The sequence below is a fragment of the Choloepus didactylus genome, chromosome 21 (assembly GCF_015220235.1).
Source record: "Choloepus didactylus isolate mChoDid1 chromosome 21, mChoDid1.pri, whole genome shotgun sequence".
NCBI lineage: Eukaryota > Metazoa > Chordata > Mammalia > Pilosa > Megalonychidae > Choloepus > Choloepus didactylus.
Window position 1 is genome coordinate 51026292 of NC_051327.1, and position 72089 is coordinate 51098380.

The following is a 72089-nucleotide window of genomic DNA, read 5'->3' on the forward strand; positions in this document are numbered from 1 at the left end:
AGCGACCATTCTGATGGCCATACCCCATCCTGGCCGCCTCGGGCGGGGCACTCGGGAGCGAGGTTTGTAGCTAAGCGCGCAGCTATGTCCCGGGTATAACGGGCGACGCCAGCAGTCATAATTTTTGTCTCAGGTAGATCCCTAAGGCAGAGTCATAGTTGTGGCCAGACTTGACTCTAGCCAATGCATAGGGACGCCTAGTGACACCTCCGACTCTGGTTAATGCTATCCCTGCCCCCGCCTTTGTCCCCCAGTTGCAAGGCAAAGCACTGCAGGGAGAGTCATGTTGTTTCCAGCTCACGGACTCTCCTGTCTCCATATGAGGTGAGCATTCTGGTCGGTGCCAGAGGCCCCGCCGCAGTATGGCCGGGACCTAGTCCAGACTCCCCAAAGCACCGGAACAAATTGTGAGCCATCTGGGTTCACGGGAGCACACTCATCACTGGGGACACTGGGTCGATATAAATAATAAAGGGGGAGATGTGGAGAGCCGTCTCCCGGGACGGGCATAGCGCATGCGCTGTAAACCTGCTCCAAAGTCCCCCCGCCCATCGAGTGGTGCCAAGATGGCGCCCACATCCTGCTTCCGGCTTCTGATGTATGTAACCACCCGCTGTATTCACCAATCATGCTTGTGTGCGTGGCGTTAGCCCATTGGATACACGCAAGGTTTATAAGAAAGTTCCCGGGCAAAGCTCGGGGAGACAGCCCACAAGGAGCCGTACCTGACGGCCGCATCGAGGTTGTTCTCCCCCGAGGTGTCTCGCCCCGGGTGGAACCTGTAAAGATGATGATTGCCTAGTCCCATTAAAAGTTTATCTGCTTTACCACCGCGAGTCCTGAGTGATCACAAGTGCTCCGGGTAAGACGTTGTCCGCACCCTCTCTCCCCTTATTTCTCTGGTCCCCATCGCCGGCCGACCGGGGACTCGAGGCGGGGCGGGGCGGCGCCGGACATGCTAAGACATAGAAACAGCCCAAATGTCCATCAACAAATGCGTGGATAAACAAACTGTGGTATATACATATGGTGGAATATTACACAGCTCTAAGACAGAATAAAGTCATGAAGCATATAACAATGAGGATGAACCTTGAGGACATAATGTTGAGCAAAATTAGCCACAAACAAAAGGACAAATACTGTATGGTCTCATGAATATGAACTAATACTAACAAGCTAACTATGAGAGTTAAAATTGAGAACACAGGTTATCAGGAGATAGGAGAGTAGAGACTGTGCATCTGATATTGAAGGAATAAAGAATGTTCAACAAGATTGATTGTAAAGATACAGAAATGTATAGCACAATAATACCTGTTGACAGCAGTATATTGTAAGTACATGGAACAAAGCTGAGGGTGAATATGGTGGAAAGGGGAAGGCTAGGGGCATAAATGGAACCAGAAGGAAAGGTAGAAGATAAGGACAAGGACTGTATAATTTAGTGAAACCTAGAGTATACAATGATGGTGATTAAATGCACAAATACAAGAATGTTTTTACTTGAAGGAGAACAAATGAATATCAACATTGCAAGGTATTGAAAATCGGACAGTATATGGAAAAATACAATTAATGTAAATTAGAGTCTATAGTTAACAGTAACATTGTAATATACTTTCATGACACATAACAAAGACAATACACAAAAGCTAAATGTCAATAAAACGGGGATATAGGGAGGGGTATAGGATTCTTGGTGTCCTTGTTTCTCTTTTTTTATTTATTTTTATTTTTTTATTTTTTATCCTTCCTTTTTTTCCTCTTATTCTTTCTTAGCATAAGAAATGGAAACGTCCTCATATACATTGTGGTGGTCAGTGCATAACTATGTGATTATACCAGGAACTGTTGATTGTTTACTCAGGGTGGATTATATGGTGTGTGAATAAAACTGCAAAAAAATAGAGGGATACAAGTGCCAGAGAAAATGTGGAGAGGGAAGTACAATGGTGCAGCCCATTTGGAGGTAGTGTGGTGGTTCCATAGGAGGATAAGTATAGTGTTGCCATATGATCCCGCAACTCCGTTATTACTTACTTGGAGAAACTGAAAACAAGGACATGAATGGACACTTGCACACTAATGCTTATAGTGGCAGTATTTGTGATTTGCAATGGATAGAGGTGGCCCAAGGGTACATCAACTATTGAATGGAAGGGCAAACTGTGGTGTACACATACAATGGAATATTGAGCGCTGCCAAGAAGGAATGAGGTCGTAAGGCATACAACTAAGTGAATGGACCTTGAGGACAGTATGTTGAGTAAAATAAGCCAGAAATGAAAAGACTAATATTATAAAGCCTCACTAACATGGACTAAATAAATTTGTAAACTCTGAGAACTGAATTCGAGAGCATAGGTTATCAGGAGGCGGCTTACTGTACATTCCTAGATTGTAAGCTCTTAACAGCAGTCACATTTATTCCTGAGTTGTTACAGTTATTTCTAAATTCTGAGATGCTGAGCTCTTTGTATAACCTGGTTGTTCCCTGGAACTTCGGGTATCTGTGTGATACCTGAGACTGACAGCTAGAATTCTGCAGTTATGAAAGTCAGCATTACCCCATACAGCAACCATTCAAAAAGCTGAAAACAAGATCAGAATTCAATAAGAGATATGAACGAAGCTGATCTGGTTATGACTAAGGCAAATCAGACTAAAGGGTAAAGGATGATATTGACTGTTTTTTTAAAACTTCAACTTCCATGTGAGACCAAAAAAAGAGATATTTAATTGGTGCAAAATTTATATTTTCGGTAGCACACTATCCGATTTAATTTGGTCAATTTATTTGAACACCATAATTACACAGAATCTTGAATAGGGAGTGAGATCTTGTTGGTTTGTCAGGTTAGTGTGATGCCCCAATACATTCCAGAGGCAATTTGGGCAGGGAATAAAAAAGTATTTGCAAAGCCCCTTTGAGGGACTGGGGAAAAATGGGGAAATATTAAACTTCCCCACCTGGGGAATTCCTGATATTGTCGCAAGTATTGGAGTGTACCAATTTAATAGGCCAAGCCCTCAATCTTAGGGCTTGCCTTATAAAACCTATTCCTGCAAAGGAGACACGAAGCCTACTTATAATTTTGCCTCAGAGACACCCCCAAAGAACCTCTTTTGTTGCTCAGATGTGGCCTCTCTCTCTAAGCAACTCGGCAGATGAACTCACTACCCTGCCCCCCTACATGGACCATGACTCCCAGGGTTGTAAATCTCCATGGCAACATGGGACATGACTCCCAGGGATGAGCCTGACCCTGAAATCCTGGGATTGAGAAAGCCTTCTTTGACCAAAAAGGGGAAGAAATATAAAACAAAATAAAGTATCAGTGGCTGAGAGATTTCAAATAGAGCCAAGAGGTCATTCTTGAGGATATTTTTATGCATTATATAGATATGATTTTTAGTTTTTAGTGTATTAGGATAGCTAGAAAGAAATACCTGAAACTGTTGAACCATAATAAAATAGCCTTGATTCTTGAAGATGATTATATAACTATATATGGTGTGACTGTATAATTCTGAAAATCTTGTGACTGACACTCCCTTTATCCAGTGCATGGACAATTGAGTAAGAAAATAAAGAAAAAATAAATAAATAAATAATAGAGGGGTTTCAGGGGTATGGGATGTTTTGGGTGTTCTTTTTTATTTTTATTCTTATTAAAAATTTTTTTGGGAATAATGAAAATGTTCAAAAATTATTTGTGGTGATGAATGCACAACTATATGATGATACTGTGAACCACTGAGTTTATGCTTTGGAAGATTATCTTGGGTGTGAATATACCTCAATAAAATTGCATTAAAAAAAGAAAAATTTAAGGGGTTCTTTGGATTGGCAGGTTATTGCCAACTCTTGGTTCTAAATTTTTCTTTATTGACCTTACCTCTTTATGAATTAACTAAAGCCAATACTCCTGAACCTTTACTTTGGATGACTCTCACAAACAGGTCTTTAAATAACTTAAGATGTCCTTACTCACACCTCCAACATTTGGGTCACCAAATTATTCTAAGCAATTTACTCTATTCATGAAGGAAATAGACAGGCTCTTGGCTTACTGACCCAAGAACATTGGGGAAAACTAAGACCTGTTGCCTATTATAGCTTAAAATTAGATGTTGTGGCTTAAGCATACCCTGCCTGTTTAAAAGCAGTAGCTGCAGTTGCAAAAATACTTGTACCATCTGCAGAAATAACACTAGACTATGATGTACATTTACAAACCCTTCATGCTGTCCAAAGTCTCTTAAACTCTAAACTTACTCAGCATCTATTCTCCAGCCAATTAACTTCCTATGATACTCTCACTTTCTAATTTAATTCTAAAATGATACAGTATCCTTAACCTTGCCATCCTATTGCCTTTGACAAAGGAGATATCCTCATAACTGTGAGCTGATTACCTCCCAGTTAGTGACTCCCTGTTCTGAAATACACTGCACAATCATTACCTTATTCTTTTTGTTGACAGATCCTCCATCTGAGGAATTATTGGAAAATTTCAAGCTAGATATGCAGTTACAATCCAGTTCAACCTAATTAAACAAGGTAACTTACCCCTATTTACCTTGGGCCAAGAAGCAAAACTCTTTGTTCTTCCTAAGGCTCATATACTGTCATCTCAACAAAACAGCCAAGTTGTTTTTGGAGTCATCTTTGATTTTGGAAAGCTATAGAAACAGAAGGGTTTCCTTACCTCAACTGGATCCCCTATAAAGAATGGACAACTAGTCAGTGACTTACTAACTGCCATCCTTCTTCCTCAAAATACTGCTTTTATTAAAATTGAGGCTCATACCAAAAAAACAGAAAACAAAAAACAGACAAAAAAAACAGAACCTGAATACCAAGGAAATACTCTAGCAGACTTCCAAGCAAAGACAAAAGACATCTGCAACCAAACCACTTTCAGATGTACTCACTCAGTTTTCTCTCTTAGACACATCAATCCAAAATTTTAATCAAATATGCTCAGAACACCTGAGGGTTAAATGAGAAAAGCCCCCTATGGCCAAAAAACAAACTTGGCTAGATGAAGGATGCATTTTTAATTCCAGTAGACTTTTCTGGGAGAGTAAGGATGTTTGCTTGGTACTTCCTGAATCTTTAAAGGAACCAGTCTTTCCAGTCTTTTAAGACCTTACACTCTTTCTCGCACCAACGTGTCAACAAATGGTTCAAATACTAAATAAATATGGGGAACTTTTCATAAGGCTGCTACCCACATGTGCAACAAATGCCTAATTTGCCAACAGCAAAATCCAAAAGAAAAAAGAAAAAAAATCCCAGTTGTTAGAAGTTATCCTCCACCCCCTCTGGCCCCTTTGAGCATTTACAATTAGAATTCATTCAACTGCCACCCAGCATGAACTATGTCCTACTCATTGTTTATTCTAGGAATGGAGAGACGCTTTCCCTTGTCATAAGGCAGATGCTATAACTTGCTAAAAAGTCTTTTAGATAATGCATTCCCCATCTGGGTGATGTCTTCAATTACTTCTAGTGCTCAAGACACTCATTTCACTGGGCAGTCATTATGGCTCTAAGATTCTACAAACAAGTTGGCATTATCATTGTCCCTACCATCCTCAATCCTCTGGAAAAGTAGAGAGAACAAATGGCCTATTAAAACTTGAACTGTTTAAATTAATTCGGGAAATCGTATTACCTTGGCCTAAAAGTTCTTCCAATGTTCCTTATGAGCTTTTTGAAGAAAACCTTTTGGGAACATAAACTTTCTCCCCATGAAATTATCACTGGAAGACTTATGTCAATTGACCTCCATCCTAACATTGACTCCCTGCTTCCGCATCAGGAGATAACTCAATATTGTAAATCCTTAATGACTTTTGCAAAGGGTTATCTCCAACATGAAGGACATATTTCCAGATCTGTATCTCCCTCACTCTTCACACCGTAACTTCCAAAAAATTGGAAATACTGGAAGTGACATCAACACATAATAGCCCTTGAAAATACTGGAAGGGACCTTACCAGATACTCTTAAATAAAATCTGACACTGCTGTCAAACCAGAAGGGGTTGAACCTTAGATTCACATCTCACAACTTAAAAAGGTTCTCCTTTTCAGTAATTGGACCTGTGACCAAACCAGGGACCTACAACTAAAATTTACTAGGATGAGAAGTGAACGGCTCATGAGGTAGATAGCTTCCACTCAACATTATGGAACAAGACCATATAAACTCCTACATTCTGGTCGTATTCCTTACCATATTACTTTCATTGTATTACTTTACAATTATTGTTGTATTCTTGTTTCCACAACCCTTTTGCACACTTTTCCATCTTGCTTAGAAAATTCTACCACGAAAATGTCCCAATGCTCTTGCCTGTCTCTTTCTTCTTGCCATGGCCCGGAAAGACAATGCTATCATTCATTTTCCCCGGCCACTGCAAAAGGGGGAATCTGATTATTTTGGATTTGTCATCACCAACCATGATCTGTACGTGATGCCAGAGACCCAACTGTTTTACCGAAACATCAGAAAGGCCTTCATTTATACCCTGTGACAAAGATAACAGCACAGCCATTAGCTGTACACCCTTCTTCCCACACTCCTTGGCAATCTGGTAAGATGCAACAACTTTCAATATAACGAAAATGGCAAATGGTTCAATCATATATCCAGAGTTGTCCCTGAGATGACCTCAACACCTCTATGGGTAGGTTACATTCCTCCAGGGATTACTTTTCTTTGTGGAGGTTGTGAAACCTCTATCAGTTGAGCCATTCCCTGCATAGGTCATTGGAGTGATGGGACAATGCAACCTCAGAGGGTTGCCTTCCTGTTCCCTCAGAAATTCTTAACAAATCCAAAGCTTCACACTGGACTACCCCACTTAATTTACATTCCCATGCCAAACACAAATTGCCTGGGGGAATCGATGCCAAATGGGCCTCTTCTACTGGACTCTTATTACCTTTGTTAAGAGGTAACACCAATGAAAATATGATTAGAAATTTGTAACACGAGAAATTGCTGGTTCCACTGCAAAGGCTATTGCTGTGAAACAAAAATCTTTAGATTCTTTAGCTAGAGTTGTTTTACAAAAGCCTTCCTAGGGGTTGTTTGTTTTTTTGATCTCTGATTTCAGATGGTTTGGATTCTGGCCTCTTTCACTGAAAAGCATACTCCAAATGTTGGGCATTTTACTACTTATTGTAATCATAATAGTCTCCCTGGCAAGCTGCATCCTCTCAGAAGTTTAAAATGGTTGTACTCAGTCATGTCACCAAATGGTGTCTGTCTAGCTAGAATGACAGAAACATGAAAAGAACAAAAACAACCAACCCCTTGATATCTGTAGCCCAGAGCTAATCACCTGCAATTTTGATCTCAACTGACTTCGATGAGGGTTGGATCAAAAGTGGCAACTGATAAATAAAATCTATTAGGCCCAACCAGAGCACCCATGAAAAGCCCCATGTCAACAAAACCAAAATATTAAGTTTCTATTCCCTGTAAATGTCCATCTCACCCAGTAAAAGGAATTCAAATCAGCCAATCAGCTTTTGCCATCTATTGCCAACTAATTTCCTCATTGCTAGGCAGCCACATACACTAACCATATTAGGAAATGTAGTCTGTTATTAACCAAATTTCCTCCTAATGTATTCCCTCCATGCAATTGGAATCTCACCAATTCATGAACTGAGTCAATAAAACTGAGATATAACCAAAGTTTGTTATTTTAACAACTCTTATGCTTCCTTTGGGTCTCATCCCAAGCATTACTTCTTCAAAGATAATTTCCCAAACCTCTTGACTAGAAAATTCTGACTAGACCAAATCCCTCTAATACATATAGGCTCTCAGCAGTGTGTTCCTTTTCTTGGTAGCACCTGCCACAATTAAAATTGTTTATTAGTCTGTGAATTACCTGATTAATGTCGACCTCTCCCACCAGACTGAAAGCTCAACAATGGCAGGGAAACCTGTTTTTGCTCATCTCTGTCTCTGTCTTTACCATTTCTGGGAAAAGGCAGGTAGTCAATAATTATTATTTTTAAAAGAGAAAGAAAAGAAAGCTGTGCAATTACTTTGATACAACCCCCGGCATATACTAGGTGCCCAGTCAATTTTCTGACCCACCCCACCGAAGTCTGTTTATATATATACGTGTGTGTGTGTGTGTGTGTGTGTGTGTGTGTGTGTGTGTGTGTACACATATATATATAACCCCTACTGCTAAAATTTGCTCAAGCTTTAGCTAAGCTGCGTTTTCTAATAGGCTATCTGCCCCCAAAACAGGAATTTTTTTTTTTTTTTTTTTTTTGATCACTGCCTAAAGCAGTGCCTAGTACATGGCTTTTTGCTTTGGTCACTGCCTAAAGCATTGGCTTGCACATAGCACGTATTGAATAAACAGAGGATGGATGGATAGATGAGTACAGTTCTGGGCAAGCCTGCTCTTGGTTTTACAGTTGTTGGAGAACAGGGACAGCACCACTTGGCAGCCTGGACCTGCTTTGGACTCTGGGCCTCAGAATTTCTCTGATTATGTTTAGCCACGCCGGCCTCCCCAAAGCCCAGAGGAAATAAGAATCCCCAAAGATGAAAAAGTGTGCCCTCGCGCTCCTCTTCAAAAAAGTCACAAACGCCGTTCACAGAGGGATCCCTGCGGCCCATTCCGTGTCCCTCTCCACCTGCAAAACACACCCTACCAAGATCCTTCGCCAAGGAAACCGAATCCCTTCGCCTTGTCTTCCCGCAACCACACCAAAGGAGTCCCCGACTCCTAAGTCCTTCCTCCGCTAGAAAAAAAAAGGAACAGGGATTCATGCCGCCGCCACGGTAGTGAGCCTCCGCCTCAAGGAAGCCTCCCACGTGACTGTGGACCGCCTCAGCCCCTTTTCCGGTACTGTCTTAGGTAAAGTGCTTTCTCCGCTCGCGCTACGTCCGTCCTTTCCAGGAAAGTTAGTGCCGCGGTACCCCTCATTCCTAAAGTCCTTAAGCGGCGAATCGCTGCGCCGCGCGCTCTCGCGAGAATCCACCACATTTCCCCCTCCTCCTCCCTGAACCCCTCTCCCGGAAGAAAGCCACCCTCTAGTCCCAGCGCGCGCGGAGTCGGGCGGCGCATGCGTGGCCTCAGCTCCCAGCGTGCCCCGCGCACTCCGCGAACACAGTGGATGAAGATCTGGCAGCCGCTTGCTGTGAAGCCTTGTTTGGTCCTGCGGCTCCGCAACCTTTGCCGGCGTGCGGAGATTTCTTGAGGACTGCTGCGGCCGCCGAAGCTCGGGAAGAGCCCGGCGCTGGTCTCGGACACCGCCAGCTACCGCCGTGCCCCCGAATCCTGAACCGGGGGCCGGGCGGGGCCTACACATCCGGCCCCACCCACTCGGGCCTCGCCACCCCGGAGCCCTAACTCGGGGTGGCGGACACACGCCCCCCACCCGGCCCTGTTCTTTGCCCTCGCCCACCTTTGATTTCTTGTCTGTCTTCCAGCCTCGCTGTTTCCGACATTGTACTAAAAAAGGAATGCATTCTGGAAAACCACGTTGCGGGGACACATTTTGTTTGGAGAAGAGGCCAGTTTTTGGCACTTAGGATGCACATTCCATTTTCAGGAGCCTACATTAAATTTAGCTGATCAGTCTGGAGTACCCTGTTTCTGCTGTCACTGTCGTTTTTAGCGCCCTACGCCCCCAAACTTCCAAGAACATTAAGCAGGGAGCTCTTGAAGGGATTTTGGGAGCCTCCACTTTGAGCTAGACGAGGTTGACACGTAGATTGGAGCATGGCTGCAGTCCAGGACCCTCAGACCGACGCGTCCCTGGAGGTAGAAGGGTGCCTAATAATGAAGGTGGAAAAGGAACCCGAGTGGGCATCGGAGTCCATTTTGGAAGGATCGGATAACTCTGAATCTGAGACCTTTCGCAAATGCTTCAGACAATTCTGTTATGAGGATGTGACTGGACCCCATGAAGCTTTCAGTAAACTCTGGGAACTTTGCTGCCGATGGCTGAAGCCAGAAATGCGTTCCAAAGAGCAGATCCTTGAGCTCCTGGTGATTGAGCAGTTTCTCACCATTTTACCAGAGAAGATTCAGGCTTGGGCACAGAAGCAGTACCCGGAAAGTGGAGAGGAGGCGGTGGCCCTTGTAGTACATTTGGAGAAAGAGACTGGAAGACTAAGACAGCAGGTGAGAGGATTTTCCAAAATTTTGTATTTAGAAAGAAGGCGCTGGGGAAGGAAGATGGGTAGGGATGCATTGCAGCAAGTGCCCATTATGGTTGAATAAATGGTACTAATAAAAGACCCTTTAAAGTAAATGCACTTAAAATGAGAACCAGAATCTCCTGAAAATAGAGAAAAGGTTTGGTTGAAACGTCATCTTGCAAATGAAGCTAAATATTATACATCTAAGTATTTATTTTACATCTTTGATATATTTCCAACAGAATTATATGAGAGAACAATAGAGTTATGCTTCACAGAGTTTGGCTTGCAGCTTGAGCCTAAGGAGAACTATTTTTGCTTTAAAAAAAAAAAAGCAAGATTTCTTTAGTTATTCCAGGGCTCTCTGTTATTCTTTAATATTCCAGTTGGCATCTACTTCAGTTCTTGTCAGTGTCATCATCCTTGTCACTCTTCTCTGATTTAACCGTTAATGGCTTTGCATGCTTTTCTAGTTTTCAACATCCTTTTCATTGACTTCATAATGTCCTGCATCATTTGCAAGATTTGCAGTTTCACTTTACACAGGATTTTTATTGTGTAAAGATTTGACTATCAGGAGGTTACTGTGTTGGTCAGGGGATTAAGTGGGGATTAATTTTATTAAAAGTTTTCAGTGAATAGTTCATTATATTCCTATTTTGATGACTTTACTTCTCTGTGAACCTGGTAGATGTGGGGACTCAATATTTCACTCCTGATATATTTCCCTCCTCTCTATATCTTTATATTAATAAAGAGGACTCTCCTGTTTCCTTACACCCAGACTTCTGGACAGTGCCCTCAGAGACTACGCTGGGAATGGAGTGAAATTTTCATTCCTTCTCATGTATTCTCTCCTTCCTTGATATCTTTCTTAGGGAAGTTTGGCCCTGATTCGGACCTCTTTTCCTCCCTCTTTCTGTTATGATCTTGCCTTATTTCTCAGGTCAGCAGTCCTGTGCACTCAGAGAAGCAGGCCCCACTTGGAACAGTGTGGGAGGTGGCAGACTATCAGCCAGAACAGGTGGAGACTGAGCCCAGGGTCATATCTCGGGAGGAACCTGGAAGCCTCCACTTAGGATGCCAGGAGCAGCTGAACCATAAGAGAGAGCATCGGTTCTTACCCAAGAATGGTAAGAAGAACTAGGAGCACACCCAGTGCGGAGACTACAGCAGATTTATTTTACCCTCTAACATTGGCTTGCACAGAGTAGGGTCCCCTCAATACAGATTTTAAAATAAATTGAATACTTGGGAAGAAAGATTTCTTTAGCTTCAAGAGTTGAGATCATGTATGATATAAGGAAAAGGAATCTTCAAGATGGAAACTAGAAAAACCTGGATTGCCCAGGCCAGCCTTGAAGTCTTAAAGAGTAATGTTGTTTACAAATCTCCATTCTATAATCAGCTCATGTTTTTCAGTCCTGCCATTGTGTATATGTGTTCTTTGCTGACTGTGAACAACTTGAAAAACTGTTTGAAAGGGGAAACAAGAAATGTATTTTCAGAAATTCACACACAAGCTGAGGCACTACAAAAGTGGCTTATGAGCAGGATAAATAAGACTTCATAGAGAAAGGATCACTGATGATCATAGCTATGCTAGGTAGTAGTGAATCAAGTCAAATCCAAGGAAATAAACATTCTGTCCATCCCATCCTATAGTGATCTCTCCATCCCCTGAAGTGCATTGTCAGGGTTAGAGAGGAATGGAAAGATCATTAGACCTGCAGTCAAAAGGCTTGGGTTTATATCCTGTATCTCCCATCTGTGTGATCTTGGGCATGTAATATGAAAAGGGCATTAATACCGAGAGAGTAAGAGATTAGGCTTTGGAGACAGACAAACCTGGATTCAGAATCTGGCCTTGGTGAGGTTTCTTGTCAAACTTTCCTTTTCTCATCTGTGAAAGGGGAATATTAATGTTGTTAGTATAGATTAAATGAGGCAGTGTAATAGTGCCATTGCATAGTAGTGCCCAATAAATGTTTCTTCCCTTTCTTCCTTGATGGCACAAGTACTTTTAAACTTCAAATCTGTCTTAATTTACACAACCCCTCAGTAAGGGACAAGATTAACCACTGTTGTACCCCACCTCCTCACCCCTCTTCCAAATCGTATTATGATAGAATGCATTGCAAATATTAATGGTTTCTGAATTACCCAGTGTGTTCATCAGTGTCAAAGCTCCCTTTCTCATATGAATTAGATGCCCTAAGTTACTTTAGCTGATAAATTTAGTTTGATAAATACCTGTTGACGGTGCTTCTGGGTTTTGCCATCCCAGAGTGATAAGGAATTCCTAAAGTGGAAAAGTTTGTTCTGTTCAGGTACTTTATTTTCTTTCCTAAGAAAATTTGAGGGGTAGATGTCTCAGAAAGATGAATTTATTTTAAAGGAAGACCTATGTTTTCAGGTGTATGTGCCTCAGGGAATAGTAGGTCTCCAAGGAAGTGATTTGATGTGCTTCCATGGAAATTAGTGGAACAAGCTTTTGCATTCTTGGGCTCAAGTGAAATGTATTCTTGATGCTTTCCCTAGATGGTGAGTTCCAGAGTAGTAGTTAGATTTAAGATTTCTCTCTCTCTATATATATATATTGGTATATATTTATCTTCCTTCCACTCTTAGAAGGTTGTTTTTGCCTCTAGTGTCTAGTACTACATAGACTTAAGTTCTTTAGGGTTATGTTCATTCATAAGGGATGTACTTACATTAGCTATCACAAACTTATAACCTACATACCAAGTCAGATTTGTTTTGTTTCACCTGCAAAGAGTTGTTGTGTCAGAAGCTTTTCTGTGGGGGAGAGAGGGTTCCCAAGGTTTCACTTGGAAGTCCAGATTTCTGGCTTCTCTTGAAAAGTAGAAGCTCTGGCTATACCACAGCCATAGTCTCAATGGAACATCAGTTGGAGCTGAGTATTGGCTGTACTTTTTCAAAGGGACAGGAGCATCCTGGTTCCCTACAGTGCCTACCTGACCCCTTTCATTATATAGTTTATTACCTGCTTACTCCCTGAAAGCACTTGAGTTTGTGAACCTGCTTTAGGTTACTGTGGTTTCAGGCATTGTTCGAATTCATTGAGAAAATGACTGATTTATATCTTTTGGTTGTGTACACATGTTCATTTCTTGAAAGAGAAACAGCATGAATTAAAGGGTCAGAGCCCAGAGCACTAATTGTTGGTTTCTCTTGTTACAGCTCAGCCTTCTCCCTGGGTTCCTGCCCATGCTGAAGAATGGAACATCAGAGATCAGGAAGTGATGACCACACATGTTCCTGGGGGGTTGCAGGTAAATTGTAATTGTTCCTTCTGGCCTTCCTTTCTAAGGTGTTCTCACAGTGATTTCCTGTGCCTTCACTGTCCTCAAATTTTGTATTATCTCCTAGAAACAACCCCCTGTAACATTCCTGATTCTTTTTCCTTAGAAGATTGGACGTAGCCTTCTGAGAATGGAGCTTCTTACTGGATCATCTCTCTTATGATTCTTTATAGTATCCTCCTCTTCATTTGGTGCATAAAATACACTTGATTCCTTGATTTCAGTTATTCCTTAGAGTCCTTAGAAAGACCCATGTAGTTATTTGGGTAGTTATTGGTGTTAGTATTGTTACAGGAACCATTGAAAGATGTCCACATGGTGAGGGGTTTCTCCTACAAAAAGAATATGCATCAGATTCCTGACCTCTACTGGGATAACAGGAAGGAGAGAGTTGGGAACATGGTATCTCTGGGTAAGGTTTCTTTTCCTTTTCAAACCAAAGCTTTGGAGATTTCTAATATGTTTATTTCTACCAATAATAAAATAGTCTCTTATAAATGTTAGAACTTAAAGGACCTTGTCTAGTGTAATCACTTATCCATTTCCTTTTACCTCACCCATTCCCATTTTACAGTAAAAAAATTATAATTTGATTAAAAAAATAGAAGTTATATGGAACCATCATATTTATAGTATTTGGGAATGTAGATTTACATACATTCACTAGGTTAAATGCTCTAAGTTGCAGGGGTTTTTTAGGGTTTTTTTGTTTTCTCTTTGCCTAAACTTTTTAATTTTAAAATGACATCAAACTTACAGAACAGTTGCAAAAATAATACAAAATCCATACAGAGAACTCTAATGTACCCTCCACCCCCACCCCCGCCCAGATAATCAGTTCCACCAGTTTTAGCATTTGGCATATCATCCTATCTATCCGTCTGTCTTTCTGGGTATCTGTTTATCAGTCTGTTTTCTCAGCATTTGAGAGTAGATTGTATACATCATGACCCTTGAACACATAATACTTCCTTATAATTTCCTAAAAACAAGGATATTCACTTAACGTAACCACCTTAAGTACATTTATCAAGGTCAAGAAATTTAATATTGATATAAAGCTTACAGTCTGTATTCCAATTTTTTCATATATCCCAGTAATGTCTTCAAGGTTTGTTTTTGATTAACTGTGGTAACTCCTAGCATAGTGCCTGACACATATTGGGTGTCCAGTAAATATTTGTCGAATGGATGGAAATCTTTTAAACAGAAGGAAAAAAAACCCAGTAATTTAAATATAATAACCTTGATAGTATATTGTGAATCATTTAAATAGCCCAAAATTTATAGGCAACACATAACCACTGAGAGCATCACTCTACAAGCAATTTTTTAGAGGATTATGTCTCTGTCTGCTTTAGCAGTAAGGATAAGCATGATTCATATGTGAGCTACAACTCAGACTACTTATGAATAAAATTATGGGCCAAAAATGTGCACAACCATACACTATAGATATTATAGATCCATACTGTCTAATAGAGTAGCCACTAGCCACACATGCTATTTAAATTTAAATTTAGTAAACTCATTAAAATTAAATACAATTTATAATTCAGTTCCTTGGTGATACTAGCTACATTTATAGTATTTGATAACTGCCCAACACAGCTATTGTTTTATGTTATAGAACATTTCCATCATCCCAGAAAGTTATATTGGACAACATCATATATAGACACAAATAGAGATTATAAAATGGACTACATCAAGCTGAATGGATAAAAATAAATCAACAATTGTTTATAATTAAAAAGAAATTGAAAAAAATGTCCATCTTAAGATGACACCAATAACCTACCAATAGCAAAGCACTCTTCCATGTTGGGCATTGGACACTTTATAGATGATAATTTATTTAATCTTCCCAGAACTTCCTTGAGTAGATGGTATTATTCCCCAGAAAACTGAGGCTCAATGATGTTAAGAAACTTTCCCTGATCAGAAAGCAAAGTAAGTAGTGGAGCTAGTATTCAAATTTAAGACATGTTGATCCCTATAGTATTGTAAATGGACAAGCTCTCAGTTTTCTTCCCTAATTTTATCTCTATTTCTAATAAACTTTACCAGAATGTCTCCAAAAATTATTGACTTCTCATCTTTTATATCCTCAATGTGTGTGGGTGTGTGCATATGTGTTTAGGAGGGAGGGGTATGTGGGGAGCAGATACAACCACATTTTATTTTTCAAATAATATTGATTAGGCTCAGACTGTGAACCTAAGCAGTATTAGATACTGAGAGGCAATCAAAGGAAATGAAATATATGCTTCTTACCCTTAAAATTTTTCCAGACTAGTTGGGGAAAAGAGTGAAAAGTAAAACAATTGTATAAGTTATTTATTTCTACCAATAATAAAATAGTCTCTTATAAATGTTAGCACTTAAAGGACCTTGTCATATAAGAATAACTACAGTGTGCACTGTCATGGTTGAGGAAGGCTTTAGGAGAGAGGTGAATTGGATAAGATCTTTAAAGGAAAGGTGTAAACAAGTGGTCCCAGAGAGTGTGCTATATCAGAAAATTGAGGCAAACAGTAATGACCTCTGTATGTTAGTATGAAATATGTTTCTCTTACTGCAGGTAATACAGGGTCTGTATCTAGTAAGATAGCCCAGTTGGAGCAAAGAAAGGAGCCATGGACCATACATCTACATTCCTCTAATAAGAGGAAGATCCTACAAAGCAATTACATCAAGGAAAAGTCAGTCCATGCTGTTCAAATCTCTACAAGAAATGCGGGAAAAATGTGGAGAGAACAACAACAGTGGGGTTTAGAAGATGAAAAAATTGCAGGCGTACATTGGAGCTATGAAGAAACTAAGACTTTTCTTGCAATTCTCAGAGAATCTCGCTTTTATGAAACACTTCAAGCCTGTCCCCGAAACAGCCAGGTATATGGTGCTGTGGCTGAATGGTTGCGAGAATGTGGCTTCCTCCGAACACCAGAACAGTGTCGGACCAAGTTCAAAAGTCTCCAGAAGAGCTATCGAAAAGTGAGAAATGGCCACGTACTAGAGCCCTGTGCCTTCTTTGAGGATATGGATGCTTTGTTAAACCCTGCAGCCCAGGCTTCATCCAACAATAAGCCAAAAGAGATAATATCGCTCCCTAGACTAAAGAGAATTGGCATCAGTGCTAAAGAACAGATCAGTTTGGTGGAGGAAGAAGAAGCCTTAGAAGAATCTGATGGTGATGAAATGGGCATTGAATTAATCCGGAAATCTGAAATTCGTGGTGCTCCTGTCTTGTTTCAAAACCTGAGTGGTAAGAATTGTGCTTCTTTTTTAGTATGAAAATGGATGTTGTTGTGATCTTGTGGGAAAAGAGGCAGACAAGAAGTGACTAAACCTGGGTAGTACAGTCACGCATACATACCTTGCCACTTATCACTCTAGAGTATTTGTTGCTGCTACTAATGCAGTATGAGTAGCAGCACTAAATTGCTGTGGAAGGTTCGTTTTCAATTCAGATCCTGGGCTAGATTTTGAGTATGTGGGGCCTTATGGAAGGGAGATAAATGGAGTCAGAGTTTTCTAAGAGTCTGGCATTAAAGAATATGTAACTAACAAGTGAAAAAACTTAAATAATATTTTTTTTATTAATCCAAAAGAAGGCAAGAAAGGAGAGGAAACAGAACACAAAATAGATGAGTCAAATAGAAAAAGTTGTAAGATGGTAGATACAAATCCAAATATATCATTAATTACAAACTTAAAAGACTAGGGTTGTCAGACATTAAAAAAAAATAACTATGTTGCTTACAAAAGATGCATCGTAAATATAAGAACACTTTGAAATTAAAAGACTTTGAAATTAAAATTTAGAAAAAATATACCATGCAAATCAAAGGTGGTATAGACTATTTGGGGACTGGGACATGTAGAACTAAAATGTCAGTTAATAACTGTGTGAAAGTGGACACATCATTTAACTAGTTTCCTCATCTGTAACATAGAAGAATACCTCACAGAGTTGTTGTTAGTGTTAAATGGGGTAATATATACATAGGCACTCTGCAAATTCTAAAACATTGCCTGTTATTTTTATTAGTAATGTTTCTCTGCTCCTGCTTATGCAAAGATTTTAGGTTCTTAGAATGGAAAACTAAATTGAGCTAGGGCAGCTGGGAGTGTACTCATGACTATAACTGTTCAAAAGAAACAGATATGAAAAAGATGGGAAGAAGCATTATGCATATGCAGGTATTCACCAATCTGGAAGTCTGTAGACATGAAGTTGAGAGTTTTCAGGTGGTCTCAAATATAAGAATCCAAGTGATAGGACTGAAAAAGACAACTCAGTGAGATAGAAGATAGAAATTACTTTTTCCTACTGCAGGTTACAAAATGCACAAAAAGCATGTTTAACAAACTATATTCACACGTGTCCTGAAAAGTTTTCTTCTGCTGTAAGAGCAGAATATCTGCTGGCCTGGCAGATCATTCAATCTCTCGTAATAGAGGACTCAATGATAGGAAAATCTACTCTGTACATAGTTCTGCTCCTTAAGGAAAACTGGTTAAAGAAATTATAAGAACATTGGCTGGGAGTAGTTCCTGTTGACTATCCTAGTCCAGTATTCTTAACCATTTTGAAAAGACTCTTTTAAAGACTGCTAAATCCTTTTGTTAATCACCATAGGAATGGCAAATTTGGGGAACTGTTCCTGCACTTTTACTTTTCAAGTTACCTTTTGAGTTCAGCTTATAAATTTTGATTAAAAAATCCTGTTGGAATTTTGACTTTATAGATTCATTTGAGAATTGATTTCTTTGCAACTTAAGTCTTCTTACCCAGAAACATAATGTGCTCCATTTGTTTTAATCCTTTTACATCTTTCAGTCAAATATTACAGATTTTTAATAGACCTTCTCATTTCTAGCTAATCTTATTCCTAAACATGTCATAGTTCCTGCTGTCAGTGGTATTTTTTCCCCTTACATTTTGTAATATAGGTAGTGTAGAAGCTACAGACTCCTTTGCTGATGTCTTTGAACTTCATCCTTGAACTGCAGGTGTGCACTGGGGCTACGAGGAAACCAAAACTTTTCTTGATATCCTCCGTGAGACTCGGTTTTATGAAGCGCTTCAAGCCTGTCATCGGAAGAGCAAATTGTATGGGGTGGTGGCTGAACAACTGCGGGAGTGTGGCTTCCTCCGGACACCAGAACAATGCCGGACCAAATTCAAAAGCCTTCAGAAGAGTTACCGCAAAGTGAAAAATGGTCATGTCCTGGAGTCCTGTGCATTCTATAAGGAGATGGATGCCCTGATTAACTCTCGGGCATCTGCTCCTTCCACCAGTGTCCCAGAAGAAGTCTCATCACCCTTAACGCAAGAACAAGGGGGTTTTGAGATTGAGTCTGAGGAGCCTACAGACTGGGAGCCTGAGGAAACCTCACAGGAGGCAATAGTAGAAGATTCTGGCAGTGAGAGAATGAGTGAGGAGGAGGAAATTGAACAAGAGTCAGAATTCCAGGGACCTCTGGGTCTACTGCAAAGCCCAAGTGGTAAGTAAGGATCATCAAAGGATTTTAGTCTAAAACAGAAGGAAGTGTGATTTACTGAAAAATCAGTAGATCTGGCACATCACTCACAACTATTTGTTCATTCAACAAATACTTGAGTGGCAGGCACTTTCTGAGGCACAGGGGATACAACAATGAAAAAAACAAATAAAAGAAACTCTCTTTTCTCATTCAAGACAGGAGCTTACATTCTAGTAACCTGATCTTTGGGATCTGTGAAAGACAAATTGGAGTCATGTTTGCAGGCTGCAGCATTTGATTTGAAACACCAACATTTTGCTGCTAGCAAAGAAAGCCAGAACAGAAGTAGCTTCAGGATTCTAAGGATGGCAAACAGTTTTTTTCTTGCAAATTTTATTGTGATATATTCACATGCCATATAATCCATCCAAAGTATACAATCAGTGTCTCACAGTGTCATCACCTAGATCTGCAGTCATCATTCACATTCAATTTTAAACCATTTCATTGCTACAAAAAGAAAAATAAGAGATAGGCATATAAAAGTAAAATCCAAAACATCTTATACCCCTTATCCCCCCCATTACTGATCCCTAACATTGGTGTGGTACACTTATTACTGTTGATGAAAGGATATTAAGATATTACTGTTCACTATAGTCCATAGTTTGCATTAGGTACTTTTTTCCCTTTTACCAGTCTATTAACTGTTTGTACAAGTTTCATACATTTTTACTAGTGAAAGAAATTATTTATATTTGTAGTGTTAATCTTAACGTCCACCTCAAGGGTCAATATGTTATACAATCCCATGTTTAAACCTCTAGCTTTCCTTCTGGTGACATGCATGACTAAACAACCCCTTTAAACCAAATTCACCTACAACTCAGCAATATTACTTATAAATCCAATAACGAGCTACTCTTACCTCTGTCCGTTTCCAAACATTTAAGTTCAACGTTGTTAAAAATTCTGTGCATAATAGACAACTGCTCCCCATTCTCTAGCTTCAATCTATCTGTTGGTAACCTATTCTATACTTTTTATGAACATGAGTTTGCATATTATGGTTAGTTCATATTAGTGAAATCGTGTAATATCTGTCCTTTTGTGTCTGACTTATTTCACTAGTATTATATCCTTAAGTTTCATCCATGTTGTTGCGTGCTTCAGGACTTCATTCTTTCTTACTGCTGAGTAATATTCCATCATATGTATATACCACATTTTGTTTATCCATTCATAGGTTTATGAACACTTGGATTGTTTCCATCTTTTGGCAGTTTTGAATAATGACACTATGAACATTGGTGTGCAAATGTCTGTTCATGTCCCTGTTTTCAGATCTGGGTATATATTGAGCAGTTGAATTGCCAGGTCATAGGGCAACTCAATATTTAGTTTTCTGAAGAACCACCAAACTGTCTTCCACAGTGGCTGAACCATTTTAAATTCCCACCAGCAGTGAATAAGTGTTCCTGTTTCTCCACATCCTCTTTAACACTTGTAGTTTCCTGTTTGTTTAATAGTGGCCATTCTTAAAGGTGTGAGATGATGTCTCACTGTAGTTTTGATTTGCATTTCACTAACAGCTAGTGAAGATGAGCATCTTTTTATGTGCTTTTTAGCCATTCATATTTCCTTTTTAGAGACATGTCTATACACATCTTTTACCCATTTTATAATTATTTTTTAATTATAAGTTGAGTTGTAGCATTTCTTTATATTTTCTGAATATTAAACCCTTATGTGGTTTCCAAATACTTTCTCCCGTTGTGTAGATTGTCTTTTCACCCTTTTGTCAAAGTCCTTTGAAGCACAGAAGTATTCAGTCTTGAGGAGTTCTCATTTATCTATTGTTTCTTTCATTGCTTGTGCTTTGGGTATAAGGTCTAAGAAGCTATCTCCTATCACCAGGTCCTGAAGATGTTTCCCTATATTTTCCTCTAGGGGTTTTATGGTACTGGTTCTTATATTTAGGTCTTTGATCCACTTTGAGTTAATTTTTGTATAGGGTGTTAATTTTTGTAGGGTCCTCTTTCATTCTTTGTATATGGATATCCAGTTCTCCCAGTATCTTTTGTTGAAGAGACTGTTTTGTCCCAGTTCATTGGATTTGGGGGCCTTGTCAAAAATAATTGACCATAGGTCTGTCGATCTACTTCTGAACTCACAACTCGATTCCATTGATCAAAATGTCTATCTTTAAGCCAGTACCATGCTGTTTTGACCACTTTGGCTGTATAGTAAACCTTGAAATCAGGAATTGTGAGTCCTCCCATTTCATTCTTCTTTTTCAGGCTGTTCTTGGCTATTCGAGGCCCCTTTCCCTTCCAAATGAATTGGATAACTAACTTTTCGAACTCTGCAAAGTAGGTTGTTGGAATTTTGATTGGTATTGCATGGAATCTGTAGATCAATTTGGGTAGAGTTGACATCTTAACATCTTTAGCCTTCCAGTTCATAAACACAGGATGTCCTTCTGTGTATTCAGGTCTTCTCTGATTTCTTTTAGCAATGTTTTGTAGTTTTCAATGTATAGGTCCTTTATGTCCTTGGTTAAGTTTATTCCTAGAGACTTGATTCTTTTAGTTGCTATTGTGAGTGGAATTTTTTTCTTAATTACTTCCTCAGCTCATTACTAGTGTGTAGAAACACTACTGATTTTTGTGTGTTGGTCTTGTATCCTGCCACTTTGCTGAATTTGCTAATTAGCTCTAGTAGCTTTATCATAATTTTCTTGGGCTTTTCGAAATATATGATCATGTCTTCTGCAAACAATGAGAGTTTTACTTCTTCCATTCCAATTTGCATGCCTTTTATTTCTTTTTATGCCTAATTGCTCTAACTAGAACTTCTAGCACAGTGTTGTGTATGAGTGGTGACAGTGGGCATCCTTGCCTTGTTCCTGATCATCGAGGGAAGGCTTTCAGTCACTCACTGTTGAATGTGATGTTAACTGGGGGATTTTCATGCATGTTCTTTGTCATATTGAGGAAGTTTCCCTTAATTTCTACCTTTTGAAGTGTTTTTATCAAGAAATGATGCTGAATTTTGTCGAATGCCTTTTCAGCTTCAATTGAGATGATTTTTGAAAAATCATTTGTGATTTTTTTGCCTTTTGATTTGCTAAATATGTTGTGTTACATTAATAGATTTTCTTATGTTGAATCACCTTTGCATACCTGGAATATAACCCACTTGGTTGTGGTATATAATTCTTTAATGTGCAGTTGGATTTGATTTGCAAGTATTTTGTTGAGAATTTTTGTATCTATATTCCTTAGGGATATTGTTGTGTAGTTTTTCTTTCTTGTATCTTTATCAGATTTTGGTATTAGAGTGATATTAACTTCATAGAATGAATTAGGGAGTGTTCCCTTTTCTTCAAATTTTTGGAATTTTTCTTGGTATGTTTAGTAAAATTCCCCCATGAAACTGTCTGGTCCTGTGCTTTTCTTTGTAGAGAAGTTTATGATGACTGATTTAACTGTGATTGGTTTGTTGAGGTCTTCTATTTCTTCTCAAGGCAGTATAGGTTGTTTGTGTTTTTCTAAGAAATTGTCCATTTCATCTAAGTTGTCTAGTTTGTTGACATACATTTGTTCATAGTATCCTCTTATGATCTTTTCTATTTCTTCGAGTACTGTGGTAATGACCTACCTCTCATATCTGAGTTTAACTTATTTGCATCTTCTCTCTCTCTCTTTTTTTTTTTTTTTTTTACCTTGTCAGTCTAGCTAAGGGTTTGTTGATGTTATCGATCTTCTCAAAGATCATTTGGTTTTATTGATTCTCTCTATCGCTTGCTTGTTCTCCATTTCATCATTTCATTAGTTTCTGCTTTAATCTTTGTTATTTCTTTTCTTCTGCTTGCCTTGGGATTAGTTTACTGCTCTTTCTCTAGTTTCTTTAGTTGTTCATTAGGTCTTTGATTTTCGCTCTTTGTTCGTTTTTGAATCTAGATGTTTAGGGCTATAAATTTCCCTCTCAGCACTGCCGTCACTGTATCCCATAAGTTTTTAAATGTTATGTTCTCACATCTCAAAATATTTCCTGATATCCCTTGCAATTTATTCTTTGACCCACTGATTATTGAAGAGTGTGTTGTTTAACCTCCATGTATTTGTGAAAGATCCAGTTTTCTAGTGTTATTGATTTCCAGCTTCCTTTCATCAGAGAAACGGCTTTGAATAATTTCGTTTTTTGAAAATTTTTAATACCTGTTTTGTGCCCCAGTTTCGGGTCTATCCTGGAGAATGTTCCATGAGCACTTGAGAAGAATGTATGTCTTGCTCTTTAGGGGTGCAGTGAGCTATGAATGTCTGTTAGGTCTAACTCTTTTATCACATTATTTAGGTTCTCTATTTCCTTATTGATCCTCTATCTAGATGTTCTGTCTATTGAAGAGAGTGGTGTGTTCAAGTTTCCCTCTATTGTAGAAACATCCATTGCTCCCACAAAGTTTTGCCAGTGTTTGCTTTGTGTATTTTGGAGCAACTTGCTTAAATATTTATGATTGTTATTTCTTCTTGGTTAGTTGCCCTTTTATTGAAATATAGTGCCCTTCTTTTTCTCTTATAACAATCATTGGTTCCTTGTATAATCACATAGTTATACATTCACTAACACTATCTATATAAGGACATGTCCATTTCTTCCACAAACAGAGGAAGAGGCAAAAAAAGTAAAAGGAGTGAACGAAAAGAAAGAAAAACATAACTAAAAAGCAACAAAAGAAAATATAAAATTAAATTAAAATACAATAAAATACAATAAAGTCAGACAGTAGCACCAATGCCAAGAATCCTATACCCCTCCCTTATGTCCCCCTCTTACAGACGTTTTGCTTTGGTGGCAAAATGAGAGTAACTTCTCAATGTTATGGAACACATTCTAATAGTGACAGGTAGACCCAGTGGTCATTTCCCTGTAGTTATATTGACATAGTGGTGGTCAATAAAACTTAGTAAGGTCCTTTCCATCTGGGTTTTAAAGTAGTCTGTTGTTGATATCTCTTCTGATATATCACGTCTCTGGGTTGAAGATCATGTAGAGTCCACTGTAGAGGAATCTTTAGAATGTAGCCTAGATCTGTGAATGGTAGAACTGAGTGTATACAATTAGTCCCTTATGGTAATTAGCAATTCTGGTGGTTGGAACCTTTATGTACCCGAGAAAAACATGTTCTTAAATCTAATCAATTATTGTGGCGTATATCCATTTTAAGTCAGACTTTTTGATGCAGTTACTTCAGTTAAGGTGTGTCCCACATCAATGAGGACGGGTCTTAATCCTATGACTAGAATGTTCTATAAATAATATTCAGGCATAGGTAGAGAAAGCCACAAGAGGCAAGAAGTTGAACCTGTAAAAGAAGGGAGAGACCAGGAGACACCACTATGTGCCTAGCTAAGGACCCTAGGATCCCCTGCTGCCGGTCCCAGAACGGCAGGGTTGAAAGTGTTGCCTTGATGATGCCTTGACTTGGACTTTCTTTTTGCCTCAAAACTGTGAGCTAATAAATCCCTATTGTTTAAGTTGACTTATTTCATGGTATTTGCTTGAGCAACCTAGGAAGCTAAAGTAGATTTCAGTACTGGGAATGGGGATGCCTTTTATTGCAAATACCAAAAATGTGGAAACAGCTTTGAAAATAGGTAATGGGTAGAGGCTAGAAGAATTGTGAGGTGCTTGACAGAAAAAGCCTAGATTGCTTTGAAGAGACTGTTGGTGGAAATATGGATGCTAAATATTCTTCCAATGAGACATTAGAAGGAAATGATGAATATATTATCAGAAACTGGAGGAAAAGCGATCCTTGTTTTAAAGTGGCAGAGAACTTGGAAAAACTGAGTTCTAATGTTAGATGGAAGGCAGAACTTGAGAGTGATGAACTTGGATACTGAGCTAAAGAGTTTCAAAACTAAATACAGAAAGTACAACCTAGTTTCTCTTTACAGGTTATAGTAAAATGTGAGAAGGGGATAAGCTGAGAATTTAACTCCTGGGCTCAAAGAAACCAGAAATTGATGGTTTCGAACTTTCTGAGTTCCCAGAAAGCAAGTCCCCAGAGAATAGTGTTCCATGTGAAGGTTCAACTGAACATGGATCCAGTCAGCCATTTCAGTGCAAGTTAGTGCGCAGTGGATACAGTTATCCAGGAAGGATCCATGGAAAGTTATTTTGTCTGATGGATTCGACCCCTGTGAATGACATGAAAGACCAACAGATTTTTTTAATTAATTTGTATGAATGGAACCATGGCTAGACTGGACTGAAATGGACAAGAGAAAGGGCAAATGAAGAAAAAATCACTTCAAGAGCAGGACCATGGAAGCTGAGGTCTGGACCAAAGATATCTTCTCAGGCCAAGAGAGTGAGCCCACTCATGTCTGTGGAGAGAGGGAGTCTGCCCTAGTGCTGGGAGAGGGCAGACCTTCTACCCCATTGTTCAGGAATAGTGCTGCTACCCAAGTACTCAGAGAGGGTGAGCCTGTGCCCCGGATATTTTGCAGAGAATCTGGCCACCACCCCAGTGCACTGAGAGAGTGGAGCCTATGCCCCGGCATTTGCAGAGAGCCCAGGTGCCACCCTGATGCTTGGAGATGGCAGAGCCTTCACCCCAGTGTTCAGGGAGAGCCTGGCCACTGGGCAATTGCTTGATAGGGGGTGGGAGGCCTGCTGCTCTGTCGGGTCCAGAGGACAGAATATCATCCCATAGAGGACTCTCAGACCTTGAAATATAATAGATTTGCCCTGCTGAGTTTTGGAAATGTTTGGAATTCCTTCCAGTTTCTCTGTATGGAAATGGGAATGTTTATCCTATGCTTATCCCTCCCTTCCATATTGGAATCAGACAGCTTCTCTAGGTTTCGCAGATCCATAGACAGAGGGGAATTGTGTCCTGTACAGACCACAGATTTTGATGAGACTTTGTACTAAGCATTGTTTCTGAAATGACTTAAGGCTTTTGGGATATTGTGATGAAAAGAATGTATTTTGCTTATAGAAAGAACATGTCTTTTTTGGGGTCCATAGGGTGAAGTGCGGTGGTTTGAAGCTCTATACCCCAGAAAAACATGTTCTTAAATCTAATCCATTCCTGTGGCCATAAACCCATTTTAAGTAGGACCTTTTCATGAGGTTACTTCAGATAAGGTATGTCCCACCTCAGTCAGGATGTGTCTTAAATCCTATTACTGTAGTCCTCTGTTAGAGAACGACATTCAGACAGACAGAGAAAGCCACAGGAGGCAAGAAGCTGAACCTGGAAAAGAAGGGAGAGACCAGGAGACTCTACCATGTGCCTTGCCATGTGACAAGCTAAGGACCCTAGGATCACCCGCTGCCAGCCTCGGAAAGACACAGTGTTAAGTCAAAACCATTGCCTTGATAACACCTTGACTTGGACTTTCTTCTAGCCTCAAAACTGTAAGCTAATAAATTCCCATTGTTTAAGTCGACCCATTTCATGGTATTTGCTTGAGCAACCTAAGAAACTAAAACAGCAATTTTATATTGTAGTAAGTTGGACTCTGGTGAAGTAGGAAAAATAATAAGCCTCATGGATCTTCCCATTATGATTTCATAGGGGTGTAGCTGGTGTTTTCTTGATGGGATTGATCTTATGGCCATCAAGGCTAAGGAAGGAACTCTAGGCCAAGGTAGAAAGAAAGGGATTCAAATAATTTAGCTAATTTAAGTTTTTAAATTCAGTTTTATTGAGATATATTCACATACCATATAATCATCTGTGGTGTACAATTAACTGTTCGTAGACCATCATATAGTTGTGCATTCATCACCTCAATCTATTTTTAAACAACTAGAAAGAATAAAAATAAAAAGTAGAAAAGAACACCCAAATCGTCCCCCCATCCCACCCTATTTTTCATTTACTTTTTGTCCCCATTTTTCTACTCATCCATCCATACAGGAGATAAAGGGAATGTGTTCCACAAAGTTTTCACAATCACACTGTCACCCCATGTAAGCTACTTAGTTATACAAATGTCTTCAAGAATCAAGGCTGCAGTTTGATAGTTCTAGCTATTCCAATACACTGAAACCTAAAAAAGGGATAATGATATAGTGCATAAGAATGCCCACCAGAGTGACCTCTCAACTCCATTTGAAATCTCTTAGCCACTGAAACTTTATTCTGTTTCATGTCACTTCCCCCTTTTGGTCGAGAAGATGTTCTCAATTGTACGATGCCAGGTCCAGGCTCATCCCTGGGAGTCATATTCTGCATTGCCAGGGGATTTACACCTCTGGGAGTCAGGTCCCACATCGGGGGAGAACAGTGAGTTTACCTGCCAAGTTGGCTTAGCTCGAGAGAGGGCCACATCTGAGCAACAAGGAGGTACTCTGGGGGAGACTCTTAGGCACAATTATAAGTAGGCTTAGCCTCTCCTTTTCAGTAACAAGCCTCATAAGGGCAAGCCCCGAGATAGAGGGCTCGGCATATCAAATTGTCAGTCCTCAATGTTTGTGAAAACATCAGCAACAACCCAGATGGGGAAGTCCAACATTTCTGCCTTTTCCCCAGCTCCTCAGGGGGGGCTCTGCATATGTATTTTTATTCTCTGCCCAATTTACTTTGGGATGTAACCCTATTTCACACTAAACTGCAAACCAACCAGATCTTGCTTCCTATTCAAAGTTCCATGTAATTATGGTGTTTGAATAAACTGACCGTACGAGTTAAGTTATTTAGTGTACTACAGAAAATACAGATCCTGTACCAAATAAACATCTCACAAGGAAGTTGAAATTTTAAAACAGTCAATATCATCCTTTACCCTTTGGCCTGATTTGCCTGAGTTCTTACCAGATCTGCTTCATTTATATCTCTATTTGAAGTCTGAGCTCTTTGTCAGCTTTTTAAACAGTTGCTGTATGCGCTAATACCAACATTCATATCTGCCAAGCTCTAGCTGTGAGTTTCTGGTGTCACACAGATACCCGAAATTCCAGAGACTGACCAGGTTATATACAAAGGGATCAGCATCTCAGAATTTGGAGATAGCCGTTACAATTCAGGAATAGATGTGACTGCTGTAAGAGCTTACAATCTAGGGACCATTACAATAATCATTCCCCTGATAGGCTATGCTCTAAGATTCATTTCTGAGTTTACACATTGCTGTTAGTCCATATTGGTGCGGCATTATAGTGTTTGCCTTTGTTTCTGGCGTACTTCACTCAAAATGCTGTCTACAGGATCCATTCACCTCGTTGTGTGTCGCACAGCTTCACTCATTCTCACAGTTGCTCGATATTCCATTGTATGCGTACACCACAGTTCACCATTCTGTTCAGTGTACCGTTAGTCTAACTCCACCCACTGCAAATCATGAATACTGCCTCCGTAAACACCAGTATGCAAATGTTCATTCATGTCCCTGGTCTCAGATCTTCCAAGTATTTACCCCATAATGGGGTTGCAGTACCTTATGGCACCCACATACTTAGTTTCTTGTGGAACCACCACACTGTTCTCCAGATGGGCTACACCACCAACAGTAAATAGGTACATCCCTCTCTCCATGTTTCCTACAGCATTTTTATCACTATATTTTCCTATAATTTTATAGAGATATATTCACATACCATACAATTATCCACAGTGTACAGTTGTTTATGGTATCATAAATTTGTGAATTTATCACCACAAACAGCAGTTAAACATATTGATTACTATGAAAAAAAATTTTTTAAAGAATAGTAAAAAAGATAAAAAAATAAAATATCATACAAGACAATATAATAGTAAGGTCGGACAACACCACTACAAAGAATCCCATATCCCTCCCTTATATCTCCCTCTCATGCACATTTAGCTTTGGTATATTGACTTTGTTACACTTAATGGAAGCATATTACAGTTACTGTTGACCATAGACTCCAATTTGCTTTGATTATATTTTTCCCCAATACCATCCCTTTTACAGTACTTTGCATGGTTGACATTCGTTTGTTCTCCCACATGTAAAAACATTTTTTATATTTGTACATTTAGTCACAATCATTGACCACTCTAGTTTTTGCTAAGCTATACAGTACCAGTCTTTATTGTCTATCTTTACCTCTGGTGTCATACATGCCCCAGCCCTCCTCTATCAGCTTTACTTAACAGACATCTTTGTTCAGTTTACTTACAATATTGTGCTACTGTTCTGGTTTGCTAATGCTACCAGAATGCAAAGTACCAGAAATGGATTGGTTTTTATAAAGGGGGTTTATTTGGTTACAAAGTTACAGTCTTAAGGCCATAAAGTGTCCAGGGTATGGCATCAATAGGGTACCTTCACTGAAGGAAGGCAGTAGTGTCTGGAAAACATCTGTTAGCTGGGAAGGCATGTGGCTGGCATCTGCTGATCCTGGATTGTGTTCTAGCTCCTCTCTCAGCTCCTGTGCATTCTTCAAAATGTTGCTCTTGGGGCCTTTTGTCCTCTCTTAGCCTCTCTGGAGCATACTCTAGGCTAGTATTTCCAAAGCATCAGCAAAAGTCTGCTTTCAATGGCCTTCTCCAAGATGTCTCTTTCAGCTGCTCTCCAAAATGTCACTGTCAGCTGCTCTGAGGTCCTTCTGTTTGTGAGCTCTGTTATAGGACACCAGTGATTAAATCAAGACCCACCCTGAATGGGCTGGGTCCATATTCCAATGGAAACAATTTAATCAAATGGTTCACCTGCAGTTGATTGAGTCACTTCTCCATGGAAACACTCAATCAAAGGAATCCAACTTAATCCACACTAATTCGTCTGCCCCCACAAGAGTGCATTAAAGAACATGGTGTTGGGGGACATAATACCTCCAAACCAGCGCAGCTACTATCACACGGTATTATGCTATCTATTTCTGGATCTGTACAGTCAGTCCTGTTGATCATTCTGTAGTCCTTCAGCATCAAATGCTCGCTCGCTACCCTCTGTCTCCTGATAACCTGTGTTATCGGCTTTTACCTCTTAAAGTTTACTCATTAATGTTAGTTAATATTAGCGAGACCATACAGTATTTGTCCTTTTGTTTCTGGCTAGCTTCACTCAACATAATGTCCTCAAGGTTCATCCACGTTATTATATATGTTCTGTGACTTTGTTCTGTCTTACAGCTGCGTAATATTCTATCTTATGTATATACCACAGTTTGTTTATCTACTCATCCGTTAGTGGACATTTGGGTTATTTCCATCTCTTGGCAATCGTGAATAATGCTGCTGTAGACATCAATTTGCAAATGTCCATTTGTGTCTTAACTTTCAGTTCCTCTGAGTATATACCTAGTAATGGAATAGCTAGGTCATATGGCAGATCTATACTTGCTTCCTGAGGAATCACCACACTGCCTTCCAGAGTGGCTGCACCATTCTGCATTCCCACCAACAGTGAATAAGTGTGCCTCTTTCTCCACATCCTCTCCAGCACTTGTAATTTTCTGTTTTTTGGATAATGGTCAATCTGGTAGGTGTGAGATGATATCTCATTGTGGTTTTGATTTGCGTTTCCCTAATAGCCAGTGAAGTTGAGCATTTTTCATGTTTTTTTCATGTTTTTAAGCTATTTGTATTTCCTCTTCAGAAAAGTGTCCATGTCTTTTGCCCATTTTTAAATGGGGTTGATTATCTTTCTGTTGTTGAATTTTAGGATCCCTTTATATATTCAGGATATTAAATCCTGATCTGATATGTGGTTTCCAAATATTGTCTCCCATTGCGTCGGCTGCCTTTTTACTTTTCTGACAAAGTACTTTGATATAAAAAAGTGTTAAATTTTGAGGCAGTCCCATTCATCTGTTTCTTCCTTGGTTGCTCATGGTTTGGGGGGAAGGCCTAGGAAACCACTTCCTATCACAAGATCTTTAAGATATTGCCCTACATTTTCTTCTAATTGTCTTACGGTCTTAGCACTAATGTTTAGGTCTTTGATCCATTTCAAGTTAATTTTTGTCTAAGGTGTGAAATAGGAGTCCTCTTTCATTCTTTTGGAAACGGATATCCAGTTCTCCAAACACCATTTATTGAAGAGGTTCCTGTGTCCCAGCTCCTTTTGCTTGACTGCCTTATCAAAGATCAATTGTCCATAGTTGTAAAGGTCTATTTCTGAACTCTCAGTTCGATTCTATTGGTCAGTATATCCATCCTTACGCCAGTACCATGCTGTTTTGAGCACTCTAGCTTTGTAATATATTTCAAAGTCAGGTAGTGTGAGACCTCCCACTTCTTTCCTCTTTCTCAAGATATTTTTGTCTATTCAGGGCACCTTGCCCTTCCAAATAAATTTGGTTATAGGTTTTTCTATTTCTGCAAAGTAAGTTGTTGGGATTTTAATTGGTATTGCATTGAATCTGTAGATCAGTTTAGGTAGAATTGACATCTTTTCTATATTTACTCTTGCAATCCATGAACACGTTATGTTCTTCCATTTTTTTTAGGTCCTGTTTGATTTCCTTTATCAGTTTCTTATAGTTTCTCTGTCTAGGTCTTTTGTGGCCTTGGTAAAGTTTATTCCTAAATACTTCATTCTTTTGGTTGCTATTGTAAATGGAATTTTTTTTTCTTGATTTCCTCCTCTTGTTGCACATTACTTTGTTTAGGAACACTACAGGTTTTTGCATGTTGGTCTTGTATCCTGCCACTTTGCTGTATTCATTGATTAGTTCTAGTAGCTTTGGTGTAGATTTTTCTGGATTTTCTACATAAAGAAGCTTGTCATCTGCAAGTAGTGAAAGGTTTACATCTTCCTCTCCAATTTGAATGCCTTTTATTTCTTTTTCTTGCCTAACTGCTCTAACTAGAACTTCCAGCACAGTGTTGAATAACCGTGGTGACAGTGGGCATCCCTGTCTTGTTCCTGATCTTAGAGGGAAGGCTTTCAGTTTTTCCCCTTTGAGTATTACGTTAGCTGTGAGTTTTTCAAATATTGCCTTTATCTTATTGAGAAGGTTGCCTTCTATTCCTATCCTTTAAAGTGTTTTTTATCAAGAAAGGATGTTGAATTTTGTCAAATGCCTTTTCTGCATTGATCGAGATGATCATGTGTTGTGGAGTGGAGTGTTCTGTAAATATCTGTCAAATCTAGTTCATTCGTCATGCAATTCAACATCTCCGTTTTGTTATTGATCCTCTGTCTAGATGTTCTATCCATTGATAAGAACATTGTATTGAAGTCTCCAACTATTATTGTAGCGGTATCTACATCTCCTTTCAGTGTTCTCAGTGTTTCCCTCATGTATTTTTGGGCACTCTGGCTTGGTGCATAAATATTTATGATTGTTATGTTTTATTGATGAGTTGTTCCTTTTATAAATATATGCTGTCCTTTTTTGTCTCTTTTAAATGTTTTACTTTTAACTAACTATTCCTGCTTTCTTCTGGTTGTTGTTTGTATGAGATATCTTTTTCTACCCTTTCACTATCAGCCTATTTTTTTCTTTATGTCTAAACTGAGTTTCTTGTAGATAGCATTTAGATGGGTTCTGTTTTTTAATCCATTCTGCCAGTCATTGTCTTTTTATTGGGTTAGGGAGTTTAATCCATTAATATTTAGTGCTATTGCAGTAAGGGCAGTACTTTCTTCTACCATTTTAACTTTTGGATTTTATATGTCGTATCTTATTTTTTTCTCTCTCTTCCTTTCACCCTTCCTGATAGTCTTCATTTCTACACTCTTCTCCAAACTCTCCTGTCTTTTCCTATAAGCCTGTAGCACTCCCTTGTAGCACACATTTCTTATTCACAAACTCTCTCAGTGTCTCTCCGGAAATATTTTAATCTGCCCCTCATTTTTGAAGGACAATTTTGCCGGATATAGAATTCTTGGTTGGCAGTTTTTCTCTTTCAGTATCTTAAATATATCACACAGCTGCCTTCTTGCCTCCATGATTTCTGCAGAGAAATCTGTACATAATCTTATTGAGCTTCTCTTATATATGATGGATCACTTTTCTCTTGCTGCTTTCAGAATTCTTTTTCTTTGACATTGGACAATCTGTTCAGTAAGTGTTTTGAAGTAGTTCTATTGGGATATTTTCTGTTTGGGGTACACTGTACTTCTTGAATCTAATTTTATGTCTTTCATAAGAGTTGGGTAATTTTTAGTGAATATTTCTTCTATTATTTTTTCTGCCCCTTTTCCCTTCTCTTCTCCTTCTGGGATGAGCCCCAACAGGTATATTCGTGCACTTCATGTTATCCTTGAGCGCCCTAAGACTCTGCTCGTATTTTTCCATTCTTTTCCGTATCTGTTCTTTTGTGTTTATAAATTCAGATGTCTTGTCTTCCAGTTCACTGATCCTGTCTTCTCCCTGTTCAAATCTGTTGTATTCCTCCATTGTGTTTTTCATCTCTTCTATTGTGCCTTTCATTCCCATAAATTCTGCCATTTGTTTTTTCACACTTATGAATTCTTCATTACGGTCATCCAGTGTCTTTTTTATATCCTTCATCTCTTTTGCCTTATCTTCTGTCAGTTCATTGAATTGATTTTTGAGTTGGTTTAGATTTGTTTGAATATCTTTATTTGTCTCAACTCCTGTATCTCAGTTGAATTATTAGTTTGTTCCTTTGGCTGGTCCATATCTTCATGTTTCCTAGTATGGCTCATTATCTTAAGCTGTGTAGGCATCTGATTTTCTTGATTAGTTTATTCTGGAGCTTGTTTTCACTCTTTTACCTAGGGTTTTCTTGTTGGTTGGCTTTGTTTTCCATCCTTTGGTGTTCAGTTCAACTTATTCTAGACTTCTAACTTAGGTTCTATTTAGTTGATCAGAATTTTTCACCTCTTATTTTTCTGTTTCTTTCCCTGCTTTTGTGTAACCTTTTTGTGAGAGAATCTCCTCAGATTTGGTCGACCCCAATCAGGTTTTCCCAGTCCAGAGAAGCCTAGATCTCAGGAGGAGGATGTGGAGTTTCGCTCAGAATGACACCCTCCTGTGAGACCTCTAGACTCTGTGCTGCTTCTGTCCTGTCCTGAAGGTGGTGCTGGTCAGCCTGGAGCTCCCCATCAGTGTAAAGATGTGCAGTGCCTGTAGTTCTCCGCAGACTTGTCCTTATGAGGTGCATGGCTGACTAAAGCTGGTTTCTGTTTTCCAGCCCCTGGGGTCTGAGTTCTTTGAAGGAGTACTGCCACTTAAGCTGGACCATGCCCCCCTTTTCTTGGGGAAGTTATGCCCTTTAGGGAATTGTCTTCCACAGTAGGTTCATTGCTTTATCTGTCATACTTATCTCAGCTCTCTGTTGCCTGGATCCAGAGGCCAGTTGCAAATATCTAAGGCTTTCTGTAAAGAGCTACTTAGAATAGTTATTTAAAAAAAAATACCCTTTTTAAGGCCCTTCCCTAGCCCCCAAGTTTTAAAGATATGTGCTTTAGGCTATTATCTTTCACCTGGATAGTTATTCTCCAACACCTTTAATTCTTCCCTTGCCAGTGGGCTATTGACGTGTAAAAAGATAAGGAGTCAGAGAGCAATTAAAGAAAAGGGAAAAAAAAATTAAAAACAAAACAAACAAACAAAAACAAGCCTTTTCGGAGCCCCCAAATGACTGCCCAATTGGGTGCTTCTATGTGTCGCCCCTTCCTGGAGCCCAGCCCTTCTCCAGCACCCCGAACACCCCCAACTCCAAAAGTTAATTAATTAATTTGTTAATTCTGTAATTGAGGCAGTTTTTGAGCCCCCCTTCTTGCTCCCACACAGATTGTTTCTTTTTCCCTTGGGGAGCCAGCTCCAAGACAGTCCGCCTTGTCTGGAGGGGAGGGGCACTAGCCCCCATGGCCAGGGAAACTTACAGGTTTTGCTGCAATCTCAGCTGTTCCACCCATTCCAGACTAGTGTACAATGTGTTACTGGTCACTGAAGACCCTGAAAACATTGCTTCACACGATTCCTGGCTATTTACCATCCGCCGTATAGGAGTAACTAAATTCCACACTTCACACTCCACCATCTTTCCCTGCCCCCCTAATTTAAGCTTTAAGATGCCATTTGTTCTTTCTTCCTTTCCTGACAATTGAGGGTCATAGGGACAGTGAAGTTTTTGGTTGATGGGTAAGACCTTGCAATGTTTCTTTTTTACAGTACCAGTAAATTGGGAGCCTTTATCGCTGGAGAGACTAGCAGGAATTCCTCAGCAGAGGAAAACTAAGACTAATAGTTCTTTAGCTACTGTGAGGGCAATAGCCTTGTGAAAAGGAAAAGCCCTTATCTATCCAGAGAATAGACCCATGATAACATAGATGGGGGTAGCTTTATAATAAAGTACAATTGAAGATGTCCAAAAGGGCCCTGTCAGTTGCGGTATTTGACCCTATCCCACGTTTACAGTTTCACCAGGGTTATGTTAATTGACGGGTGGAACATAATTTGTATACTCACCTTGCTTGTTGTTTAAAGCCCCCCTCCCTTTTTTTTTTCTGAAGAAGCTCTGACTGGTATGTGACTACATGCACTATCAGAGAAGCATCAGAGAAAAGCAGTGTAACCAATTAAGGATATGTGGTTGTTTCTTTGGTATGTAGCAGTTTTTTTAAGAATAACTAAAATTATGAACAATAACATTATACTGTTGTCTAATATCATAGAGATCAGTATCAGGACATCATGGACAGTGAGAACATTGTCAGATCTCTCGGAAGTTTATATAATCACTAAATATTTATATGAATAACATCCTACCCATATAAATTTAACAGAAGTTTAGAAAATCCCTCTTAAATTGACATTTCCTCTGCGACTCATAACATATCAAATAAACCTAACTATTTCTAGCACCTCCCTTTTCATAAGGTAAAATATTCTTTTTGATTTTCCAGGAGCCCTCTGGAAAATTCAGAGACAATTTGATATAAAAAAAGATATCCTTTAGGGCTTGATTTTGAGAAAGCAAAATGTCAAAGTGTCAAAAGCTGTCAGGAGGTGTGAACAGTTGGCTAAATTTGAACACAGGTCAGTGATAAACAGTAATTGGTTACCTACTTAACCAAAGTAACAATCAAAAAATTGTTAAAGTAAATATAAGTGGTAACATGTTTGGAAAAAAAGGAAACAAAATCTTAGTTCTCTTAAAATGAGAAGACGTTCTCTTAAACAACAAAGAATAAGGGAAATATAAATATTAATGAGGATATTATTCTGATATGACATAGAATCTTTGTGTAGAGGGAGCCCTGGGAACCCATTAGAGCCCAAACAAAAACAACATGCCCTCTTGAATTTCCTCTTCATCTTTTGAAATTTGAAATCCCCACCAAGGCAGCTGGCCCATTTAGCCATTCAGACCCCTAGTTCATTATCTTTGTCCCAAAACAAAATAAAGTCCACCTGCCCTAAACCCAGCCCCTATAAGACAGACAAACCCTCCTCTAATCAATAGGAGTCAAGCTAACTTCCTTTTTATTTCTAAAAATTGTTTGTCATCCCTATAACCCTGAAGCTACTTCTGTTCTGGCTTGCTTTCTACAGCAAAACTTTGGTGTCCAAGATAAAATGCTGTAGTCTACAAACTCGAATCTGATTTGTCTTTCACAATTTGGAGGCCCCAGCGAAGTATTGAAGGCCCCCACTGGGGTTGCAGGCTCCAGCCACTGGCCAAGTGAAGTGTCCAAAAAAGACCCTTTTAGGTCTGCTGTCCAATTGCTGAGACTCTGCATTCCCCAGTTAATGCCTCCCTACATCTGAACTCTCCAATTTGCATCAAGTTCAAATGCCTTTTATTTGGGACTTTGGTTTAGGTTCCTTTGGTTTGGGTTTGATTTTGGTTCTATCATCAGACCTTCCGTTTGGTTTCATTTCTCCCTCCAACTCTCCAGTTATCTCTCTCTCGGAGACCTAGGGTATGGGAATCATGAGGCCTGGCTAAGCCGACTCCCAGTCTGGGTCACATGGCAAGTGGTTTGCCTGTTCTCTTGCTCCTGTGTGGTGACCCATTATGTTGCCTTTGTTCAGGTCTAGATATCCATCAAGAACCTCCAGTCACTGGGGAATCCTGCTAAAATCAGAGTGGCTGAGCCTGGTGCCCAAGAGACATTTCGTCTGATCACAGCATAATGAGGTCTTCTGCTCTAAATCTCCCTCTCCTTCTCCTACTAAAATTCCTGCTGCTTTTATATTCTCATGCTATGAACCTGTGACTTTCTGTTCATTGGTGGATCTGACAAAGAATGATTTGTCTGTGTAGTGGCCACTTTGAGAAACTTTATAGGAACAAATCATCTATTTGAGAGATGCCTTAAAAAAAAAGAAAAGGAAAAAGAGGATCCAAGATTAGTACTTGGAGGCTTCTAGAAGACAATTATTGGAAAAAGAAAAGGCAAGAAACAGAACAAAGGGGAAAGAACTCCAAACCAATCTTCTTCTACCCAGCCCTTCCCCCAGAGATGCCCTAACAAGTTCCTTTTGACCCCCAGAGGAAAAATGATTTAGTCCTTTAAAGATTAAAAGATTAAGTCTTCTATGGAACCTGGCTGCTCTCTAGAGCAGAATTTAAACCTTGAACCTAACCTGAATTAATATCAAATAAGACCAGCAACTACTCATGGAAGTACTTAGAATCCTTTCGGATACATGTGAGCCAGGGCTACCTGACATATATGAGATTGTACACATGGGGGTCAAAACCTCAGATGCTTAATTGTGAATAGCTATAGCTGATTGGTCTGACTCAGAAAGAGACCTAAAAGATTCCTCTTTCCACAGTCAGTCTGAGTCAGATACGCCTGAGAAACAGGGCAAAGTTTCTGTAAGATAAACATAAGGGCAAAGAAAATCTTAATAGTCTCCACAGATCTCAACCTCAGTTTTTGTCTGCATGGGTCAGATAATGTTTGTATCTTGTGGGAGAGCTATGGGTGGAAAAGAAATTGTAATTATACACAAGAGAAAATCTCAGATGAAGGAGGTGTGTAAATAAACTCAAAATAGAAATTCCATAGGCAGAAACAAAGTAAAGAGACTTCATTCTGATCCTGAGTTACATCTGTATCTTTCCCACTGACTGCTGGGTAGCATGGGTATCTCACCAGCAGCTCAGACTTAAAAATGTTCAAAACTAAAATCACTGTCTTCCTTTACAAATAGGCTCTTCCCTTTGTCCTCCCACAGCTCATAGAGACATAAAACCTTAGAGGTATTTTTGATATCTCTTCTCTCATCATTTACATCCAGACTGTTGACAAGGTTTGTCACCTATTGTCAACTATCACTTCTATCTGTCCCCTTTTTAGTTACCATAGCCACTATTCTAGTTCAGTCTTTGTCTCTTTCCTAGACTATTGTAAACCTCTCTTAACCAGTTTTCCCCATCCATATTTGTATTAAGTTATCACAGCCATCCTTAATCTGGTCTTACCCTTATCCTTCATTGTATCTTTCTAGTCTTACTCATCATTATTTTCCTTCCTACAGTCTATACTTATTCAAAACAAAACTACCTGCTATTTCCTACAAGTACCTTAAATTTTCTCACATCTAAACTTTAGCTCATGATGTTCCATCGATCTTAAATGTTTCCTTTACTCTGCATATCTCCATGTCCAAATTCTCTCTCAACTTCCATTATACTTTGTCCATCTCTATCATATGTCCCTGAACAGATTGAATGTCCTAAGATCTCCCAGTAAGTGGTGGGCTACTGGAGGACAGGCGTTCTATCTTTCTATAGCACTAGATTAAGTCCTCAGTGTACATTAGAATGTGTGAGGTGGTGTAACACTGGTTTCTTGGAGTAAGTGGATCCATGTTGCCTGGATTTGACTGTGGGACTAAGGCCTAGCAAGAGAAATTAATGTCTAAGTTGCAAGTTCATACATATGTTTTCTGGAGTAACTTATATGGAAAATTCTAGTATGAAAGCCCCCATCCCCTGGTAACCTCTGTAATCTACTTTATGTCTCTGCAAATTTACTGTTTCTAGTTGTCTCTACAAGTGATACCATACAATATTTGTCCTTTTGTGTCTGCTTATTTCACTCGGCATAATATTTTCAGGTTCTTCCATGTTGCAGCGTGTCTCAGAATGTCATTCCTTCTTAGGGATGAATAATATTCCATTTTCTATAATACTACATTTTATTTTTCCATTCATTTGTTCATGGACAGTTGGATTATTTCCACCTTTTGGCTATTGTGAATAATGCTGCTATAAATGTTGGTGTAAAGGCATTTATTTGTTTGAGACCCTGTTTTCACTTCTTGGCATATACTGCTAGGTCATATGGTAATTCTATATATAATTTTTTGAGGAGGTACCATATTGCTTTTCTGTGGTAGCACCATTTTATATTCCTACCAACAATGTATGAGAGTTCCTAATTCTCCACATTCTCTCCAAAATGTCTTATTTTCCATTTTTTAAATGATAGCCATCCTGATGGGTATGGAGTGGTATAAAATTCTGGTTTTGATTTGCATTTCCTTGATGACTAATGATGTTGAGCATCTTTTCATATGCTTATTGCCATTTATATGTCTTCTTTGGAGAAATGTCTTTTCAATTTCTTTGCCAATTTTTAAAAATTTTCTAAATGTTTTTTATTTTCACAAATAGTTCCCCCTCCCCTTTCTGTCAGTTTTTTAATTGAGAAGTTTGTCTTTTTGTTGTTGCGCTTTAAAAATTCTTTATACATTCTGGATATTAAGCCCTTACCAGACATGGTTTGCAACATTTTTTTTTCTTCCATTCTGTAGTTGGTCTTTTCTCTTTCTTGATATTTTCCTTCAGTGCACTAAAGTTTTTAATTTCGATGAGATCAAATTTACCTATTGTTTCTTTTGTTGCTCCTACTTTTGGTGTTCTATCTAAGAATCCATTGCCGAATCCCAGGTCATGAAGATTTGCCCCTGTGTTACCGTCTAAGAGTTTTATAGTAGTAGTTCTTATATTTAGGTCCTTGTGCCATTTTAAGTTGATTTTTATGTACGGTGTGAGCTGGGGGTCTAACTTATTCTTTTGCATGTGGATATCGCTTTTCCCAGCTTTTCCCAGAGACATTTCTTTCCCCACTGCATTTCTTTAGCAACCTTGTCAAAAATCACCTGGCCATGGATAGATATGTGGGTGTGTTTCTGAGCATTCAGTTCTGTTCCAATGGTCGATTTGTCTATCCTGATACCAGCAACATGCTGTTTAGATTACTGTAGCTTTGTAGTACAATTTGAAATTAGGAAATGTGAGTTTTCTAAAATTGTTTTGGCAATTCACTGCCCTTTACAGTTCAGTATAAATTTAAAGATAGGTTTTTCCATTTCTGCAAAGAAGGCTACAGGAATTTTTACAGGCATTGTATTGAATTTGTAGATTCCTTATTGATATCTTCATATTGTTGATAGCTTAACAATATTAACTCATCCCATTCATGAGCATGGGACGTCTTGTCATTTATTTAGGTCGTCTTAAATTTCTTCTAGTGTTTATTTCTAGATATTTTATTTTTTTAGATGCTACTGTAAATGAAATTATTTTCTTAATTTTTTTCTTTGTATGGATCATTTCTAGCATATAGAAACACAAATGATTTTTGTGTGTTGATGTTGTACCCTGCCACTTTGCTGAACTGTTTATTAGCTCTAATTTTTTTTATGGATACTTTGGATTTTGTACAATATAAGATCACGTTATCTACAAATAGAGACAGTTTTACTTCTTCCTTTCCAATGTGAATACCTTTTATTTCTTTTTCTTGGCTAATTGTTCTAGCTAGAACTTCTAGTGGTGAAAGCAGGCATCCTTGTCCCATTCCTGATCTTAGGGACAAGTTTTCAATCTTTCACCATTGAGTATAATGTTAGCTATGGGTTTTTTATAAATGGACTTTATGTTGAAAAAGTTCCCTTCTATTCTTAGTTTTCTGAGTGTTTTTATCAAGAAAGGGTGTTGGATTTTGCCAAATGCCTTTTCTCCGTCTCTTGAGATAATTATTCTTTATTTTCCTTTGTTGTATTTGGTGTATTAAGTTGATTGATTTTTGAATGTTGAACCACTCTTGCCTTCCTGATATAAATTCCACTTGATCATGTGCTATTGGATATGGTTTGCTAGTACTTTGTTAAGATTTTTGCATCTATATTCAAAAGGGGAATTGGTCTGTAGTTTTCTCTTCTTGTGTTGTCTTTATCAGGCTTTTTAACCCTGGTTTTGACAACTCTGGATATTCTCTCGTATTTTTCCCACAGCCATATCCCTGGCATTAGATACATACTGGGCCCCTAAGGAAATAAAGTCCTTTGTACCATCTCTTATGAATCTTGTTTCTAAGGTGAGCCCCAGACCTGCCATCAAATTAGCCAAATTATCAGGCTTTAGCCTAGTCAACTACTAGGTTGTGACTTCCTGTAAGCCCCAGAACAATGGCAGACCCAATCAGAAAACATCAAAAGAACTCCTGCTAAATGAAAAGATGGTATTAGTAGAACTTTCTATTTAAGTTAGTGGTTTGATTGATGGCTGCCCCTAACTCTCCCCAGCCATGACACATGTGCCCCACTTGGTACTGAGCGATATCAGCAATTTCAAATGAATAGGTGGAAGGAAGATGATGTTAAAACTGGAAAGTGTAAACAAGGCAGTATAGCAAAATGCTGAAGAGCAAAGGTTTGGGACTCAAATCTGAATTGAGTCTAAGTTATGCAACTTGTGAAATATTTATGCATGAAATAATACAATGTCTACAATTTGCTGGAAACTAATCTGGGTAGGAAAGCAGGGAGTGTGCCAGAATAGAAATGAAACAAGATTGGCAATGATAGATCATCATTAAAGCCAGGTAAGCAGTTCATTATACATATACTATTTTTCCTACTTTTCTATAGAATACTATTTACTTATTCGTAGTGAAAAGTTAATACAAAAATCACCTAGTTATCAACTGACCAACCTGGGATCAGAACCAGAGGTGTCTGATTCCAAAACCTGTGTCTCTTCACTATCTCATATTCTCTGTCCAGAAAACATCATGGAAACACTGGGATCCAAGGTGTACTCTGTAGTGTGTGTAAGATTTATTTGAAAGAGTGAGAAGGTAATTTCAGTTTGGAGGAACTGAGAATTAAGATTTGAATTAGTGTGGTCTATTAGCAGAAAAAAAAAAAAAAAGTGACAGAAACCTTTGAGGAAAAGAAAGAAATATTCTTTGATAAGATATGATTTATTTTTTTTCTCAATAAATGGTGGCTTTATTGTGTCATAATTATCATTGTAATTACACAGTGCATGCAATTTATTAAGATCATAAGTTGATTTAAGTTCAGCCCGTGCCTCAGGCTTCAGTCCCACGACACGCTGATCATGTGTTCCAGAGACTCTAAGCTCTGTCTCTATGCCCCGAGGAAGCTGAGGACCTCAGCCTCTGGCCCAGCTGCTTCCACTGGATTTTGGAAAATGTCAGCCCATGACCTTTACCTGTGGCCAGTAGAGGGCCCATCCAACTGGTGGTCAGTTGTGTCTTTGGGAAAACTCAGGGGGCAGATTCCATCCACTCGGCCTTCCTATGCATCTTTTTTATTTTTTTATTTTTTTTAATCTTCATTTTATTGAGATATATTCACATACCACGCAGTCATACAAAACAAATCGTACTTTCGATTGTTTACAGTACCATTACATAGTGGTACATTCATCACCCAAATCAATCCCTGACACCATTAGCACACACACAAAAATAACAAGAATAATAATTAGAGTGAAAAAGAGCAATTGAAGTAAAAAAGAACACTGGGTACCTTTGTCTGTTTGTTTCCTTCCCCTATTTTTCTACTCATCCATCCATAAACTAGACAAAGTGGAGTGTGGTCCTTATGGTTTCCCAATCCCATTGTCACCCCTCATAAGCTACATTTTTATACAACTGTCTTCGAGATTCATGGGTTCTGGGTTGTAGTTTGATAGTTTCAGGTATCCACCACCAGCTACCCCAATTCTTTAGAACCTAAAAAGGGTTGTCTAAAGTGTGCATAAGAGTGCCCACCAGAGTGACCTCTCGGCTCCTTTTGGAATCTCTCTGCCACTGAAGCTTATTTCATTTCCTTTCACATCCCCCTTTTGGTCAAGAAGATGTTCTCCGTCCCACGATGCCAGGTCTACATTCCTCCCCGGGAGTCATATTCCACGTTGCCAGGGAGATTCACTCCCCTGGGTGTCTGATCCCACGTAGGGGGGAGGGCAGTGATTTCACCTTTCAAGTTGGCTTAGCTAGAGAGACAGGGCCACATCTGAGGAACAAAGAGGCATTCGGGAGGAGGCTCTTAGGCACAACCATAGGTAGGCCTAGCCTCTCATTTGCAACAACTGTCTTCCCAAGGGTAAAACCTGTGGTAGAGGGCTCAACCCATCAAACCACCAGTCCCCTATGTCTGTGGTCATGTTAGCAACCATGGAGGTGGGGTAGTCGAATACCCCTGCATTCTCCACAGGTTCCTCAAGGGGCACTACATCTTTTTTTTTTTCCTTGTTTTTCTTTCTTTTTTTTTTTTTTTTAACTTTCCCTTCTTTTTTAAATCAACTGTATGAAAAAAATGTTAAAAAGAAAACAAACATACAATAAAAGAACATTTCAAAGAGACCATAACAAGGGAGTAAGAAAAAGACAACTAACCTAAGATAACTGCTTAACTTCCAACATGTTCCTACTTTACCCCAAGAAAGTTACCTAATATAGCAACATTTCTGTGAACTTGCTCCTACTATATCCATCAGAAATTAACAGACCATAGTCATTCCTGGGCATCCCCAGAACGTTAAATAGCTTATCTGTTCTTCTTGGATTATTGTTCCCCCTTCCTTAATTGCTCTGTATTGCTAGTTCCCCTACATTCTACATTATAAACCATTTGTTTTACATTTTTCAAAGTTCACATTAGTGGTAGCATATAATTTTTCTCTTTTTGTGCCTGGCTTATTTCGCTCAGCATTATGTCTTCAAGGTTCATCCATGTTGTCATATGTTTCACGAGATCGTTCCTTCTTACTGCCGCGTAGTATTCCATCGTGTGTATATACCACATTTTATTTATCCACTCATCTGTTGAAGGACATTTGGGTTGTTTCCATCTCTTGGAAATTGTGAATAATGCTGCTATGAACATTGGCGTGCAGATATCTGTTCGTGTCACTGCTTTCCGATCTTCCGGGTATATACCGAGAAGTGCAATCGCTGGATCGAATGGTAACTCTATATGTAGTTTTCTAAGGAACTGCCAGACTGACTTCCAGAGTGGCTGAACCATTATACAGTCCCACCAACAATGAATAAGAGTTCCAATTTCTCCACATCCCCTCCAGCATTTGTAGTTTCCTGTTTGTTTAATGGCAGCCATTCTAACCGGTGTTAGATGGTATCTCATTGTGGTCTTAATTTGCATCTCTCTAATAGCTAATGAAGCTGAACATTTTTTCATGTGTTTCTTGACCATTTGTATTTCCTCTTCAGAGAACTGTCTTTTCATATCTTTTGCCCATTTTATAATTGGGCCAACTGTACTATTGTCATTGAGTTGTAGGATTTCTTTATATATGCAAGATATCAGTCTTTTGTCAGATACATGGTTTCCAAAAATTTTTTCCCATTGAGTTGGCTGCCTCTTTACCTTTTTGAGAAATTCCTTTGAGATGCAGAAACTTCTAAGCTTGAGGAGTTCCCATTTATCTATTTTCTCTTTTGTTGCTTGTGCTTTGGGTGTAAAGTCTAGGAAGTGGCTGCCTAATACAAGGTCTTGAAGAGGTTTTCCTACATTATCTTCTAGGAGTTTTATGGTACTTTCTTTTATATTGAGATCTTTGGTCCATTTTGAGTTAATTTTTGTGTAGGGGGTGAGGTAGGGGTCCTCTTTCATTCTTTTGGATATGGATATCCAACTCTCGCAGCCCCATTTGTTGAAAAGACCATTATGACTCAGTTCAGTGACTTTGGGGGCTTTATCAAAGATCAGTTGGCCATAGATCTGAGGGTCTATCTCTGAATTCTCAATTCGATTCCATTGATCTATATGTCTATCTTTGTGCCAGTACCATGCTGTTTTGTCAACTGTGGCTTTATAATAAGCTTCAAAGTCAGGGAGTGTAAGTCCTCCCACTTCGTTTTTCTTTTTTAGAGTGTCTTTAGCAATTCGAGGCATCTTTCCTTTCCAAATAAATTTGATAACTAGCTTTTCCAAGTCTGCAAAGTAGGTTGTTGGAATTTTGATTGGGATTGCATTGAATCTGTAGATGAGTTTGGGTAGAATTGACATCTTAATGACATTTAGTCTTCCTATCCATGAACATGGAATATTTTTCCATCTTTTAAGGTCCCCTTCTATTTCTTTTAGTAGAGTTATGTAGTTTTCTTTGTATAGGTCTTTTACATCTTTGGTTAAGTTTATTCCTAGGTACTTGATTTTTTTAGTTGCTATTGAAAATGTTATCTTTTTCTTGAGTGTCTCTTCAGTTTGTTCATTTCTAGCATATAGAAACATTACTGACTTATGTGCATTAACCTTGTATCCCGCTACTTTGCTAAATTTGTTTATTAGCTCTAGTGGCTGTATAGTCGATTTCTCAGGGTTTTCTAGATATAAGATCATATCATCTGCAAACAATGACAGTTTTACTTCTTCTTTTCCAATTTGGATGCCTTTTATTTCTTTTTCTTGCCGGATTGCCCTGGCTAGCACTTCCAGCACAATGTTGAATAACAGTGGTGACAGCGGGCATCCTTGTCTTGTTCCTGATCTTAGAGGGAAGGCTTTCAGTCTCTCACCATTGAGTACTATGCTGGCTGTGGGTTTTTCATATATGCTCTTTATCATGTTGAGGAAGTTTCCTTCAATTCCTACCTTTTGAAGTGTTTTTATCAAAAACGGATGTTGGATTTTGTCAAATGCTTTTTCAGCATCTATTGAGATTATCAATTGATTTTTCCCTTTTGACTTGTTAATGTGTTGTAATACATTGATTGATTTTCTTATGTTGAACCATCCTTGCATGCCTGGAATAAACCCCACTTGGTCATGGTGTATGATTTTTTTAATGTGTCTTTGGATTCGATTTGCAAGTATTTTGTTGAGGATTTTTGCATCTATATTCATTAGGGAGATTGGCCGGTAGTTTTCCTTTTTTGTAGCATCTTTGCCTGGTTTTGGTATTAGATTGATGTTAGCTTCATAAAATGAGTTAGGTAGTGTTCCATTTTCTTCAGTGTTTTGAAAGAGTTTGAGTAAGATTGGTGTCAGTTCTTTCTGGAAAGTTTGGTAGAATTCCCCTGTGAAGCCATCTGGCCCTGGGCATTTATTTGTGGGAAGATTTTTGATGACTGATTGGATCTCTTTGCTTGTGATGGGTTGGTTGAGGTCTTCTATTTCTTCTCTGGTCAGTCTAGGTTGTTCATATGTTTCCAGGAAATTGTCCATTTCCTCTACATTATCCAGTTTGTTGCCATACAGTTGTTCATAGTATCCTCTTATAATTTTTTTAATTTCTTCAGGATCTGCAGTTATGTCACCTTTTTCATTCATTATTTTGTTTATATGGGTCTTCTCTCTTTTTGATTTTGTCAGTCTAGCTAGGGGCTTGTCAATCTTGTTGATCTTCTCAAAGAACCAACTTTTGGTGATATTTATCCTCTCTATTGTTTTTTTGTTCTCTATGTCATTTATTTCTGCTTTAATCCTTGTTGTTTCTTTTCTTGTACTTGGTTTAGGATTGGTTTGCTGTTCATTTTCTAGCTTCTTCAGTTGATCCATTAGTTCTTTGATTTTGGCTCTTTCTTCCTTTTTAATATATGCATTTAGTGCTATAAATTTCCCCCTTAGCACTGCTTTTGCTGCATCCGATAGGTTTTGGTATGTTGTGTTCTCATTTTCATTCGTCTGTATATATTTAGCAATTTCTCTTGCTATTTCTTCTTTAACCCACTGATTGTTTAGGAGTGTGTTGTTTAACCTCCAGGTATTTGTGAATTTTCTAAGTCTCTGATGGTTATTGACTTCTAATTGTATTCCATTGTGGTCAGAGAATGTGCTTTGAATAATTTCAATCTTTTTAAATTTATTGAGGCTTGTTTTATGTCCCAGCATATGATCTATTCTGGAGAAAGTTCCATGAGCACTAGAAAAGTATGTGTATCCTGGTGATTTGGGATGTAATGTCCTGTATATGTCTGTTAAATCTAATTCATTTATCAGATTGTTTAGGTTTTCAATTTCCTTATTGGTCTTCTGTCTGGTTGATCTATCTATAGGAGAGAGTGATGTGTTGAAGTCTCCCACAATTAGTGTGGAAACATCAATTGCTTCCTTTAGTTTTGCCAGTGTTTCTCTCATGTATTTTGTGGCACCTTGATTGGGTGCATAGACATTTACGATTGTTATTTCTTCTTGCTGAATTGCCCCTTTTATTAGTATGTAAATACTCCCTTGAGTATCTACAGTACATTACTGACTTATGTGCATTAACCTTGTATCCCGCTACTTTGCTAAATTTGTTTATTAGCTCTAGTGGCTGTATAGTCGATTTCTCAGGGTTTTCTAGATATAAGATCATATCATCTGCAAACAATGACAGTTTTACTTCTTCTTTTCCAATTTGGATGCCTTTTATTTCTTTTTCTTGCCGGATTGCCCTGGCTAGCACTTCCAGCACAATGTTGAATAACAGTGGTGACAGCGGGCATCCTTGTCTTGTTCCTGATCTTAGAGGGAAGGCTTTCAGTCTCTCACCATTGAGTACTATGCTGGCTGTGGGTTTTTCATATATGCTCTTTATCATGTTGAGGAAGTTTCCTTCAATTCCTACCTTTTGAAGTGTTTTTATCAAAAACGGATGTTGGATTTTGTCAAATGCTTTTTCAGCATCTATTGAGATTATCAATTGATTTTTCCCTTTTGACTTGTTAATGTGTTGTAATACATTGATTGATTTTCTTATGTTGAACCATCCTTGCATGCCTGGAATAAACCCCACTTGGTCATGGTGTATGATTTTTTTAATGTGTCTTTGGATTCGATTTGCAAGTATTTTGTTGAGGATTTTTGCATCTATATTCATTAGGGAGATTGGCCGGTAGTTTTCCTTTTTTGTAGCATCTTTGCCTGGTTTTGGTATTAGATTGATGTTAGCTTCATAAAATGAGTTAGGTAGTGTTCCATTTTCTTCAGTGTTTTGAAAGAGTTTGAGTAAGATTGGTGTCAGTTCTTTCTGGAAAGTTTGGTAGAATTCCCCTGTGAAGCCATCTGGCCCTGGGCATTTATTTGTGGGAAGATTTTTGATGACTGATTGGATCTCTTTGCTTGTGATGGGTTGGTTGAGGTCTTCTATTTCTTCTCTGGTCAGTCTAGGTTGTTCATATGTTTCCAGGAAATTGTCCATTTCCTCTACATTATCCAGTTTGTTGCCATACAGTTGTTCATAGTATCCTCTTATAATTTTTTTAATTTCTTCAGGATCTGCAGTTATGTCACCTTTTTCATTCATTATTTTGTTTATATGGGTCTTCTCTCTTTTTGATTTTGTCAGTCTAGCTAGGGGCTTGTCAATCTTGTTGATCTTCTCAAAGAACCAACTTTTGGTGATATTTATCCTCTCTATTGTTTTTTTGTTCTCTATGTCATTTATTTCTGCTTTAATCCTTGTTGTTTCTTTTCTTGTACTTGGTTTAGGATTGGTTTGCTGTTCATTTTCTAGCTTCTTCAGTTGATCCATTAGTTCTTTGATTTTGGCTCTTTCTTCCTTTTTAATATATGCATTTAGTGCTATAAATTTCCCCCTTAGCACTGCTTTTGCTGCATCCGATAGGTTTTGGTATGTTGTGTTCTCATTTTCATTCGTCTGTATATATTTAGCAATTTCTCTTGCTATTTCTTCTTTAACCCACTGATTGTTTAGGAGTGTGTTGTTTAACCTCCAGGTATTTGTGAATTTTCTAAGTCTCTGATGGTTATTGACTTCTAATTGTATTCCATTGTGGTCAGAGAATGTGCTTTGAATAATTTCAATCTTTTTAAATTTATTGAGGCTTGTTTTATGTCCCAGCATATGATCTATTCTGGAGAAAGTTCCATGAGCACTAGAAAAGTATGTGTATCCTGGTGATTTGGGATGTAATGTCCTGTATATGTCTGTTAAATCTAATTCATTTATCAGATTGTTTAGGTTTTCAATTTCCTTATTGGTCTTCTGTCTGGTTGATCTATCTATAGGAGAGAGTGATGTGTTGAAGTCTCCCACAATTAGTGTGGAAACATCAATTGCTTCCTTTAGTTTTGCCAGTGTTTCTCTCATGTATTTTGTGGCACCTTGATTGGGTGCATAGACATTTACGATTGTTATTTCTTCTTGCTGAATTGCCCCTTTTATTAGTATGTAGTGGCCATCTTTGTCTCTCAAAACATCCCTGCATTTGAAGTCTATTTTATCTGAGATTAATATTGCTACACCTGCTTTCTTTTGGCTGTAGCTTGCATGAAATGTTTTTTTCCATCCTTTCACTTTCAGTTTCTTTGTGTCCCTGTGTCTAAGATGAGTCTCTTGTATGCAACATATTGATGGTTCATTTTTTTTTATTCATTCTGCAAATCTATATCTTTTAATTGGGGAGTTTAATCCATTTACATTCAACGTTATAACCGTGAAGGCATTTCTTGAATCAGCCATCTTATCCTTTGGTTTATGTTTGTCATATTTTTCCCCTCTGTCTATTAATATCCTTTATTGTACCCATACTGAATCTCTTTAGTACTGAACCTTTCTCCAAGTCTCTCTGTCCTTTCTTTGTTTCTCTGTCTGTAGGGCTCCCTTGAGTATCTACAGTAGGGCAGGTCTCTTGTTAGCAAATTCTCTCAGCATTTGTTTGTCTGTGAAAAATTTAAGCTCTCCCTCAAATTTGAAGGAGAGCTTTACTGGATAAAGTATTCTTGGCTGGAAATTTTTCTCACTCAGAATTTTAAATATATCGTGCCACTGCCTTCTTGCCTCCATGGTGGCTGCTGAGTAGTCACTACTTAGTCTTATGCTGTTTCCTTTGTATGTGGTGAATTGCTTTTCTCTTGCTGCTTTCAGAACTTGCTCCTTCTCTTCTGTGTTTGACAGTGTGATCAGTATATGTCTCGGAGTGGGTTTATTTGGATTTATTCTATTTGGGGTTCACTGAGCATTTATGATTTGTGTATTTATGTTGTTTAGAAGATTTGGGAAGTTTTCCCCAACAACTTCTTTGAATACTCTTCCTAGACCTTTACCCTTTTCTTCCCCTTCTGGGACACCAATGAGTCTTATATTTGGATGTTTCATTTTATCTATCATATCCCTGAGGTCCATTTCGATTTTTTCAATTTTTTTCCCCATTCTTTCTTTTATGCTTTCATTTTCCATTCTGTCATCTTCCAGGTCACTGATTCGTTCTTCAGCTTCCTCTAGTCTTGTACTATGAGTGTCCAGAATCTTTTTAATTTGGTCAACAGTTTCTTTAATTTCCATAAGATCATCCATTTTTTTATTTAGTCTTGCAATGTCTTCTTTATGCTCTTCTAGGGTCTTCTTGATTTCCTTTGTCTCCCGTACTATGGTCTCATTGTTCATCTTTAGTTCTTTGAGTAGCTGCTCTAGGTGCTGTGTCTCTTCTGATATTTTGATTTGGGTGCTTGGGGTTGGGTTATCCATATCGTCTGGTTTTTTCATATGCTTTATAATTTTCTGTTGTTTTTGGCCTCGTGGCATTTGCTGAACTTGATAGGGTTCTTTTAGGATTTGTAGACCAATTGAAGTCCTTATCTCTAATTTATCAGATCTACAGCTTCGTGGAGTACACTTTCTCTAACTAACCAGCAGGTGGCGTGCACGAGCCACCGATTCTCCACAAGCCAGTTCTCCCCTGCTTAGCCTTTTTGGTGAGTGGGGGAGTGAGTCTTGTGGGGTCCAATTGGTGTCCCAAGTTTGCGTGTGTAGTTGGTGTTGCCTGCCCTGTATATGGGGCGTGTTTCTGGGCAGTCAGGGAGGGGTGGGTGGCTCTAACAATCAAATCTCCCTGGTGATCCTAGAGTTTTAAAGCTGCTGCAATAGTCTAATCCTTCAGTTCAGTCCTGCCACAGTTTGTCTCTGCCACTGACCCACAAGTCCTTGGTATTGGCGTATGGCTCCTGAGACTTGCAAGTGGGCCCTTCTTCCAGGCCGTGCACCCCGGGTCCTCTGTTGAGGGATGACAGTGCTGTGTCACAGGTGAGTGCCGTCCCCCCAGGGCAGTTCTGGGCTGCTGGGCTGTGTAGGGAGGCTCCCAGTCTGCTCAAATGATGGCTGAATGGGGCTTTGTTAATTCACACTGCTCTACCTTCCCAACTCTGGGACAATCAGCTGAGGTTGCAGGGAAGGCTAATGTCCACACCCAGTTTTGTGGTGTGTGCCTGTTATTTGAAGCACTTCCGTCACACTGGGTTGTCTGGGGCAGTTCTGGGCTATGGGGCTGGCGACGGGCAGGAGTGTTTCCTGTCCACCAGGATGATGGCTGTGAGCGGACACCCCCCTTTTCTTGGGAAGTTGTGGTGTTTAGTGAATTTTCTCAGCCACTGGATTATTGCGTTTTGTCTCAGAGCTCTCCTAGTTCTGCTCTTGACTTGACCTGCCCAAATTGCAAGTCTTTGAAGCTTTCTGTATTGGGCTTCTTAGAGTAATTGTTTTAGAAAAAGAAAAAAGGATTAAAAAAAAAAAAAAAGGGCCCTCCTCAGAGATCTAATGGGTTATTGAAATGCTAAGAGACAAAGCAACCAGGGCCATTAAGGAAAGGTCCACAGGGCAGAGAGATCAGCTTTTCTTCGGGATTTGCATATGCTCCTCGGGGCCTTAGCTCTGACCTTCCCCTTTCTATGTTCACCAGAACTCCAAAAATCCTCTGCTTTTATTTTGGAGTTTTTCGTGTTGTTTTTTTTCTATGCCTGTCTCCTCTCTGCTGGGCTGGCTGCTCTCAGATTCTCTGGTGTCTGGTCTCAGTCTATCTATGGTTGGAGTTTGGATCAGTAGAATGAGTTTCTGATAAGGGCTGCCACTGCAGTTCTCCCTTCTCCTTCCCAGAGCTGACAGCCCCTCCTCCCACGGGACTGAGCCTGGCAGGGAGGAGCGTGGGTCCCCTGGCCGCAAAAACTTACAGATTTCGCTGATCTCAGCAGTTCCACGTTTTCATGAGTGTTGTATGAAGTATGCCCAAAGTCAGATTGCTCTGTGGTGTCCAGTCCACGCAGTTCCTGGCTTTGTACCTACTTTCCTGGAGGAGTAACTAAAACATACAGCTCACCAGTCTGCCATCTTGCCCCCCAGAATCCCTATCGATAAGATATGATTTAGTATTAATGAACTTAGAAGTCTACTGATGAATTTGAACTTGGTCACTAGAATCTACTCTAAACAATCTTGTTGGTCCTTTTAGTATGGATATGAAACAAAAAATAAAAACAGGCTGAATTAAGACTGGAATTTCATAGAGATAATCTTAGATGTTCCCACATGAATCAAGATATGGATGGGAGATAATGGCTTAGATTGTAATTCAATTCAGAAAACATTTCTGAAGGCATACTTTGTACTGGCTGTTATTGGAAAGAGGTTGACCTGTTCATGAAAATAAAAGAAAATAAGGCATAATGAATCGGGGAAGTGTCACAGAATCTGAGACCAGTGAATTAGATAGGGACCATACCATATGAAGCCTTGTAGGCCACATTAATCCTTTTATGTTATTATGGGAATTGTGTAAAATTTTTATTGTCTTTTTTATTATTTTCAGATTTTGAAATTGGAAGTAGTGTCAAGGAGAATGCAACACAGGCAATATATAAGGACATGGAACAGCATGGGGCATTAATAGGAGAATCTAAAAGGATTGTTTCCCAGAATACTGATCCAGGTAAATATCACAAAAGGGAATGCATCTCAGGAAGACAATGGGAAAATCATCAAGGAATTAGACAGGGAAAGCTGATGTCTCAACCTAGAGATTTAGGGAAAGCTGTAGTGCATCAGAGGCCTTTCATGGGGAAGAGACCCTACAGACTTCTCAGATATGGAGAAAGCTTTGGAAAGAGTGCTCGTCTTATGTGCCGGATGACCCACCAGAAGGAAAATCCATATAAGTGTAGTGTCTGTGGGAAGTGCTTTGGTAGAAGCAGGAGCCTTATCAGACACCAAAGAATCCACACAGGAGAAAAACCTTTTAAATGTCTCGAGTGTGGAAAAAGCTTTAATGACTCTTCTAACTTTGGTGCCCACCAGAGAATCCACACAGGAGAGAAACCCTACAGATGCAGAGAGTGTGGAAAGTGCTTCAGTCAAAGCTCGAGTCTTATTATACATCAGAGAACCCACACTGGCGAGAAGCCTTATCAGTGTGGAGAGTGTGGGAAAAGTTTTACTAATAGTTCTCATTTCAGTGCCCACCGGAGGGTCCACACTGGCGAGAATCCCTACAAATGTGTGGATTGTGAAAAAAGTTTCAATAACTGTACAAGATTTCGAGAGCATCGGAGAACTCACGCTGGAGAGAAGCCCTATGGATGTGCCCAGTGCAGTAAACGTTTCACCAAGAGTTCTGTTCTTATGAAACACCGGGAAGTTCACATACGAGAGAAGCTGCTACCACACTCTCCGTCTGTGTTTTCCCCAGAAAACCCACATAAGGGAAAGACTGATGAGTTCAGGAAAACTGTTTGATGATGATCCTATCTCTTCCCTTCCTAAATGTCCATGTAGCCATTTTACCCTAATCTCATTCTTGAAAGCAATCTTTTCTTAGCTATAAGATGTAATTCCCAAGGTAAACTTCAGAATGCAGATAAACGAGATTTGGATCCTGTTCTCACCTCTGCCTCTAACTTGATCAGTCTTTTCCTTTCCTTCTATATGTGTCAGCTTCTCCTTTAATAAAGTGGAGAAGATATATGGTCTGAGGTCAGAATGAAATTATTCTCCTTAGTATATTAAGGCCATTGCTGTCCAACTGCTAATTCCAGCAACACTCAGGATCCTTCAGTATAGATGAGAGTTGTTTTCATGAAGAAACAAAAGGCTTTTTTTTCATCATCTCCTGCATGAGATCCTGGGTGCAGTTTGATCACAGAATTTCATGTTTGCATAGAACTTTCAGGAGTCTGATCAGAAATAGATCAAATCCATTTTAGTTTTGAAGATCACAAAAGGAGATAGAAGATTTCATAGCTTCCTTCAGAAGTCTGTGGAAATGTACCTTTTCTGAGTCAGGAAAGTGATCCAAATAGCTAGAGTAGTATCCCTGTATTGTCACTGAAATCACATTACTAATGTCTTGATGAGAAGCAAGGATCACCTATCAGCCTTTATATACTAAGCTTTCCTATACCTGAAGACTTAAATTTCCTTGGCTGCTGCTTCTCCAGCCTATAAGTAATCACATTTCCTTTTATATCTAAGTCCTCTACTTACCTCCTAATTGTCTTGAGTGCTCTTGTCTGACTCTTCTGAACTACCATGCCCTTTTCAGATTGAATAGGATGCCTGCTTATGGTGTGTCTCATCCAAATAAAGTAGAATTTCTTACAGATTCTAATTCTACCCTATAACCCCTCTGGTTCTCATCTAGAACATAACTGGTATGTTGGTGTGTTTTATGCATCTCACCCATGTACCTCAGTGTAATATTATGTAATAGAATTTTTAAAACTTTAAGGGGGTGGGGAGGTAGGAGGTAGAGACCTGAAACATCTAATTTTTTTAAGACTAGTTGGACTTCATAGTCTTGCTTTAGATCTGATAGCCACCTCAATCCAGACCTGTACCTCCAGGGCTGGCTTATTAGTATACCAGTCCATTTCTGTGGCTTCTAGTTCCTGTTCATAAAGTCATAAACCTAACTGTAGAGCCTGAATAATTTATACAGCTCTGTAGCCCACTGACTGAAAGTGGAAATATTTCCAGCAACTTCCAATTCAGAATACTGTTTTTGTTTCTCTCATTTACCAGTTTGTCTGAAAATCTATTTGATAATCCCATAGTACTACCTTGATAAATACTGAAGGAAGAATTTTGATGGGGGAATAGTTAATTCATGTACAGAAGTTATAGAGGAAACCCAGGAATTTGATCATCCAAGACTGGTTGCTGCAGGATGAGGCCAATTGTATTTGTACCCTACATAAGTAGGTAACCCAGAGTGGCTTTACTTGGGGAATGAAGTCTTAAGTTCAGTAGAAAGATAACCAGAGTCAGAACTGCATGTGACTAATTCTCTTAGTCTTACCTCTCCTTCCTTTTTCAAAATTCTCTTATTTGAAGATATCTGGAGATAATATTTTTCCTTTGAATCTTTTGAAACTTGTTCAGCAGAGCACCAAGGAGCATAGGCACTGTTGAAAGAAATCCAACTTAGTGCCAGAATAGGGTGTGGCCTCTTAGAAGGCAGGTGACTCAGGTAAACATTGATAAATGTTTTTGATTTGCATTTGTCAGAAATATTATGATTGTTCACGTCTGAATAGTTTGATTTCCTCTGTGTTGTCTGAATTGTAGACTTTGAATTGTAAGTGCAGTTTCATGTTGGTAGTGTACCTAGCATAGTAATATGTGTGGTGTTGGTGGGCTTGTGCTTATATTGTGTAGATGTTCTGGAATTCCAATTCTAGAGAAGATGCACATCAATAGAAATCATCACTTAGTAATATGTATACAGGATTGATAATTACATGGAAGCATGGTTCAGGAAAGTAGATGATCTATTCATAAATATTTATTAAGCACTAATATGTGTAAGGCTGTGTTCTAGGCACAGTGAGGGATATGGAAATGAAAATGGAGACATGGTCCTTGTACTTAAGGAACTGACCAAGTAAGTAATTGCAATGAAAGGTAATACCAGTTGCATTCATATAAATTCATAAAAGGTCAATAACTCAGTCATGAGAAAATCACCTCCTATTGCAAAAGAGTGTCTCTAGATTGTCTAAAGTCACATTCCCTATTTCTCTCTCTCAATCTTCTCCAGTGTCAGGAAAGGTTTAAGACCCATTCCATCTCCAGTGGAATGAACTGATTCTATCTAAGTCTCATATTTCTAGGATCAAGCTGAGATAGAATTTTGATTCCCTTACCTATATTCATAATTGTAGATGGGCTGTTTAAACATGTATTAAATTGACTTAATGAATTTTGTCTCTGTTCTAAAGAAATAGAAGTTCCTACTCACCACTAGATCTAGGTTACTTGTCTTCTTGCATTTTCTCTTTTTAGTTGGGGCATGAAAGTCAAAATGAATTACCATATTCTCTTGTTAATGTGTCTTTTCTATCATGTAACATTGCCGTTATGATGACTGATAGGCAAAGTTTTTTTTCTAGGTCTCAATTCAGAGGAAGTCTCTATTCTTAAACCAAAAAAAAAAAAAGTTATCTTACAAACACTGTGATCTTTGTAACTCCTTTTCTCTCGTTTGGGTTTTCCGGAAAGCTCAGCAAAACTTTCAGCCCATGTCAACCAACTCTCAGTCAACCATCTAAAACCTGTATTTATTTAATTCTGTCTTATTTATTTGGAAACTGTCTCAAATTGTTTTTGAAAAGAGGTACAAATAAATAGACATTTTATTCTGTGACCTCTTACCCAAGGCACTTTGGAAACTGGGCTTGTATTTCCTGCCTAGGCTTGCTTTGTTACTTCTACAGATACCTCCAATTTATACCAGTGATTTTATTACTCGTGCAACCTAATTCATTCATCTAAAAAGAAACCTTAGTTTTCTAAAAAGGAAAAACATCACACATATACTTAATAGCTCAGGGCAGCCTGCTGTGGTGGAATGAGCATTAGAACAGAAGCCAAAAGAGACAAGTTCTTGTCTTGTCATTACTACTTATTGAATGTTGTTTGATAAAGCATATTTTCTGTCTTGACTTTATTCCTCATCTGAAGAGAAGTTGAGCTTGATTGCTAAGATTGCACTGGCTCTAATGTTTCATGAGGCTAAGAATGCATGGTGTAGATGAGGAGGAGGTTGTAAGACCAGGTTACCTGGCCTTATTGAACACTGCATGCAGCATCTGGGCCATTTCATACTTGAGAAAAGAGGACTATTGTTACAGCAAAGTCAGTTCAGGATCTTGCTCAGTAAGAGGAAGGGACAAATCACTCATGTTCAACAGCAGGCAGCCCTGGGGGCATCTCAGTAGCCAATAGTAGGTAGCTACAGTGATAAAATGCCTATTTTTTGAGATCTGGTGCTCAATGACAGACAAAATTCAACTATGAGGAGCTTCAGAAGCCCCAAATGGAAGATGTGTCTGTGTAACTTGTGTAGCTTATAAACCTTTGCGTCTGTCTTAATGCATTCCAAGACCAAATGTAAATGTATGTCCCAGTTGTTTTGTATTAATGTAGACTTAGCTGTCTTCTTGAAAACTTGTGTGAAATAAATGTCTAAAATAAATGACTCCTATTGGTTTATTCCATAATTTGAGGAATGTCACTATTAAGTGAAAAGGAAACTTATCCAAGAGGTTAATAAGAGCTGTTCTTTTTGCTAATGAAAGAGTATTTCAGTCTAATTCCATGTTCTTAGCTATCTCCCACAACTAGCAGAGATCTTTTGTGAGTCTGCAGCTATTTGTGTGCAGCTGTTTTCTGAGGGTTGTCATTGCCATGGTCCCAACTAATGGTTAGCTCTAATTCTAGGGTGGAATTAGCCTTGGATGCATATACTGCATGTATTCCTGGTTGAATTCCACGCATAGCCTTTTAGGGTGGACCAAATCTCAATATCTCCAAGCATACAGTGTTTCTTTTGATTTACTATTTTGGTAAAAAGAAGCGTTCCAGTGGCTTCTACTTAGCACTTCTTACCACAACAATTCCAACTTTCTGGGTCATAGAGATTTTGCTACTTGCTGAGGATATAAGGTGTGGGCAATTGAATTAGGGTGGGTCTTAACCCATATTACAGGAGGCTTTATAAAGAGAAGAAATCAGAAGCCAGAATCAGAGAAGGCCAATCCAGAGAGTCAGTGAAAGGAGAGTATTTTGCCATGTGACAGAGGCAGAGATATAAGTCAAGGAATCACGAGGAACTTCTACCCTCAAACTGTGAGCCAATAAATTAATTTTAAGCCAAACCATTGTGTGATATTTGTCATAGCAACCTGGCAAACTGAAACATGTGAAGTCTCAAGCCAGTTCTGGCAAGTGAAGAAATGAATCAGTCTTAGCACCCTAAGGATTTGACTGTTGCAGTAGAAAGAACACTAGACTGTGAATCCAAAATCCTGGATTCTAATTGAACTCTGCCACTAGATCACTGTTTGATCATAGTCAAATTATTTAGCTTCTCGGGTTTCTAGGGGTTGAACAGGATGAGTAGTATCCAACCTTTCCCCCTTTGGAGGCCCAAAGGTCCTTATACAAGGAGAGTTGACAGAAAATACATATCTGCCATATCCATTTACAAATTCCTTGCCAAAATTACTCACTTGCCATGATTCTGATATCCAGAAATTGGAAACCCTTTGATTAGATGATAATATAAGGGCTAATTTCTGTGTACTAGGCTGTCTCAGTTTGCTAGGGCTGCTGTAACAAATACCACAGGCCAATTGGCTTAAACAATAGCAATTTGTTGTCTTACAGATTGGAAGCCAGAAGTCTGACAAGGTGTCAGCAAGCCATGCTTTCTCTGAAGTCTATAGCATTCTGGTGGTGACTTGCTGGCAATCCATAACTCAGTCTCTGCTTCAGTCTCATGGCCATTTCTTTCCTACTCTGTCCAAATTTCTTTTCATAAGGACTCTAGTCATGTTAGCCTCATCTTAACTAAATCTTTAAATATCCTATTTACAAATGAGTTTACACTCACAGGACCAGGGGTTAGGACTTGGACATGTCTTTGTCTGGAACATGATTCAATCCATAGCATAGGCACTTTGCTAATGCTTAACAAGCATTATTAAATTTAATTTCACAAGTATTCTGAGTGAGGCAATATCTTCATTTTACAGATGAGGAAGCTGAGGCTGAGAGAAGTAAAATAGTTTCTTCAAGCTCATATAGCCAAAACATAAAAAAGTGATGGTTCTGAGATTTAAACACAGTTCTTTCACAGAATACAAATTTCTATCCCCTACATTTTATGACTATAATGGAGTTTCTAGCTCTGACATCCTAAAATTCTGTGACCTCATTATTGATAAATGTGAGATGGGGTGAGGGTGAACTTAAATGATCTGGGTCAATTTAGATTCTCCTTGGTAGGGTGAGAAGGAATTTGGGAGTCATTGGGGTCAGCCTATGCCATTTATTCAGTAAGTGAGTACCTACTGAGTACCTTCTCTCTTTTTTTCATGCATGTCTTTATTTTATTACTCATCTAACCATACAGTGGATAAAGGAGATGTCAGTCCCAAGGCTTGTTGAATACCTTCTATAAAACCAACACTATACCCCATAATTAGGAGTTACAAGAAAGTATTAGCATGGATCTTGCTCTTGAGAGCCTGTAACCTAGAAACTGAACTGAAGATCATGACTTGAAATGTAGTTACAAGTTAGGAGTGAGAAGAGTTATATATGTCTTTCTGTTCCCATCTTAATGGGACAGGTAGGAGACAATGCAAGAGACATAATGTTATCCTTTCCCTTCTGCAGAAATAGTAAAATGTGATAATAAAGAGTATGCATGGACCCTGTAATCAAACATGCATGATCTTAAATCTCCATTTGCTCCTCTGGAAAAAGAATAATAAAAGTACCTTATATTGGTTTCCTAAGGCTGCCATAACAAATTATCACAAACTTGGTGGCTTAAAAACAACAGAAATTATTCTCTGTCAGTTTTGGAGCCAGAAGTCTGAAATTAAGATGTTGGCAGGGTAACACACCCTCTAAATGCTCAAGAGGAGACGTTTTCCTTGCCTCTTCCAGTGTCTGGTGGCATTCCTTGGCTTGTGGCAGCATAACTGCAATTTCTGCTTCTCTGTCTTCACATGGCTTTCTTCTGTGTGTCTCTGTGTGACCTTTCTCTGTCTTACATGGACATTCTCATTGGATTCAGGGTCCACCCTAATCCAATATGATTGCATCTCAACCCTTAGCTTAATTAAATCTGCTAAGAACCTATTTCCAAATAAGATCACATTCTGAGATTCCTGGTAGACATGGATTTTGGGGATACACTACCTCGTAAGATCTTTGTGAGGATTAAATGAGATAATGCATATAAAGCATTCAGCACAGTGCCTGGCACATAATAGACACAAAAATATTAGTACATATGTGTATACATCTGTGTATTCACGTATGTACATACAACTTCCTTGTTCTTTACTGGATTTTTCAAAGATTTATTGTATATTGCATTATTTATTCACATTTTTCATTCTCTGAGTGTTCTAATTTGCTTGTTTGTGATTTCTTCATATTATTTACCCCCTTTTCTTTGGGTTTGTTGTTCTTATTTGTTATTCTCTTTTTATTTACAAGAATGTTTTGGATGTTTGGGTATACAGTGTGTCCAATTTTTCATTAGGCAGTCTCTTATATTCTTGATTTTCTCCAGTGAGCATTTTCTTCATTTTTATTCTGGTGAGCATTTTGCTCATCTTGTAGAAGTAGGTGTGCTTTACTTTGTTGATGACAATTCTTTTTCCTAGTACCTCTTTATGATATTAAAATGATCATCACTTGTAAATGGTCCATAGATTCTTACAGAGAAGATACACTCTACTTCTAAGGAATGAAGTTCAGAATATATCTTTTTATCCTTCCTTTTTCATTATACTCATTGTCTTTCATCTAAATGCCACTGTCTCTCCAGGCCTATATTATGCCCCTTGCTCAGACTTCTACCTCCTCAGGAAATCCTTGCAGCTCTGCCCCCCCCCCCCCCCGTGCCCATCCTTATGCCCAACTTGAGTATGGTGTTTGGCTGGATTGGAATGGGCGGTTCTATGTGGTGGATAGTACTGGGCACTAATCTGGGCTCTGGACTCTAGGTTAGGCTTTTGAGTAGGGTCCTGAGGTCTGTAGACCCTGAGGTCTAGAATGGGCTATGAGCTCCAGACTGGGCTGTAAGATGGGTCTAGCTGAGTGACAGATACGATCTGGATGTACTGCACTCTATGTACCTACCTTGGCACTAGACTCTAGGCTGGACTCTAAGCTTACCTAGACTCTGGATATCCAAAGACCTATTCTAGGCTTTTGCTTGTTTTCCAGCAGTGCCCATTTCTGAAATGAAAGGTAAGCCAGTGGGCACGTGGAAGGAAATACTGGACTATTTATTGCAAAGCTATCTTGTCAATTAGGAAGCAAGGAAGTAGTCAGGACACAGAAGGCCTTTCTGTGACAGAGAAATCAAGGAAACAGAAGGAGAAAGAAAGGAGGTAGGAAAAATGAGCTGATGTTCATAAACAGCCACCTCTTCCAACTGCTCCTGGGACCTTCCCTATCAAGAAAACCTCTTCTATTGTCCTGTTTCCACTTCCCTCTGGGAAGTGAAGACAACACATTCCCCAGGCTATGGTTTCTGATGAGCACGAAGGAATTTGAGCATAAGCAACTTAGCAGCAGTCTGAGAAGTCAGGCCGAAGTCAGAGGAAGCAAGCCAGTTGCTCCTCTGGGCTTCTGCCTTAGCAGAAAATGCAGAGGTTGACCTGTCTGCAGTCCAGGATGGGTCAGCTGAGGGCACCTGGGGCAGCAGGAATTCCACTGGTTCAGCTTCACTGGCCCTTTAGGATTAGGCGGATTTTCCCATCTCCAATGAAGAACCTACAAGAAAGATGGTCCAGTGAGGTGTCTGAGCCCCTGGAGGAGAGACCCAGCCCTCCATCAAATGTCTCGAGGCCCAGAAGTCTCTGGAGAAATACATTCCTGAGCCTTTCCAACCTCAAGAGCCAGATCCCCTTGAGGAGAGAGAGAAACTGTTTTCTGTTTGGTTTCCAACTCTTTTCATGAAGATGCTCATCTCTGTCATTCTGAAAGCAACAGACAGAGGATTATTAGTGACACTTTTTGCTAAGCCTCAGATTAAGTCATGAAAGCTCCTGGGACTGGAGATGGGCAATGGTACAAGCAATCTAGAACATCCCAGCCCAGTACCCACCCTCTCCCAGACAATGGGAAACTTGTACCAAATTTATACATTAATCCCTGAACTACCTAGAGCAGACTTTCTGGTAATATCACCTGATTATCCATTATACAACTCCAGGGAGCACTGTTCACATGGTTCTTTATATAAATGGAGCCCTCTGATATTTACATGGTTTTCCTATATAAATGGGGCCCCCTGGAGTTGAACAAAACCCCTATGGGAAACTCCTCTTCCCCTACTCTCCTTCCATATGGTTGTTCAGGTAAGGCTGACCTCATCCCCACTCCAGGGATAGGCTCATGCTCCAGACATAATAAATAAGAGTGCCTTATTCCCATGGCAACAGTGATTGGCTCAGAGATAGGCAAATGACCCAAACTGTACCAATCCAAACCGTGAACATCAGACCCAGGACTTTTGCTTAGAGCTGTTCTATTCCCTATGGAGTGACTAAGCTTCTAGGATATAAGCCTAGAGTGACTGGTGAACATCTGCCTCTACTGCCTAAGTACAAAGCCTACACAGAGGAAAGTAGAGTCTATAGAGATGGAGAAAGACCAACTTCTGAAGATGTTATTTGAGCACCTCCCTGAAGTAAATGCTACTTGTGAACTTTTCATTTATGTTAGCCAATGAATTCCTTTTCATGACTTAAGCTGTTTTGAGTTGGATTTCTGTCACTTGCAATCAAAGGTGTTATAAGGACCCATATTCTTTGCCTCTGAAGAAGATTCCCTGTTCCCTTCTCTCAACCCAATAAAGCCTAGCCCTGTATCCCTGGGCTCTCGGGAGGCTGTCACCAGCTAGTACTTGTCAGAGGGACCAATGACCCTTTGTGGTACCCCTACCTGATGAGCACTCCTACAAGCAGGGCAGCCAGGAACGGGCCCAGCCAGTAGATCCAGTGGAAGTCCCAGTGGTTGGCCATCACAGCAGGTCCAAAGGCACGGGCAGGATTCATGCAGGCTCCAGACACAGCACCCCTGCAAACCCCAGCCACACTGGTCAGCAAGGTCTCAGCCAGGCCCCAAATCAACTTCATTTTCCTGACTAGGCCTAGATTATATACCACACAGAACATGTTTCTAAGCTACTATATCATGACTTCCTGGGTGTATCCCAAAGAAGACCCAGGTAAAGAGGTTATTAACACTAGGAAGCAAAAGGCTTGACCTTTCCCTGGGCATGTAGCCTGCCACTCCTTGCACACTCTTCTTGCAGAATGTCCAACAAAGGATGCCTGTTTAGTGATAGCAGGAAGAGACAATAGATCTAGGTCCTCTCCAAAGACTATAAAGCAAAGTCAAGAGTTATCAATCTTGTGAACTTGGGAATCAAGATATCCTGGATTCAAAACCCAGCCTAGCTATTTCTAGCAGCCTGACCTTTGTTTAACCTCTCTGTGCTTCAGTCTCCTCATTGGTAAGATTGGAATGTTGTCATAGGTCATTGGCAGGAGTGAATGAATACATATATAGCCCCATGCCTCAAAAAAAATTCATGTACAACAAGCATTAACTATACTATAGTTCACTCAGGATGAGGCCCTTGTTGAACTACAAGCTTGGGTCCCAGGGTCTGCTATAGGGGGACTGTTTTCCAGGTGCACCCTTCTGGATCTGGTGCCTGTATCCTTGCTCTGCTCACTCAAACTGGGGTGTCACAGACTTCAACCCACCCCATTCATGCTCAGGAGCCAAGGTCAAAGGAATAATTCATCAGGCTTATAAGTGAACCAAATACCATTGTGGGACAGGAAAGCATTGCCACAGCTTTACCCACACACTCCCCAGCCCTCTTAAGATGAAACCTCAAAAGATGGAGAGTTGTAGACCTGACTCAGGCAAAAGGCTAGATTTGGTTCTGTGTCCAAAAGAAACAGAGTTGGACATCAGGAAGGGGCTCCCTCATCCCCTTTAGCAGATCCGTCACTTAATTTGTCACTATCCAGTGACCTTAATAAGCCACTTCTGTCCATTCTGAGACTCAGTTTCTTAAGCTATAAAATACAAAAACAATCCTTGGTCCAACCTTGCCTCCTTAACTCCTTCCCATGCCTGCTGAGAGGCTCAAAATAAATGTGCTATCTGTGAACTTTTCAATTGTTAGCCAATCAATTCCCCTTTATGACTTAAGCTGCCTTGAGATGGATTTCTGACACTTTCAATCTAAGATCTTAGATAGACCTATATTCTTTGTCTGTGAAGAGGCAAATAATGGGTATGGATGTTCTTTATAAGCCAGAGGCTAAAACCTGGCTGCCCTCTAGCTGAATTAACACCACTAGCAGAAATATTTTGTTTATCCTACAAAAATCAGAAATTTGCATGTAAAAATCTGGCTTCCCTGGAATAAAATTTGAAGTGTCATCCCAGGCCCACATTCCCACAAGGCAGTAACTTGCTAGACCTGAGAAGTGGTAGCCTTCTTAGATACTATAGTCCCCACCACTCCCTGTTGGCTGCCCAATACCAGCTCACTCTCTTCATTTTTATTACCTTCCCAGCCGATAGTGCAACTGACTCTATAAAGCAAAGTCAAGTGGTTGTCAACCATGTGAAATTTGAAGTCAAGAGGACCTAGGTTCAAAATTCATTCTAGCTATTTCTGGCTGTGTGACCTTTGTTTACCCTCTCTGTGCTTCACTCACTGGAAAAATTGGGGTAAACTCTGCAGGCCTGACCCCCTCCAGGTCTGGGCCCCATCTCCTCTTCTGTGGGTCTCCGCTGCTGAGGGGAGCTCACCCTGCCAGGATATCCACAGTGACAGAGAAGCCAATGGAGAAGGGGGCCAACGGGCTCTGGGTCCTCTCGTTGATGGCACCCATGCACACAGACAGTATCAGCAGGGCTGTCAGGATGATCTCTGCCACCACTGCCCCTGCCACCTGCCCAGACTCCTGGACTGTTACAAAGGCCGCCCCGGATGCATTCCAAAACCTCTCCTCAGGACTCACCACCTAAGGAGAGAAGCAGTTCAGCCTCACAGTGGGCAGAGAGATAGCTGGGAGCAGAAGGGATGGGGTCAAAATATACACACACATACCCCCTTTAGAACTAGTAAGGTTTATGGTTAAGCATAAATGGGCCCACCACTTTGCAGTCAGATGGATCTGAGTGTCTATCCCAGCTCCACCACTTTTTACTCTCAGTCTGTGTGAGTTATTCAACCTTTCCAAGCCTCGTTTTGCTCAACTGAAAAAATGGTGAAAACCCAGCGGTGGCTCCAGATATTGTAGGCCTGAAGCTTATGTAACTTGCGTGACCCTGTATTGTAGGCCTGAAGCTTATGTAACTTGCGTGACCCTTTTTGAGTAAAAGAATACAAAAAAAATCTTACTTTTGCAGACTTTACAAATACATGCATGTAATCAGGTGACCACATTACTAGGTCCCTGTCGGTGTCTTGGAAGGGGCCTGTGCAAGGAGATCCCTGAAGCTTAGGCTCTATTAGCTTCATAGTCAGGCTCAGTGATTATCATAGCCCCTGGAATGGGAAAACAGTGGAGCAGACTAGCTGCTGGACTTGGGTCCGAAGTTTGGGCTCTGCTGCTTATCAGCTGGTCTGAAGTTGAGCAAGGTGCATACTTCTCTGTGTATCCGTTGCCTTATCTGTAAAATGGGGATGATCATAGTAGTTCCTAATTTACATGTAAAGTCCTTGGAGGGCCTGACACATCATGAAGATTCTCTAAGGACTTGCTATGGTTTCTCTTGAATTTGTTGGAAGACTAAATGTATAGTGCTTGGCAAACAGTATGTTCAGTGCTAAGTATAGTAGATGCTGCTCTGAGCTTATCACCATGTTTGACAAGTTGGCAAGTGGCAGGGTTTGAAGGAGAGTCTGGGCAATGTGTTCCATAGAGAATCAGAATGGGAAGTTCCTGGCCGCTTTCTACAGCCAGGGAAATAAGGCTGCAAGTCTCAAATGGGGGCATGGAGAGACAGAGTAGGGGGTAGACAGCAAAATGGAACCTGAGACCAAAGCCTAGAGCTTAGAGCTACAGACAGAACCCTAGTCAGGTTGACAGGGCTCCTCCCATCCATCCACAGCATCCACACGCACATACCAAGCAGAGCCTACACCTTGAGGGTTCTCTGGTTGGATTAAAGCTTAAGGAGAAAAGGAGAGAGAGAAGGGGCAGGGGGGATAAGAATAAGGGAAGCCAGGACAGGGTTTTGAAGAGTCAGGCTAGTTCGGGAGCAGCCCATGAAAATGAACTTGGTCAAGGGAAGGAGAGTAAGAACTTATAAGCCTGGAGAGGGTCTCCTGGCCACCAGGTAAACAACAAAAGAGTTATGATCCCACCTACAGCTCTCAGTCTTTAGTGTATTCAGCAAATTACCTCGGGATCTTGTTAAAATGAAGATTCTGATTATGTAGCTCTGGGGTAGGGCCTGAAATTCTGCATTTCTAACCAGCTCCCAGGTTCAGCTGCAGCTGCTGTCTCCTGGACCACATTTTGAATAGCAGGACTCAGTCATGACAGTGAGAAATTGCTTCCAGGTCTGTAGAATAGTGGCAGCTTCTGCCAGTCTGGTAACGGATGTGTGTGTGGAGGAGGGAAGGTGTATGGATCTGAAGGTCCAGGGTGATCCATCCTGGAATTATGTGTGGAACTGCATGGGCCCCTTCTTCTTGGAGATGGGAACTCTCAAAGCCCCTTTGCCTTCTGGGGCTGAGAGGAAGAGTTAGCCTTCCTATTGGGATGGAAGGATTCAAAACATAAATTGAATATTAACTCCCCTCAGAGGTAGAGTAACTCATTTTAAAGGTGAGAATACAACAGGGAGGTTAGTTCAGGAGTTTTCCAGGACATTAACCATATTCACCCCTTTATCCTCAGTCAGTGCTCAGTGAGATGTGGAAGAAAGGAAGGAAGGAAGGGAGGGAGGAAGAAGGAAGGAAGGAAGGAAGGAACGAACGAACGAACGAACGAAGGGAGGAAATTCAAATTATCCAAATCTAATCCAAAGCCAGAAATGAGCTCAGGAGGAGAAACCTCAATTCCTGAATCTTGCTTTCTAGTCTGCTCAGGGAAAGGCTATATCCAGACATGGACAAAACAGGTTGGGTTTGGAGGGAACCAAGGTCAAAGGGCCTTTCAGTGTCCCCATCCCCATGAGGAAAGGGTCCATCCAGTTCTACTGGAGAAACTAGCAGAGTTGGCGAGTCCCTCCCATCCCTCCCCCACACACATCCAGCAGCTCCATTGGAGTTAAACCACCAGCGCAGCCCCTTTAGGAATTACCCACCTTGGCCAAGGCAGCCCCAATCAGCCCCCCACACAGCTGGGATATCCAGTAAGGAAGGAGCATCATCAGGTTGAGGCCTCCAATCAGCATGGCCGCCAGGGACACTGCAGGGTTAAAGTGACCACCACTGAAACCAGTAAAAAGAGAAGAAATTCATGAGGCCGAGGTCCAGAGAGGAAATGTGCCCCAAATACCCCTGGCTGTCTTTGCAGGGCCAGAGCCAGTCAAGGGCCCCAGACCAAATAGAGATGGGCTTCAAATCTCTCCAATTTATCCTGAACTTCCAGGTGGTGGGGTGAGGGGTAGGAGGTGAGCCAAGGCAGGGAAGATCAGCCCCTGTTCTGCCTTAAGCCCAGACCCCAGAATGGCCTTAGAGCAAGAATGTATAGGGAGACTGTCAGCTCTTTCCAGACTCCCTCAGTGTTCCATCCCTTTAGAGATATGGCCACAGAAATGACCACTGGTCTGACTGAGACCCCAGACACCAAATCAGTAGCCCAAGAGATCTCTCTTTGCCTCCTTGTAAATAATCAGATTATAGGTTCTGGATGGAAATAGCATTGAGAATTCAGGGGAGAGACAGAGGTTCAAGACTGGGTTAGGGTCATAACTTGTGTTTGGGATATGGATGGGGATTGCACAGTGTTGGAACTTGGGGGTTAAATGGTAGGTTCAAATCGTCCAGCCCCCAATTGCTCATGGTAAAGAGCCTTCTCTTTCATCAGGATGCCCAAACAGCCCAGGCCCCAGAGCTAGGACGCCACCAAGTCCTCCTGCAACTCCCATCAATATCCCATCCAGTCACACTTTGATAGAGGAACGATCCTCAGAGGCTCACCTATTAAACCCCTCTGGTCCATCAGGGATGGACACATCCATAAAAGGGAAAGTGACTCTCAAATACCATGTCATGAAAGAGCCCAAGTGCCCCACCCTCCCAAATGTTAAAAGCCCACCAGCAGATGTGACCACCCCAATGGACACAGGGACATTGCTATAAGACTGGAAAGAGGATCAAGCTCTGGACAAAAGAAGGACCTATGCTTTGCCCAAGAGCTCTGATATCTCAAGACGAGCTGCCCCCAACTTGTCTGGTCCAGCTCGATGCCCAGACCCTCAGAGGAGCTTTGTGAGTGGTTTAGAAGCACCAGATGATGCTCAGCCTCAATAAGTTGGGGAGGGTGCAACCAGGAAAGGGCTGCCTACTTGGTTTCAATATAAGTCCATGACCAAGTTTAGCCTGGACTCTGTGAAAGCATAGACATGAGGGTGAGAGTGAGGGGTTGGCCTTGCACAGGAGACTGTAGAATTAGAACCTTTTCAGGCTATCGGCCTCTCTGCCACTATCTCCCTGGTCCACAAGAGGGGAGAAATTGTTACCTAGAGCATGGTGCCTCTAACAGGAGAGGGCTGGACCATCTGAAGACCACACATCTTCCCTAGATTAACACCACACTCAACATTAATGCAATCAAGATACTTTCTTAGTTCATTCGTTCATTGTTCACCCAACAAATATCTATTGAACATCTACTGTGTGCCAGACACCATGCTGGATGCCGTACATACCTTGTATCATAGTCACCCTACAGCCTTAAAGTCAGTGTCTGGCACACAGTAGATGTTCAGTAAATATTCATTGAAAAAGAAAATGATTGAATAATAGGTTGGTATTACAGAGAAGCAGTATACGCCAATGCATAAAGGTGGTCTCTCCAGGCAGCTAGCCTGGGTTCATTTCCCAACTCTGCCACTGACTAGCTGTGTGACCTTGGGCAAGTTGCATAACCTCTCTGTGTCTCATTGATCCCTTCCTTGTAAGGCTATTGCAAGGATATAATGAAATAATACATGTAAAGCACATAGAACTAAGTCTGGCGTATTATTAGTACTCAATAAATATCAGCTACTATTATATCCCATTTACACTACTCTGCACAGAGAGGTTCAGCTATTTACACTGGTCACTGAGCTAAGAACTGACAAAGATTGCTTTCAACCTTGGACACATCTAAAAGAAAAATCATGTGCTTTTCCTTTCAGCCACAGCTTCCTTAGGACATTTAAAGAGAGACATTAAAATTCTCCGTTTGTCTATTCTGGTGTTCTTAGAAACAGTATTTCAATTTCTTTGTTGTATTCTAGTTTCTGAGTGAAATTGACTATAGACCCACCTGTCCTAGATAACCACCCAGGTGCCCCATTTCAGATAATTGTCATTACGGTTGGCTCCCTGGAAACCCATGGAGCACCCCACTGAGCTCCCATCTGCAATGGCAAAAAAGTCCCCAGAAAGTGCTATGCAACAGGAGCCCCACCCCTCTCCCTGCCACCCTTGCTGCTCACTTTTGATATGCCAGGACTGCTGCAGGTAGGTGTGTACCCAAGTGGGAACCCCTACCCCTAAACCATTCTTCTGTACATGTCTGTCCTCCCACAGGCAACCCCCTTCTAATGATAACAGTAACACAGCAATCAAAATTGATTGGGGGCTTAACAGGTGCAGAGCTCTTTACACTTGTTATATTATCCTCATGTCTTAATCTTAATCTTAATTCTCATGCCTCCCACATGAGGCACTCAGCGGTGGGTGCTGGGAACTTGGCCTTGGCTCCTGGCTCTGCCATTTGCTAGTCGTATAACCTTGGACAAATTACACTCCTCTTCCACAGCTGTGAAATGGGGCTGGTAATAGTACCTACCCTATGGGGTTGTTGTGAGGATTAAATGAGTTAATATCCATAAAGTGATTAGAATAGTGCCTGGCCCATGGTTAGCATATAGACATATAAACATGTAGGCTTGAAAAACAATAATAGTAATTTTTTAAAATACTCTATCATTCCCATTTTATAGGTAGGAACCTTGGGTTTGGAGAGTGATTTTCCCAAGGCCACAGAGTTAGAATTTGAACCCAGGAAGTCTGACTCCACATCCACACTCCTTTCCACAGTGCCCCTTGGAATCTTCAGTATGTGCCCAGGGGGTCCCTGCGATTGCTCCCGGCTCTGCTTCCCAGCCCCCGCATCCCAAGTGAGCACCAGGGTGAATGCTCAATGCTATTCTCACCTGATGTTCCCCAGCGTGGCGATGATAAGGCCCAAAGACAGCCCATGGGCCAGGGCCGGCTGCAGCAGCCCAGTATCCATTCCATTTTCGATGACCGACAGGCACCCAATGAAGATGAAGAGAGCAGAGCCCAGCAGTTCAACCAGACAGGGCTGCATGAACTGCTCATACCAGGACGCTCGCCACAAGCTACCTTCTCTTTGTTCTTTTGCCTTGTCATTGCCAAATTCAAGGTCACACATTGATGCCGCTGACTGCAATAGGAAAAAAAGGAGAGTGGGCATGGGTGGGAAGAAAGCCCAAACAGAAGACCCAGCTTCCACCCCTTGAATTAATTCTCAGCAGCCACTTGCACCACCAAGTTGGAGAAGAAATGCCAACAGAGGGCTCACCTCTCCCGACATCAGAGCTGAGGTGGGATAGGAATTGGAGCTCTTGCTGAGCTGGTGGGAAACCTGCACCTGGTCTCCTGGACACTCTTATCTCCAGGACAAGGGCCGCTGATTCCACTACAGGCTCTAATGCTTTTATAGGGCCAAGAAAGCAGTAAAGTCCAGGTGGGAGGTGACCCTGAAGCCCAGAAGAAGAAACATTTTTTTTTTTTTTTATCTCAACAGGGCGGGGCAGAGTGGGTCAAGGATTGCTGAGCTTTCAGTCAACAAGGGGAAAAGGCAGTGGCTTGGTTGCTTCATCTGGTGACTGCATTACACGGCTCACACAGCAGGAGATGGAGTGTCTAGCTCTCCCCAGTTCCCCTTGGTCACTCATTGGTTTCCATCAGAGACCAGCATATGTGCGTGGACTTGAGGGAGGGCCTCATCAGGTTGGGGCTGCACATGTTAAGTAACAGCAAACTCATCTTCAATTATTTTTTCCATGGACTCCTATGGACATGTCCTCCTATGTGAGGCGTCAATACTTCCACTCTACTAGCCTGATCTAGGGCTGAGTGTATAGATGGATGATCAGTTCACTGATAGGTAGAAATACAACAGGGGCTAGCAAGAGGCAGTGTGGTACATGGGAAAGCCCATGGACTTTGGAAACATGCTGCCTGGGTTTAATCCCAGCTCTGCTGCGAACTAGTTATGTAATCTTGGGCATGGTTTTTAACCTTTTTGTATCTTAGTTTTTTTAATCAGTGAAGTGGGGTTGATAGTGACAGTGGCAGTGTCACAGGGTAGTGAGAGTTACATGAGTTAATATATATAAAGTACTTACAATAGTGCCAGACACATAAGTACATACCATGTCTATTATTAAAATATGTATACATATGTGCTATAACTAACATTTATTGAGCACTTTCTATGTGTCAGGAACTGGGCTAAGTACCTTATATGTATTATCTCATTTAAACCTCACAACAATCCTATCAGGTAAGTACTACTATTACAGACATTTCAAAGATGAGAAAAGAGAATTTTAGGAAGGTCAAGTTTCTGAGGGTTGTACAGCTTGTCTGATTGTAAAACTATAGACTAAGCCTCTGCACTCTGCTGCCTTTTTAATATAGATGGATGGATGGATGGATGGATGATGGATGGACTGATGAACCGATGGATTGATGGATGGATTGATGGTTGGATGAAAGGATGAATGGAAGGTGGAAGAAAGGAAAGAAGGAAGGAGGAAGTGAGGAATTGGGGAGGGGAGGAAGGAATGAAGACAGAGGATGGGAGGAAGGGTGGA

The 72089-nt window shown here is 40.0% G+C and overlaps 2 protein-coding genes across 3 annotated transcripts; one reads left to right on the forward strand and one right to left on the reverse strand.

Moving 5' to 3' along the window:
* Positions 1–9155: 9155 nt before the first annotated feature.
* Positions 9156–57420, forward strand: ZKSCAN2 (zinc finger with KRAB and SCAN domains 2). Of its 2 annotated transcripts, none has more exons than XM_037814387.1 (7): positions 9156–10185; positions 11149–11335; positions 13407–13498; positions 13823–13940; positions 16113–16796; positions 18548–19042; positions 52759–57420. In XM_037814387.1, the coding sequence occupies exons 1-7, from the start codon at positions 9781–9783 to the stop codon at positions 53679–53681; spliced, it is 2904 nt and encodes a 967-aa protein (XP_037670315.1). In that variant the 5' UTR covers positions 9156–9780; the 3' UTR covers positions 53682–57420. The 2 variants fall into 2 exon arrangements, with proteins under 2 accessions (XP_037670315.1, XP_037670316.1); XM_037814388.1 differs by lacking the exon at positions 52759–57420 and adding an exon at positions 36971–37934.
* Positions 57421–61497: 4077 nt separating this feature from the next.
* On the reverse strand, positions 61498–70648 carry AQP8 (aquaporin 8). Its single transcript, XM_037813829.1, has 5 exons — positions 70398–70648; positions 67329–67455; positions 64818–65032; positions 62922–63056; positions 61498–61708 (listed from the first exon to the last, which is right to left on the reverse strand). Exons 1-5 carry the CDS (start codon positions 70637–70639, stop codon positions 61498–61500), a joined length of 930 nt encoding a protein of 309 aa, XP_037669757.1. The 5' UTR covers positions 70640–70648.
* Between the last annotated feature and the right edge of the window lie 1441 nt (positions 70649–72089).

What these genes read in the sequence shown, in the direction of transcription:
- ZKSCAN2 (XM_037814387.1), top strand. Translation starts at nt 9,781, where the DNA reads ATGGCTGCAGTCCAGGACCCTCAGACCGACGCGTCCCTGGAGGTAGAA. An exon ending in TGGGAACATGGTATCTCTGG is followed by an intron (nt 13,941 to 16,112) that starts GTAAGGTTTCTT and finishes CTCTTACTGCAG; the next exon opens with GTAATACAGGGTCTGTATCT. An exon ending in CTTGTTTCAAAACCTGAGTG is followed by an intron (nt 16,797 to 18,547) that starts GTAAGAATTGTG and finishes CTTGAACTGCAG; the next exon opens with GTGTGCACTGGGGCTACGAG.
- AQP8 (XM_037813829.1), bottom strand. Translation starts at nt 70,639, where the DNA reads ATGTGTGACCTTGAATTTGGCAATGACAAGGCAAAAGAACAAAGAGAA. An exon ending in GCCACGCTGGGGAACATCAG is followed by an intron (nt 67,456 to 70,397) that starts GTGAGAATAGCA and finishes TACTGGTTTCAG; the next exon opens with TGGTGGTCACTTTAACCCTG. An exon ending in ACTGTGGATATCCTGGCAGG is followed by an intron (nt 63,057 to 64,817) that starts GTGAGCTCCCCT and finishes TGGGGTTTGCAG; the next exon opens with GGGTGCTGTGTCTGGAGCCT.